The sequence below is a fragment of the Arachis hypogaea genome, chromosome 5 (genome assembly GCF_003086295.3).
Source record: "Arachis hypogaea cultivar Tifrunner chromosome 5, arahy.Tifrunner.gnm2.J5K5, whole genome shotgun sequence".
Taxonomy (NCBI): Eukaryota; Viridiplantae; Streptophyta; class Magnoliopsida; order Fabales; family Fabaceae; genus Arachis; species Arachis hypogaea.
Genome location: NC_092040.1, coordinates 99,763,769 through 99,835,857, shown reverse-complemented (window position 1 = coordinate 99,835,857; position 72,089 = coordinate 99,763,769). Strand labels below are relative to the sequence as shown.

General features: G+C 34.0%; 4 protein-coding genes and 1 long non-coding RNA gene across 22 annotated transcripts in view; all 5 read right to left on the bottom strand.

The window, feature by feature from the left end:
- Nucleotides 1–34,599: 34,599 nt before the first annotated feature.
- LOC140184740 (citrate synthase, glyoxysomal-like) lies at nucleotides 34,600–37,673 on the bottom strand. Of its 15 annotated transcripts, none has more exons than XR_011882303.1 (6): nucleotides 37,503–37,673; nucleotides 36,984–37,095; nucleotides 36,243–36,419; nucleotides 35,961–36,070; nucleotides 35,632–35,713; nucleotides 34,600–35,061 (listed from the first exon to the last, which is right to left on the bottom strand). XR_011882303.1 is itself a non-coding variant. In XM_072237597.1 (6 exons), exons 2-5 carry the CDS (start codon nucleotides 37,060–37,062, stop codon nucleotides 35,683–35,685), a joined length of 246 nt encoding a protein of 81 aa, XP_072093698.1. In that variant the 5' UTR covers nucleotides 37,063–37,095; nucleotides 37,503–37,673; the 3' UTR covers nucleotides 34,600–35,061; nucleotides 35,632–35,682. The 15 variants fall into 15 exon arrangements, 4 of the variants coding, with proteins under 4 accessions (XP_072093698.1, XP_072093699.1, XP_072093701.1 ...); XR_011882309.1 differs by having other exon boundaries at nucleotides 36,988–37,095; XR_011882307.1 differs by having other exon boundaries at nucleotides 37,021–37,095.
- A 5,824-nt stretch (nucleotides 37,674–43,497) lies between these two features.
- On the bottom strand, nucleotides 43,498–46,128 carry LOC140173254 (uncharacterized). The gene is made up of 2 exons (XM_072196056.1): nucleotides 45,493–46,128; nucleotides 43,498–45,225 (listed from the first exon to the last, which is right to left on the bottom strand). Exons 1-2 carry the CDS (start codon nucleotides 46,126–46,128, stop codon nucleotides 43,498–43,500), a joined length of 2,364 nt encoding a protein of 787 aa, XP_072052157.1.
- LOC112802236 (uncharacterized) lies at nucleotides 45,342–49,482 on the bottom strand. Of its 4 annotated transcripts, none has more exons than XR_011882301.1 (7): nucleotides 48,576–49,482; nucleotides 47,966–48,213; nucleotides 47,639–47,766; nucleotides 47,333–47,548; nucleotides 47,045–47,168; nucleotides 46,676–46,856; nucleotides 45,342–46,341 (listed from the first exon to the last, which is right to left on the bottom strand). XR_011882301.1 is itself a non-coding variant. In XM_072237596.1 (7 exons), exons 4-6 carry the CDS (start codon nucleotides 47,513–47,515, stop codon nucleotides 46,723–46,725), a joined length of 441 nt encoding a protein of 146 aa, XP_072093697.1. In that variant the 5' UTR covers nucleotides 47,516–47,548; nucleotides 47,639–47,766; nucleotides 47,966–48,213; nucleotides 48,464–48,921; the 3' UTR covers nucleotides 46,208–46,341; nucleotides 46,676–46,722. The 4 variants fall into 4 exon arrangements, 2 of the variants coding, with proteins under 2 accessions (XP_072093697.1, XP_025701137.1); XM_072237596.1 differs by having other exon boundaries at nucleotides 46,208–46,341; nucleotides 48,464–48,921; XM_025845352.3 differs by lacking the exon at nucleotides 45,342–46,341 and adding an exon at nucleotides 46,570–46,675 and having other exon boundaries at nucleotides 46,756–46,856; nucleotides 48,464–48,921.
- Nucleotides 49,483–59,619: 10,137 nt separating this feature from the next.
- LOC112802234 (uncharacterized) lies at nucleotides 59,620–61,134 on the bottom strand. Its single transcript, XM_025845350.3, has one exon. The coding sequence runs from the start codon at nucleotides 60,608–60,610 to the stop codon at nucleotides 59,768–59,770; it is 843 nt and encodes a 280-aa protein (XP_025701135.1). The 5' UTR covers nucleotides 60,611–61,134; the 3' UTR covers nucleotides 59,620–59,767.
- Nucleotides 61,135–71,561: 10,427 nt separating this feature from the next.
- LOC140184739 (uncharacterized) overlaps nucleotides 71,562–72,089 on the bottom strand; it is a 1,087-nt gene continuing 559 nt past the window's right edge. The window contains exon 2 of the long non-coding RNA XR_011882299.1: nucleotides 71,562–72,089. This exon is cut by the window's right edge and continues 348 nt beyond it. This is a non-coding gene — a long non-coding RNA (uncharacterized lncRNA).

Here is a 72,089-nt window from a genome sequence, read left to right as displayed (position 1 = left end):
ATGAAGAATTACAATTGTTAAAGCACATAACTAGAAAGAGAGAGATGAGAAGATTAAGAATTGATAAAGGAAAATTGAATCAAAGCATGAATTAAACCTAGACCTAAGAAGAGAGATTAACCTAAATCTAATCCCTATTCTAGAGAGAAGTGAGAGCTTCTCTCTCTAGAAACTAACTCTAAACTAATCCTAGTGAGTGTGTATTATTGCCTCCTTCATTCCCCTTTAATCCTTCATCCTTATATTCCTCTTCCTTAGCATTTGGCGCCAAAATGGGTTCAGAAACCCTCTCAAATCGCCAGGCACGTATTGCATTAGTGAGGTCATGTGCCATCATCGGCGCGTGCGCGCACGGTACGCGTGCGCGTCCTTGGCCTGTTTCGCAATGTGCGCGCGAGCGCCTTGTGCGCGTGCGCGTGCATAGCTGACTTTGCTTCTTTGACTTTTTTATGCTTCTCTCTACTTGTATGCTTCCTTCCTTGCTTCCTTTGATCCATGCCTAGCCTATTTCAATCCTGGGATTACTAGCAAACACATCAAGGCATCTTATGGAATCAAAGAGAAACTAGAATTCATCAAAATAAGGCTTAAAAAGCATGTTTTTACACTTAAGCACAAATATGGGAGAGATAACAAAACCATGCTAATTCATAGGCCAAATGTGACAAAAAGTTATCAAAATACTCTAAATTCAATGCAAAACAAACCGTCAAATTGGGGTTTGTCATACACCTCGACCACCTTCAGAACTTCAGAGTTCAAGACGTCGCTACTAAAGGTGGTTGTGAATTTCCTGTCAGTATTGGGATGATGTAAGGTAACGGTTACAAGTTATGGCGGAGTTGACCCAGTTGAAGAAGATGTTGAGTTATTGGTTGAGGTGAAATCAGAACCTTCATGCCTACCACGGAGCTGTTGCTCGTAACCGCCATCTCAAGAACATTAGATATGAAACCATTGTTATGAAAGGTGCTTGTGAATTGTTGCCGAATAGTTGGAGAATGGAAGGTAATTGTGACAAGCGCCATGGTTGTGCTGAATGGCTTTGGTTGGGATTTTTGAATCACCGAGCCTATATATAGGCAAATAAAGGAGATTTGAAATTTGAATTTTCAGCGCCAAATGTTGTCATCTCTTTGGTATATTATTTTGAATTTGAATTGAGTTTTGTTTCTCCAACAGTGGGGAATGGATCGGGTTCTGGCTGTGGGTGGTGGGCAATGGATCTGTTTGGGTTTGGCTCAGCCCAATTCCACGTCCAAATAAAAAGAAAGTGTTTTCTTTGGGTTCTGATATGATATGTTCGAGTATGTGACTATCTCATCATTGATTTGGTTTTGATGCTATTTCTGGGATTTTTATTTGTTTGCTTTATTAAGTTGTTCATCATCTATGATATTTTTTGGTTGCTTGTTCATTTCGCTCATTGTATATGAAGCTCGATCATTATAATGGAAGATGACTTAATTTAACTATAAGAAATTTCATTAGGGCCCAAATAGGACCAGCTACTCAAGTTGCTAATGGAGGTGATACTGAGACTTCAAGCAGAATAATGTTGAAAGTAACAATCTGGGCAGCAATTTAAATGTGGGTGGTTGTTGCCAGGGTGTTAATAGGGTTTCTTGCTGCCAAACTGCGAATTTTGAGCAAAACAAAGGTATTGAAAAAACTATCATAGCACATAAAAAGTAGGGGAGGGAAACATGTTTGAAGGCTCACCTGTAATAATACTTTTAATATCTCTCTCACACACATAAATTAATTTATAGTATATTATTAATTTACATTATATGATTTCAACTGTTAAATAATAATCCGTTAGTATGAATTATTTTTACAAAATTTTATAAAGTTTAAATATGGATAAGATTATATTCTTAAAGAACTCTTTCAACATGTTCATATTTTTCCTATATATATGAGACCCTACTCTTTTAAGTTTATCTTTCCTTTTTTTGGATTCCATGCATACTATATTTTTTAATGGATTGCTGATGAGCGGATAATTTGTATGCTTTTTGGCATTATTTTTAGTATGTTTTTAGTATAATCTAGTTAGTTTTTAGTATATTTTTATTAGTTTTTAGCTAAAATTCACTTTTCTGGACTTTACTATGAGTTTGTGTGTTTTTCTGTGATTTCAGGTATTTTCTGGCTGAAATTGAGGGTCCTGAGCAAAAATCTGATTCCGAGACCAAAAAGGACTGCAGATGCTGTTGGATTCTGACCTCCCTGCACTCGAAGCAGATTTTCTGGAGCTGTAGAAGCCCAATTGGCGCGCTCTCAACGGCGTTGGAAAGTAGACATCCTAGGCTTTCCAGCAATATATGATAGTCCATACTTTGCCCAAGATTTAATGGCCCAAACCGGCGTAGCAATTCGGCCTCAGAAATTCCAGCGTTAAACGCCGGTACTGGCATAAAACTTGGAGTTAAACGCCCAAACTGGCATGAAAGCTGGCGTTTAACTCCAGAAAAGGTCTCTACACGAAAATGCTTCATTGTTCAGCCCAAGCACACACCAAGTGGACCCAGAAGTGGATTTTTACGTCATTTACTCATTTCTGTACACCCTAGGCTACTAGTTTACTATTAATAGGATCTTTTGACATAGGACCTTATGACCTCATGACACTTTACACGTTTCTCATTGTATTTTCTACAGCATGAGTCTCTAAACCCCATGGTTGGGGGTGAGGAGCTCTGCTGTGTCTTGATGGATTAATGCAATTACTACTGTTTCTCATTCAATCATGCTTGCTTCCATTCTAAGATAATACTTGTTCTTAATCCGGATGAATGTGATGATCCGTGACAATCATCATCATTCTCAACTATGAACGTGTGCCTGACAACCACCTCCGTTCTACCTTAGATTAAGTAGTTATCTCTTGGATTCTTTAACCGGAATCTTCGTGGTATAAGCTAGAATTGATGGCGGCATTCAAGAGAATCCGGAAGGTCTAAACCTTGTCTGTGGTATTCTGAGTAGGATTCAATGATTGAATGACTGTGACGTGCTTCAAACTCCTGAAGGCGGGGCGTTAGTGACAGACGCAAAAGAATCACTGGATTCTATTCCGGCCTGATTGAGAACCGACAGATGAATTCCGCTATGCTGTGACAGAGCATATGCAATCGCTTTCACTGAGAGGATGGGAGGTAGCCATTGACAACGGTGAAACCCTACATACAGCTTGCCATGGAAGGAGACTTGCGTGTTTGAAGAAGAAGACAGTAGGAAAGCAGAGATTCAGAAGATGGAGCATCTCCAAACCTCAACCTATTCTCCATTACTGCAAAACAAGTAATCATTTCATGTTCTTTTGCTTTTCACAATCAATCCTGATAATTTATGATATCCTGACTAAGATTTACAAGACAACCATAGCTTGCTTCAAGCCGACAATCTCTGTGGGATCGACCCTTGCTCACGCAAGGTATTACTTGGACGACCCAGTACACTTGCTGGTTAGTTGTGCGGAGTTGCAAAAGTGTGATTGCAATTTCGTGCACCAAGTTTTTGGCGCCGTTGCCGGGGATTGTTGAGTTTGGACAACTGACGGCTTGTCTTGTTGCTTAGATTAGGATTTTTTTTATTTTTGTTGGTTTAGAGTCTTTTAGTTGAGTTTAGTTTCATATTTTAAGTTTGGTGTCAATTGCATGCTTTTGTTTTTCTTTTGATTTTCGATTTTTGCATGTTTTTAGTCCCTTTCTGATTTACAAAAATTCTAAGTTTGGTGTCCTCTTTGTGTTTTTCCCTTAAAAATTTTCGAAAACTGTGTGTTTGATTTTCTAAAATTTTAAGTTTGGTGTCTTTTTGTGTTTTTCTCTTTCCTCTTTTCAAAATCAAATCTTTTTCATAAAAACTTTTCAATCATATCTTTCTAATTGCTATTTTCAAAATCTTTTTAATTAACTCATTGATTCAGTTTTCAATTTGCTTTGATCTTATTTTCTTGTTGATTTTCGAATTTTTATTTTAATTTTATTTTGTCTTATTTATTTTATTTTTCGTTAATTCAAAAAAAAAAACAAAATTTATCTCTTTGCAATCATTATCATTTCCCTTTTGTCCATTATGGACTTAAGTGGGATCAATCAGTCCAAAAGGACTCTGGGGTCATATGCTAACCCCATTACAGCTGCATATGGGAGTAGCATCTGTACACCTCCCATCAAAGCAAGCAGCTTTGAGCTAAATCCTCAACTCATTATCATAGTGCAGCAAAACTGTCAGTATTCCGGTCTTCCACAGGAAGAACCTACTGAGTTTCTGGCACAGTTTTTGCAAATTGCTGACACAGTACATGATAAAGAGGTAGATCAGGATGTCTACAGACTATTATTGTTTCCATTTGCTGTAAAAGATCAAGCTAAAAGGTGGTTGAATAACCAACCTACAGCAAGCATAAAGACATGGAAACAGTTGTCAGACAAATTCCTGAATCATTTTTACCCTCCTAAGAGGATGACACAGCTAAGGCTGGACATCCAAGGCTTTAAACAAGAGGATAATGAATCCCTTTATAATGCCTGGGAGAGGTATAGAGGTATGCTAAGGAAATGTCCCTCTGAAATGTTTTCAGAATGGGTACAGTTAGACATTTTCTACTATGGGCTTACAGAAAAAGCTCAGATGTCTTTAGACCACTCAGCTGGTGGATCTATACACATGAGGAAGACAATTGAAGAAGCTCAAGAGCTTATAGACACTGTTGCTAGAAACCAATATTTGTACTCTAGCAATGAGTTCTCTCCAAAAGAGGAAGCCATGGCAGTGGTCACTGACCCTAGTCCTCAAGAACAGATAACTGAGCTTAATCAACAATTGCTCCTGATGACAGAACAGTTAGCAAACTTTAAAGAGATGCTCTATGAAACTAAAGTTGCTAACAAGAGCATAGAACTGCAGTTGAATCAAGCAAAACAGCAAATATCTAAACAGATAACAGAGGAATGTCAAGCAGTTCAATTGAGGAGTGGGAAGACTCTGAATAACACTGCTCAAAAGAGTAAAAAGCCAAACAAGGAACAATTGACAGAGGACAACCAAACTACTGTTCAAAATCCCTCTGAGGACAGTAAGAGCCCAGAGAGGAATGTCATTGGCGTTCAAACGCCAGAAAGGGAAGGAAAGCTGGCGTTAAACGCCCATTCCTTGCCCAGTTCTGGCGTTCAAACGCCAGAAAAGGGGGAAAAGTTGGCGTTAAACGCCCAATTTCCTCCCAATCCTGGCGTTCAAACGCCTAGGGAGAATCAGACACCTGAGAGTGCTGACAGTAACCCCCTAACAAGGCTTCTTCACCACTTCTGTAAGGAATAAACCTGCAGCATCTAAGGTTGAAGAATATAAAGCCAAAATGCCTTATCCTCAAAAACTCCGCCAAGCGGAGCAGGATAAGCAATTTGCCCGCTTTGCAGACTATCTAAGGACTCTTGAAATAAAGATTCCGTTTGCAGAGGCACTTGAGCAAATACCTTCTTATGCTAAGTTCATGAAAGAGATCTTAAGTCATAAGAAGGACTGGAGAGAAACTGAAAAAGTGTTTTTCACTAAAGAATGCAGTGCAGTCATATTAAAGAGCTTACCAGAAAAGCTTCAAGATCCAGGAAGCTTTGTGATACCATGCACATTAGAAGGTGCTTGCACCAAGACAGCCCTATGTGATCTTGAAGCAAGCATCAATCTAATACCTGCATCCACTATCAGGAAGCTTGGGTTGACTGGAGAAGTCAAACCAACCCGGATATGCCTCCAACTTGCTGATGGCTCCATTAAACACCCATCAGGCATAATTGAGGACATGATTGTCAAAGTTGGGCCATTTGCCTTTCCAACTGACTTTGTGGTGCTGGAAATGGAGGAGCACAAGAGTGCAACTCTCATTCTAGGAAGACCTTTCCTAGCAACTGGACGAACTCTCATTGATGTACAAAAAGGGGAAGTAACCTTGAGAGTCAATGAGGATGAGTTCAAGTTGAATGCTGTAAAAGCTATGCAGCATCCAGACACACCAATAGACTGCATGGGCGCTGACATTATTGACTCTCTGGTAGAAGAGATCAATATGGCTGAAAGCCTGGAATCAGAGCTTGAGGACATCTTCAAAGATGCTCAACTTGATCAAGAAGAACTAGAGGAGGCAAAGGAATTTTCGAAAATTCCTCAGGAGGAGGATAAGCCTCCCAAGCCTGAACCAAACCACTACCACCATCCCTGAAATATGCATTTCTGGGAGAAGGTGACACCTTTCCAGTGATTATAAGCTCTGCTTTAAATTCACAGGAAGAGGAAGCACTGATTCAAGTGCTAATGACACACAAGACAGCTCTTGGGTGGTCCATAAGTGATCTTAAGGGCATTAGCCCAGCTAGATGCATGCACAAGATCCTATTGGAGGATAATGCCAAACCAGTGGTTCAACCACAGAGGAGGCTAAATCCTGCCATGAAGGAGGTGGTGCAGAAAGAGGTCACTAAATTACTAGAGGCTGGGATTATTTATCCTATTTCTGATAGCCCCTGGGTGAGCCCTGTCCAAGTTGTTCCCAAAAAGGGAGGCATGACAGTGGTTCATAATGAAAAAAATGAACTGGTTCCTACACGGACAGTCACAGGATGGCGCATGTGTGTTGACTACAGAAGGCTCAATACAGCCACCAGAAAGGATCATTTTCCTTTACCATTCATAGACCAAATGCTAGAAAGACTAGCTGGCCATGATTACTACTGCTTTTTGGATGGCTATTCAGGCTACAACCAAATTGCAGTAGATCCTCAGGACCAAGAGAAAACAGCATTCACTTGCCCTTCTGGTGTGTTTGCCTACAGGATGATGCCTTTTGGTCTGTGCAATGCACCTGCAACCTTTCAGAGGTGCATGCTCTCTATCTTCTCAGATATGGTAGAGAAATTTTTGGAAGTCTTCATGGATGACTTTTCAGTATATGGAGACTCATTTAGCTCCTGTCTTAATCACCTAGCACTTGTCTTGAAAAGATGCCAAGAGACTAACCTAGTTTTAAACTGGGAGAAATGTCACTTTATGGTGACTGAAGGAATAGTCCTTGGGCACAAAATTTCAAGCAGGGGAATAGAGGTGGATAAGGCAAAGGTAGAGGTAATTGAAAAATTACCACCACCTGCCAATGTTAAGGCAATCAGAAGCTTTCTGGGGCATGCAGGATTTTACAGAAGGTTTATAAAGGATTTTTCGAAAATTGCAAAACCTCTGAGTAACCTGTTAGCTGCTGACACACCATTTGTGTTTGACACACAGTGTCTGCAGGCATTTGAGACCCTGAAGGCTAAGCTGGTCACAGCACCAGTCATCTCTGCACCAGATTGGACATTGCCATTTGAACTAATGTGTGATGCCAGTGACCATGCCATTGGTGCAGTGTTGGGACAGAGGCATAACAAGCTTCTGCACGTCATTTACTATGCCAGCCGTGTTCTAAATGATGCACAGAAGAACTACACAACCACAGAAAAAGAGTTACTTGCAGTGGTTTATGCCATTGACAAGTTTAGATCCTATCTAGTGGGATCCAAAGTGGTTGTGTATACTGACCATGCTGCTCTTAAATACTTACTCACAAAGCAGGATTCAAAACCCAGGCTTATAAGATGGGTGTTGCTTCTGCAAGAGTTTGATATAGAAATAAGAGACAGAAAAGGGACAGAGAACCAAGTAGCTGATCATCTGTCCCGAATAGAACCAGTAGCTGGAGCGTCCCTCCCTTCTACTGAGATTTCTGAGACTTTCCCAGATGAGCAACTATTTGCCATTCAGGAAGCTCCATGGTTTGCAGATATTGCAAATTTTAAAGCTGTGAGGTTCATTCCCAAAGAGTACAGCTACGTGCAGAGAAAGAAATTAATTTCAGATGCCAAGTACTACCTCTGGGATGAACCATATCTCTTTAAGAGATGTGCTGACAGAGTGATCCGCAGATGTGTACCCAGAGAAGAAGCACAAAGGATCCTATGGCACTGCCATGGATCACAGTATGGAGGACATTTTGGAAGTGAGCGAACAGCCACTAAAGTCCTCCAATGTGGCTTCTACTGGCCTACTCTCTATAAAGATTCCCGAGAGTTTGTGCGTAACTGTGACAGTTGCCAAAGAGCTGGTAACCTGCCTCATGGATATGCCATGCCTCAACAAGGGATATTAGAGATAGAATTGTTTGATGTATGGGGAATTGACTTCATGGGGCCATTCCTACCATCATACTCAAACACTTACATTCTGGTGGCAGTGGACTATGTATCTAAGTGGGTAGAAGCAATTGCTACACCCACTAATGATACCAAGACCGTACTGAAATTCCTCCAGAAAAACATTTTCAGCAGGTTTGGCGTTCCCAGAGTGCTAATCAGTGACGGGGGCACTCATTTCTGCAATAAACAGCTACACCTTGCTATGGTTAGATATGGAATTAGCCACAAAGTGGCAACTCCGTATCATCCACAGACAAATGGGCAAGCTGAGGTCTCTAACAGAGAGCTAAAAAGAATCCTGGAACGGACTGTGATAGCTCGAAGAAAGGATTGGGCAAAGAGCTTGGATGATGCTCTGTGGGCATACAGAACAGCATTCAAGACTCCTATAGGAACCTCCCCATACCAACTGGTGTATGGGAAGGCCTGTCATTTGCCTGTGGAACTGGAACATAAAGCCTACTGGGCAACCAGATTCCTAAACATGGATGCACAGTTAGCTGGTGAAAAAAGATTGCTCCAGTTAAATGAGCTAGAGGAGTTCAGACTCAATGCCTTTGAAAATGCAAAAATTTATAAGGAAAAGGCAAAGAAATGGCATGACAAGAAGTTGTCAACCAGAGTCTTTGAGCCAGGACAAAAAGTTCTGCTCTTCAACTCTAGGCTCAGACTGTTTCCAGGAAAACTCAAATCCCGTTGGAGGGGTCCGTATGTGATTACAGGAGTGTCACCATATGGATATGTTGAGCTTCAGGATACTGATTCTGACAAAAGGTTCATTGTCAATGGACAGAGAATCAAGCATTATCTTGAAGGAAATTTTGAGCAGGAATGCTCAAAACTGAGACTTGAGTGATTCTCAGTGAAGGTCCAGCTAAAGACAGTAAAGAAGCGCTTGCTGGGAGGCAACCCAGTCATTAGGAGGTTATATGATTAGTTCTTACAGAGGCAAATATCAAAAATGAAGGAGTTCACAGAGTTACAGAAGGATTCAGCTCAAAAAGCAGAGAAAATGAGCTTACTGGCGAAAAAATGCCAGTAAGGGGCATTTTGGGCGTTAAACGCCAGAATGGGTACCATTCTGGGCGTTTAACGCTAGGAATGGTGCCATTTTGGGCGTTAAACGCCAGAATGGGCACCATTCTGGGCGTTTAACGCCAGGTGTGCAGCATCCTGGGCGTTTTGAAAAACGCCCAGTGATAAAGGCTTTCTGGCGTTTAACGCCAGCCAGGGCACCTGGCTGGGCGTTAAACGCCCAAAAGGGGTAGCAATTGGGCGTTAAACGCCAGAATGGGTGCCATTCTGGGCGTTTAACGCCAGAAAGGTGGGGGGACCACATTTTTGTTTTCAACTCAAATTTTTTCAAACTTTCCTCTTTTTACCCATACTCTTCTACATAAATGCACTTCAACCTTTCATCATTCACTTTCAAATCTTCACAAATCAAAACCATTCTTCAAATCTATTTCAAATTAATCCCAAATCTTCTTCAAAAACTCACCCTTTTCTCAATTTCTTTCCATATCTTCTCAAATCTCCCTTCAAATCTCTCTTTTTTTTCGAAAAAACTCTCCCCCTCACCTTATAAATTCGTGTTTGGCTTCCTCTTTCCACCACACCATTCGAATTTCCTCTTCCTCTCTCTCTCTCTCTTCTCTTCTTTCTTCTCTTTTTGCTTGAGGACAAGCAAAACCTCTAAGTTTGGTGTGCTTTTCCGTGATCACTAAGCCAAGATTCATCAAGATCATGGCTCCTAAGGGAAAACAAACCAATTTAAGAGGAAAGAAAGAGACTAATCCAAAGAATCTTTGGAATCAAGAGAAGTTCTTAACCAAAGAACATGAAGACCATTATCACAAAATAATGGGTCTGAGGTCAGTGATCCCGGAAGTTAAATTTGATCTGAAAGAAGATGAATATCCGGAGATCCAAGAGCAAATTCGAAACAGAGGATGGGAAGTTCTGACCAATCCTGAAATAAAGGTTGGAAGGAACATGGTTCAGGAATTCTACTCTAATCTGTGGCTAACAGATAAGCAGAGAATGACTGGAACTGCTTACCATACCTACAGAACCATGGTCAGAGGGAAAGTTATGTACTTCCATCTGGACAAAATAAGAGAAATCTTCAAACTACCTCAACTGCAAGATGATCCTGACTCCTTCAATAGGAGGATGGTGAGAGTAGATAAAGGGTTGGATCAAGTTCTAGAGGACATATGCCTCCCTGGGACTAAGTGGATAACCAATTCAAAGGGTGTCCCAAACCAACTCAAGAGGGGAGACCTCAAGCCAATTGCAAGAGGGTGGCTAGACTTTATTGGGCGTTCCATATTGCCCACTAGCAACCGTTCTGAGGTCACCATCAAGAAGGCAGTGATGATTCATTGCATTATGCTTGGAAAAGAAGTGGAGGTTCATCATGTGATTGCTTGTGAGATCTACACAATTGCAAATAAGAATTCCACTGAAGCCAAACTGGCTTACCCAAGCTTGATCTCCTTGCTCTGTAAAGAGGCTGGGGTGAAGATGGGAGTAGATGAGTTCATACCCATTGAACACCCAATCACCAAGAAGTCAATGGAAGGACAAGTGCAAGACAACTCTATCAAGAGGAGGGCGCAGGAATTCCTCCCTGAATTCCCAAGAATTGACTACTGGACCAGCCTAGAAGCATCTATCTCCAAGCTGCAAGAGACTATGGAGCAACTGAAGGAAGAACAGCAGAATCAGAACTGCATGCTCTGCAAATTGCTAAAGGAACAAGAGAAGCAGGGGCGTGAACTCCAAGAATTGAAACGCCAAAAGTTCTCCTCTCAAGCTGAGGGAGCATCCACTTCTCAAAATCAAGGTTGTTGAGTCCTAACTCTGTGAAAACCTCTATCATTAGGAGCCTATGTTTGCGTTTTTTTTCCCTTTGTTTTGTTTTTATTTTTCGTTTTTTTTTAGTTTCATTTTATATCTATTTTTTGAGTATTGTTTTAATTCATAATTAATAAAATTGAAATTTTATGCCTTAAAGATATGAATGTCCTATGAATCCATCACCTCTCTTAAATGAAAAATGCTTTAATCACAAAAGAACAAGAAGTACAGGATTTCGAAATTTATCATTGAAACTAGTTGAATTAGCTTGATGTGGTGACAGTACTTTTTGTTTTCTGAATGAATGCTTGAACAGTGCATATGTCTCTTGAATTTGTTGTTTTGAGAATGTTAAAAATTGTTGGCTCTTGAAAGAATGAGGAAAAAGAGAACTGTTATTGAGGATCTAAAAATCATTAGACTGATTCTTGAAGCAAGAAAAAGCAGTGAAAAAAAAAATTTCGAAAAAAAAAGAGAGAAAAGAAAAAAAAGAAAGAAAGAAAGAAATAAAGTTGTGATCCAAGGCAACAAGAGTGTGCTTAAGAACCTTGGACACCTCTAATTGGGGACTTTAGCAAAGCTGAGTCACAATCTGAAAGGGTTCACCCAATTATGTGTCTGTGGCATGAATGTATCCGGTGGTAATACTGGAAGACAGAGTGCTTTGGGCCACAGCCAAGACTCATACACTAGCTATGTTCAAGAATCATTATGCTCAACTAAGAGAATCAATAACACTATCTGAGTTCTGAGTTCTTATAGATGCCAATCATTCTGAACTTCAAAGGATAGAGTGAGATGCCAAAACTGTTCGGAGGCAAAAAGCTACTAGTCCCGCTCATCTAATTGGAACTATGTTTCCTTGATATTTTGGAGTCTATAGTATATTCTCTTCTTTTTATCCTATTTTGATTTTCAGTTGCTTGGGGACAAGCAACAATTTAAGTTTGGTGTTGTGATGAGCGGATAATTTGTATGCTTTTTGGCATTATTTTTAGTATGTTTTTAGTATAATCTAGTTAGTTTTTAGTATATTTTTATTAGTTTTTAGCTAAAATTCACTTTTCTGGACTTTACTATGAGTTTGTGTGTTTTTCTGTGATTTCAAGTATTTTCTGGCTGAAATTGAGGGTCCTGAGCAAAAATCTGATTCCGAGACCAAAAAGGACTGCAAATGCTGTTGTATTCTGACCTCCCTGCACTCGAAGCGGATTTTCTGGATCTGCAGAAGCCCAATTGGTGCGCTCTCAACGGCGTTGGAAAGTAGACATTCTGGGCTTTCCAGCAATATATGATAGTCCATACTTTGCCCAAGATTTGATGGCCCAAACCGGCGTAGCAATTCGGCCTCAGAAATTCCAGCGTTAAACGCCGGTACTGGCATAAAACTTGGAGTTAAACGCCCAAACTGGCATGAAAGCTGGCGTTTAACTCCAGAAAAGGTCTCTACACGAAAATGCTTCATTGCTCAGCCCAAGCACACACCAAGTGGACCCAGAAGTGGATTTTTACGTCATTTACTCATTTCTGTACACCCTAGGCTACTAGTTTACTATTAATAGGATCTTTTGACATAGGACCTTATGACCTCATGACACTTTACACGTTTCTCATTGTATTTTCTACAGCATGAGTCTCTAAACCCCATGGTTGGGGGTGAGGAGCTCTGCTGTGTCTTGATGGATTAATGCAATTACTACTGTTTCTCATTCAATCATGCTTGCTTCCATTCTAAGATAATACTTGTTCTTAATCCGGATGAATGTGATGATCCGTGACAATCATCATCATTCTCAACTATGAACGTGTGCCTGACAACCACCTCCGTTCTACCTTAGATTAAGTAGTTATCTCTTGGATTCTTTAACCGGAATCTTCGTGGTATAAGCTAGAATTGATGGCGGCATTCAAGAGAATCCGGAAGGTCTAAACCTTGTCTGTGGTATTCTGAGTAGGATTCAATGATTGAATGACTGTGACGTGCTTCAAACTCCTGAAGGCGGGGCGTTAGTGACAGACGCAAAAGAATCACTGGATTCTATTCCGGCCTGATTGAGAACCGACAGATGAATTCCGCTATGCTGTGACAGAGCATATGCAATCGCTTTCACTGAGAGGATGGGAGGTAGCCATTGACAACGGTGAAACCCTACATACAGCTTGCCATGGAAGGAGACTTGCGTGTTTGAAGAAGAAGACAGTAGGAAAGCAGAGATTCAGAAGATGGAGCATCTCCAAACCTCAACCTATTCTCCATTACTGCAAAACAAGTAATCATTTCATGTTCTTTTGCTTTTCACAATCAATCCTGATAATTTATGATATCCTGACTAAGATTTACAAGACAACCATAGCTTGCTTCAAGCCGACAATCTCTGTGGGATCGACCCTTGCTCACGCAAGGTATTACTTGGACGACCCAGTACACTTGCTGGTTAGTTGTGCGGAGTTGCAAAAGTGTGATTGCAATTTCGTGCACCAATTGCTATATATAATTGACTGTATATTTACTACTTTAATCAATTTTGTTTAGGCTCTTTTGATTTTTGACCATTAATGGGATCAATTTTGGGGTGGGGGCATTTTGGCATAACAAAGCATTATCAACTTGTTAATATTATAAGGGTTAAGTACTATTTTCGTCCTTAAGATTTGGGGTGAAAATCAAAATTGTCCTTCGACCTTTTTCTGTTATTAAAATCATCCTCAACGTTATAAAACATTATAAAATCATTCTTTTTTAATTTAATTTTAATTTTTTTACCAAATTACCCTTAATAATTAATAAAAATAATATTAAAAACAAAAAAAATAATCCCCCTAACCCAACCACTCTCCCTCCCCCGCGTGTATCTCTTCACTTTCTTCCCTTCCCAACCCCTCTTCCATTCCCCTCACTTTTTTCTCTGCTCTGAACAAGTCTCACCGGCTCACCATCACCGCTTGTTTTTTCTTCTTCTTCTTCAATTACGACTCCAATGCAAACTAGGGTTTCCAATTTCTCTTCAATCTTGAACAATAATGGTGGATTCAACGATGTTCATCATCCACAATAGCAAGAACATTGGAATGATGCTTCTTCAACTTCTTCTTCTTTAATTTTTATTCAATATTGGATAATAATGTTGGATTCAGTGCGGTCATCATTCACAACAGCAAGCACATTGAGATCATTGGACCAATAATGGAATTACTAATGGTAACAACTCCTACTCCCTTCTTTCTTTCTTTTACTTGATTTCTTGGATTTCAATTTGTTCTTAATTTTTTTATTTTTTCTAATTTTCTTTTTTCTATATCATTTTTCTCTGATTCACTTCTTCTTTGTTTATGTTGTTGTTGTTGATTTTGGACAAAGTTAAAGTTAGACTTGTGATATTTTTTTTGGCAATAGAAAAAGAAAGGGGCAAGGCAGTGGTATGATGGAGATGGAAGGAGTGTTAAGGGTGGGGAGTAAATGGCAGAAATAGAAAATGGAAGGAAGAGATACTGCAATTTTGAGTTCTTGTTCCCAGTTTCTTCCGTTGTTTTCTTTCTCTCTTCTTTCTTTTTTTTTTTTATTTTTGAAGACCATATGAGTTCTTCTTTTTCAAATTTTTTAATTTATATTGTTGCTAATTTTGGATCTGAAATTATGGTTGATGATTGTTGAATTGTTTAATTTAAAATTTTTGTTGATTTATTTTGTGATTGTTGCTGTTGGTGTTGCTGGATTGTTGGTGGTTATGGTGTAGCGATAGTGATGGTGATGATAATGCAGAGGGTAATGCAGAGGGTAGTGGTGAAGGTGGAAAGACTTTTTAATTTTTGTTTAAGGGTAAAATTATCCGAAAAATTTTATTTATGGACAAAAGGACGATTTTATAACATTTTGTAACGTTGGAAATGATTTTAATAACAAAAAAATATTGGGGACGATTTTGATTTTCACTCCAGACTTTAAGGACGAAAACAGTCCTTAGCCCATATTATAATTACGCTTTTATTTTTTTGTTTTCTCTCTCATGCAATGGAGCCAATATTTGAATAGCCGTTTGAATGGTTGAATGTCCTCATTTTTCATCGAAGCGGATCTGAGAAGTATCGACTGACTGTGGTGATTCACGCTCACAAAAGAACCAAAAACCAAATTGTACCTACATAAATGGACACTTTCACACAGTTATAAACAGAAATGTGTAGGCTCTGTGAACCTAAAACTATATCCAAATGAACCGAATATATGTTTGTGTTGTAAGTGGTGTCAAATGAAATAACATCTCCAACATACTCGTATGCAGCCCTACTTCTTGCATCGGCCCAAAATGCATTTTTGATGGAGTGATCACCTTTAAGGTTAAGCTCGAAAGAGAAATTTTAATTCTTCTCTTTCATTCATAATAAGTACTTGCCAAATTCTTTGGCATCATCTTATTTGAAAACATTTCGTACTTTCCTTGTAATATAATTCCTCATGTCTTTTTTGATAAAACTTAGTTCGTGATGATTGTCCACTGTTGCTATGAATGACGGATATATTTTACTCGGTCTGATTCCGATTTTCTCGTTGTTTTCAACCATGCGACGCACAAACATGCTTATCTCCCTGTGTTGTTTGAGTATCTCTGCTCGATCTGGACAACAAGGGTGTGAATGATTCAGAACAACTTTGAAAATTATCCAAAGATCGATGTCCTTCAATATATGTACGTAAATCTTGGCTTGATAGTTTATTGGAACTGAGGGATTTGTCTTCAGAGTTGGAGATATCTTGGATTTCCACTTCTCCTCTCTACTACATGTAATTAGTTGATTCTTAATCTCATCTCCTTTCCGAATCATATTCCTTATTTTGGTAGAAAAACTGATAAGTTTGGAATAATCTTTGTAGAACTTTCCAACTTCTTCCAGTGTCTTGAAAGTTATCCCAACTTTTGGGACAAATTGTTCATCAACAACACACATGGACGGTAAAATAAACCGAAAATATTATCAATTTAAAATCATTGTATAACACTAAATGAATCGAACATTGTCCATTATATAAATTCAAATTCAGAACACCTACATTTAGAATAAACCAAAAATATAATCAAATCGAAACCACTGTATAATACTAAATGAATCGAACAATATCCATTATATAAATTCAAATTCAAAACACCTGCGTCTAGAATGAACCAAGAAATACTATCAAAACGAAACCAATGTACAATATAAAACGAAACCGAGTTGTATATTAAATCATGGATTTGTCTATGGCAAAAAAATTAATAAAGTATAATAGGAGGTGAAAATAGAATTAGAGCAAGTAATTTTAAGGTGTACAAAAATGTGGGAACTACTTTTAAGGATGTTAATAGAATAGATGGATTTAAATTTTAAAACATTGAATTTAGTAAAAAAATAAAATCTGGAATTGTTTGTGATAAACATGAATTTAGTAAAATCAATTTATAAAAAATATTATACCTATCAAATTTAAATAAAAAATAATTATTTATGCCTTTATCTTTTTATAGAGTTTATTTTTTATGTATTAATAGTGTAAAATATTTTATACAGTAGTCTAATTATATTCGTTGTTTGTTTTAAAAGATTATTCACATAATTAAAGTAAAATTAAGTTATTTTTGTTGATATGACATTATATATCTGAATGTATGTGTAAAATTGCTTTTATAGTGATAGTGAATTAAAATTAAATTATTTTTATGTTGACAAAAAAATAAATTGGCAATTATTTGCTTTGCTTTATTTTATTAGCAGAAGAGATATATAATTAATTTAAATCTTTTGACAAAATTATTAACAAAATAAATATCAAATTTAAAACTATTATTTACAAACAGTGTAGTTATATATATTGATAAGTCACAAGTAGATGAACACACAAATTTTTGTAATTATGTGTCATGAGTAATACAAATTTAATTGATCTAATTAGTATTTGTACAATTCTATTAATTAAGTAAATATAGTCTAGCATTTAAATTTTTAATATATTTAAAAATAAAAAAATTAAAATTTTTTTTATTTTATAAGAAATATCAGGTGAATAAATTATTTTTGTAATAAAGTCTAATCAAATTTTTTTTTCTTGTTATGCCTCTTGTTTTTCTCTTTTTTTTTTCAATTATTTTTTTATTATTTTTTAAGGTTGCGTTTGTTTACAGGCACATGACATTGAAATAGGGACACAAAGACACAAAATCGTATTCGGCAGATGAGATATGGATAGAGACATTATAACCAGAGAGATACTGAATTAGTGTATTTTGTGTCTATCCTAATAGGAGAACACAAAGGCACTAACAAGAGACACAACTTATTTTTTATTTTTTCTTTTATTATTCTTGTTAATTTTTTATAATTATATTTTTTATTATTATATTTTTCTTCTCAAAATTTTTAAATAAAAAAATGAAAATAATTTAGACTTTTATAAATTGTCCTAATTTATCACCAAATAAAATATAACAACATTAATTTTGTGTTTCTGTTTTTTGTGTTTTATTCTCAATCTCTTATCTTATTGTGCTTTCAAAACCAAACGGAGCTAACCTATTAAACCAATTTACTTAAACTTAATTACCGAAATATCTTTGTTATATAATATCACTATTAGATTAATATAGTAATTGAAGACAAATGAACTACATATATTATTCACAATCTAATTTTAGTCATTTTAAAATAAAAAAATAATATATTAATCTTTTTAAAATTACATTTAAATTTTTCTATAATACAAATAAACATAATGAATCCTAAAACATGCCTTAAATAATTGTTATATCTTTTGGTTGAAATTAATGCTTTGTTGAAATAATGTATATAATAAAGGATTATTATTATTATTATTATTATTATTATTATTATTATTATTATTATTATTATTATTATAGTAGACACTTTGCTTGGGAGTTTTTTTTTTTTTTTTACACTTTGTTTTGTGAGTTTTAATTTATAAACTATTAACGTAACAATTTTTTTATTAATGTCCAATATTAGTTTTATATATAGAGCTGAAATTGTTAATTCTTTAATTTATAAAGATGTTCATTAAAGGCCTAAGTTGCAAAAAGCCCAAAAACTTAATTTCTTTCTAATTGCATCAAAATAAAAAAAAAAAAAAAACTTCATTAATGATTGAGACCTCTTTGTAATTATTATAAATTTTGAATGAAAACGACGATCAAATTACAACCACACATTTAGAATCATTTAAAGAGTTCTTTAAGGACCATTTTATATTTTCCTCATCATAGTCAATTCCGTCAAACAATATTTTTGGTTCATCAATAGAACTTAATCTCAATATTGATTATTTTGTGATTATTATATTAAAAAATTATTACAGGTTCTGCTTACTTTTATGAACATGAAATTTCTATATACGATCAGGTAGTGGGTATGATTTTGTCTTTTAATATATCTTTCAGCGACAAAATTATTCCTTTAGTTAAAAAGCTTTTAACTAAAAGAAAAAGAACAGTTAAATATTAATTTTTGTGACTTTTACTTAATTTACTTAATTGATTATTATACCAATTTTACTGATTTTGTTTTTCAATTTTTTTTATTGATACAGGTTGATATATAATTAATGAATTTTGAACAGTGTACAACTTAAATTTTTTTTCTTATGTGTAGTATAATTTTTTATTAATATGATTATATGAAGATGATAAGCGGTTGAAATTTAGAATTTGTATTCTATTATAATTTTTTTATATTATGAAGCATTGAACTTAATTATAAAAATACCATAAGCAAAATGAATTTGTATTTTTGTAATAGATTATAAAATCAATATTATTTTAAAATTTATAGAACTTCCAAAATTTATTATCTATAATTTTATATCCTACATTTTAAGTTAAACCTATTAGCAAATGCATTAATACAAAGTTTGTCAAACCATCTAATTCAAATTAAACTTTTAGATATATTCATTAATCATCAAAAGAAAAATCCCCTATTGCACTTAATTTAAAGTATTTTATTTTTTATAAAGTCTATCGATTTTATTCTATTTTTTATTAATATTCAAAATTCCTACTAAAATAACATTTTAGTTTTTACAACATATATATAACATACATAATTTTTATTACAAACAAAATAAAGAGCTTATCATTATTTTCTATCAATTTTTAAATAAACTTTTAAGTTCATTACAAACATATTTATAAGTTAAAAAATATTATGTGCATAAAAAAAATTAAATATTAAGATAATTACTATGTATTAAGGTAATACATAGGAGCGGAGTTATGTTATATTTTGGAAAAAGACTAAAAATTAATTTTATCGCAAAGAATTAAATAAAAATGTATACATAATTTGTTAAAAAAAATAAGAGGAGACATTGCCCCTCTTTCTTTACGCAAGATTTTATCTTTGTTTACACATTAATTTACATATTTTTAATTAAATAATTAAACTTAACATAATAGAATAATCAAATATGTAATAAACAAAGAATTTAATTATTTTATAGTACTACAATAAAAAATTGTATGAAAAACAAATGATATTTTTATATACAATAACTAAATTTTTTTTATATACGACATTGCGTGATTATTGTTGTGACTTGTGAGACTCGTTAAAAAAAAAAAAAATAACATCATTTAGTGTAGCTCAGCCAAGGCATATCATGTTAGGAAATTATTTAATTTTTTAATTTATTTGTGGGCAATACATATATCAATTATAATCACAAATAATGCTATTTTAGATTAAATAATTTATATAATGATGATCTCATTTATTGTTATAAATACTAATTGAATAAGTCATTGTTACTTTTGATTTGAAATTAAATAAGAATAAAACCGGATATTATCTTTTGTTCCTTAGATAATTATCTTTTGGATTTTAGATATATTATCTTTTGGCTTTAGATACTATTTTATTTGGGCTTTAGGGTTTAATGGGTGTCATGCTCAAATATAAATAGACCTTCAAAGTTTCGGTCCCCATATACCAAAACCGCCTTTGTTGCTTTTTCCCATCAAAAGAGTTATAGTTCAGCCGCCTAGGAATACAGAAGGTTTTAGTTGAGGAAGATCGAAAGAACCACAAGATCCAAACTCTTCCAATCGTATGATTCATGTTTATGAATTCAGGTACGCTTCCGCATCCAGTATTTCATTCCTTAATGATTTAACATGGATAATTTTTGGGTTAAAAAATTCTAAAAAAATTCCAACAAGTAGTATCAGAACCATTCATAACTAAATCATCAAGTAATAATTAATTCCATTGTTATTTGTTGTTACTTAATATTGGCATATCAAATAAAAAAAAAATTTTAATTTGAATCAATTGATATGCGTCTTATTCAATGTATGTTGTGTGTTACTTTCCTGCGCCACTTACAGTGTTTCTCCAATTTTAATTATTTGAATGCACGTAGACATTGTAGTCTTCTATATATATATATATATATATATATATCTTTTTTAGGGCTTGTTTGGGTGAGCTTCTAAGAAAAGATCCTTTTTCGAGTTATCTTTTTTTAAAAGATCTTATAGAGAAGTAAAAGTAATTTTATGTTTGGATATCTCATGTAAAAAGGTCTTTTTATCTATCAATTATGTTTGGGTATAACAATATAAAAGTACTTTTTTGTTTATTTATTACATAAAAAACATCTTTTTTTTAAGGAAAAAAGATCTTTTAAAAAAAGATGTAAATTACAGCTTCTCAAAATAGATCTTTTTTTTATTTTACTAGTGCTTTTACTTTTACTACTAGAAATTTGCCAAACACGTTAAAAAATAAAAAAAGATCTTTTTTCATTGAAAAAAGATCTTTTTTTAACAAAATAATGGCGCCCAAACATGCACTTAATCTATTATGAAACGTTGGTAATTTCTTTATGTATTATCATTATTATTGTTATTTTGGATTGGTTAAAATCACTTATACTGGTATATATTGTGATTTCAAAATAAATAATAATAATACCAGTGTTCGCTCAATTTCGAATATTAGAGCAATAATAATATTAAAATAAAAAAAGTTTAATTCCTTTTAGAATTTAAGTATTTTTTTATTGTTACATAAGAAAATTAGTAACAATTTGGATTATTATACCATTTATTAAAGATTTGATTTTAGAATAAATTGATTGAACATTATGCTGCCAAAGTAGCCTCTTTTGTGAAAATTGATTTATTCAAAACATAAGGAATATGGTGATATGTAATTCATGCGAATATTGGTCGGCCCAAAGGAAGGCCTATATTTGGCCGAATTACATGCACATATTAATGGTAAATAAATCTTTGGGTAAATAAGAATAAAGTAATACTTATTATTTATGAGAACAATAATCGGCCCAAAGGAAGTTTATTGTTTGGCCAAAGAATAAGCATGGCACACTTTTGTTTATTTTCTATTAATTATGCAGTCAATAATCGGCCCAAAGGAAGGTTATTGTTTGGCCAATTAATAGAAAATATATGCGGTAATAAGTAGGTTGCAAAGTTTAAGTCTTCATGTGCACATTAAGTCGGTCCAAAGAATTAATGTATGACAGGAATTTTGACAATATTTGATTATTGCAATGAGAGTATCACTTACAGTTAATTTTTCTATCCAAAGATTGAAAATTAATGTTGTTCTAGATATCTCAATATGGATTTTTTCCCATTATTTAACTAATGTTCATTGCATGTTTTTTATTCTAATCTAGAAACTATGGCTTTAGCTACCAATGTTTCTATACAAATTAGCAGTATTCCTATGTTGAATGGTTCAAACTTTAAAGTTTGGAAAGATACCATGGAGATTGTCCTCGGTTGTATGGATCTAGATACAGCTCTTTGAGAGAAGAAACCCACTTTCACTCCGAAAAATCTCAATGAGGTTAAAATAGAGAAGTGGGAGAGATCCAATCGAATGAGCATTATGATCATGAAACGCTCAATTCCTGAGGCGTTTTAGGACTCAATTACTGATGATAAAGATGCCAAACAGTTCCTAAAGGATGTTGAAAAATTCTTTACTAAGAATGAAAAGACGGAGGCAAGTAGTCTTTTGAGCAAACTTGTCTCCATGAGGTATAAAGGTAAAGGGAACATAAGGGAGTACATTATGGAAATGTCTCATCTTGCTTCAAAATTGAAAGCACTAAAGTTAGAGTTGTCTGAAGATTTACTCGTGCATTTCATTTTGATTTCTCTTCCTGCACACTTTGGGCAATTCAGAGTGAGTTATAACACTCTGAAGGACACTTGGTCCTTAAATGAGCTTATATCTCACTGTGTGCAAGAAGAAGAGAGGCTACAGCAAGATAAGACTGAAAGTGCTCACATGGCTTCATCTTCTCAGTACAAAAGAAAGCATGATACTACTGTGGATGTGCCTTCTCAACAGAAAAAGGCTAAGAAACAAGATCAAGTTTCAACTTGTTTCTTCTGTAAGAAGGTGGGACACATGAAGAAGGATTGTACCAAATATGCCACTTGGCGTGTGAAGAAGGGTATAATTCTTACTTTCGTTTGTTCTGAGACTAGTTTAAGTTATGCACCTGTTGATACTTGGTGGGTAGATTCTGTTACTACTACTCATGTAAGTGTTATTATGCAGGGTTGCCTGTGGAGCCGACCGCCAAGTGATGCTGAAAGATACATCTATGTGGCAGACGGCAATATAGTTGCAGTCGAAGCTATAGGAACCTTTAGATTATGTTTCACGAGTGAATTTTACTTGGATTTATTAGAGACATTTTATGTATCGTCATTTAAGACGAAATTTGGTTTCTGTTTCTCGTTTGGACAAATCAGGTTATTTTTGTTCGTTCAGAGACAATAAAGTCAGTCTCTTTTATAATTTGAATAATATTTGCTCTGATCATTTGGTGGATAATCTATATAGGCTTGACTTAAATTCCTATAATAATGAAATACTGCAAACGGGTACAAAACGAAAACTAAATGAGAATTCGGCATCATTATGGCACAAACGCTTGGGTCACATCTCTAAACAGAGAATTCAGAGGCTCGTGTCGGATGGAATTCTTGGACCCCTAAATTTGGCGGACTTTAAAATCTGTATTGAGTGCATAAAGGGAAAAATAACAAACGAAAGGAAATTAGGTGCCGAGAAAGCTAAAGATGTCTTAGAACTGATACATACCGATATATGTGGCCCATTTTCTACTGTCTCTTGGAATGGACAACGGTACTTTATTACGTTCATAGATGATTACTCTCGTTACGGGTATCTATATTTAATTCATGAAAAGTCCCAAGCCTTGGATGTTTTCAAGTCTTTCAAAGCTGAAGTTGAACTTCAACTTGGAAAGAAAATTAAAGCTGTCAAATCTGATCGTGGTGGTGAATACTATGGAAGATATGACGGCTCAGGTGAGCAACGTCCCGGGCCTTTTTGCTTTTTTCCTAGAGGAGTGTGGTATTGTTCCGCAATACACCATGCCAGGCAAACCTAGCATGAATGGTGTTGCAAAGCGAAGGAACCGAACTCTTAAGGACATGGTGAGAAGTATGATTAGTCACTCTTCCTTGCCTGAATCACTCTGGGGAGAAGCATTAAAGACCGCAGTGTACATCCTTAATAGGGTGCCAAGCAAAGCAGTTAACAAAACCCATATGAAATTTGGACTGGGAAAAGGCCCAGTATAAAGCATCTGCATATTTGGGGATGTCCAGCTGAGGTGCGACCTTATAGGCTGCATGAAAGAAAATTGGACTCAAGGACAATTAGTTGCTACTTTGTTGGTTACGCTGAGCGCTCACGGGGGTACAAGTTTTACAATCCTGCATCAAGGTCTATTTTGAAACGGAAAATGCGAGATTTCTTGAGGATGTTGAGTTTGGGGGGAAGGAGATATTAGAAATGTTGCTTTTGATGAGGATTCTGTAACTGTATCACAAATGATTAGGTCTTTGTATCTATTATTGTTCAAGACACAGTTATAGTACAAGAGCACAATGAGAATCCTACTGTAGATCCAGTTACAGTACAAGAAAATAATGAGAATATTGTTGTTGCTCGAGATATTGCTACAGTACAAGAAAATAATGAGATTCCTCATCAACCCCAACCCATACAGCAAACTCAACAACCTCAAGAAGTGTCATTAAGGAGATCCAATAGAGAAAAGAGAAAATCCATCTATGATCTCAAACAAGCTTCCCGTTAATGGTATCACGAGTTTCATCAAGTTATTACCTCATATGGTTTTGAGGTAAATATTATAGATAAATGTGTATACCGCAAGTTCAGTGGGAGTAAATACATTTTTTGATCTTACATGTTGATGACGTTCTACTTGCCAGTAACGATATAGGCTTGTTACATGAAACTAAGAAATTTCTATCGAACAAATTCGAAATAAAAGATTTTGGTGATGTCTCTTTTGTATTAGGAATCGAGATACTAAGAGATCGCTCTCAAGGTATTCTTGGATGATCACAAAAGAATTATATCAAAAAGATTTTAAGTAGACATGGCATGGAAAGATGTAGACCAATGGACACACCCGTAACTAAAGGAGACAAGTTCAGTCTCAAACAATGTCCTGAAAATGATCTTGAGAGGACAGCAATGCATGATAAACCTTATGCATTAGCACTAGGGAATTTAATGTATGCTCAAGTCTACATATATCCCGATATATCATTTATAGTAGGAGTGTTAGGTAGATACTTGAGCAATCCGGCTATGGATCATTGGATAGCTGTTAAACACGTAATGCGTTGTTTAAAGAGAACAAAGGATTACATGCTTATTTATCGGAGATCAGAAAATTTGAAGATCATTAGGTACTCTGATTCTGATTTCATGGCATATGGTTGCGAAATTTTGTCACTAAGCTTCATATAGTAGATGACATTGAAAGGCCATTAAAGATATTTTGTGACAATAAGTCAGTAGTACTATACTTCAATAACAATAAGAGCTTGACAAAATCGAAGCATACAGACATCAAATTTCTTAGTTGTCAAAGAGAAAGTTTAAGAAAAACAGATTTCCATAGGACATATGGAAACAGAGTATATGCTAGCAGACCCATTACCAAGGGATTGAACCCTAAAGTTTTTCATGAGCACACTGCTCGGATGGGTGTCAATATTTATGATGCCTTGGTTTAGTGGGAGTTTATTTTATGCTATATGTCCTATGACAGATATTGAGTTATTTTCTGCAGAACTAAGTTGATGGTTTATTTCATGTTATGTGAAATGTTCATTTTGCAATATTTATATTGTGTTTGATCTCAATAAAGTTGGACCAGCTAGAAATAGACATGCATGAGATCACTTGGCATGTAATTTTCATATTACTCATCCAAATTTGATCTATGTCGTTAAGTATATTAGGATGGTGATTGGCGTGGTTTAGTCACGACATGTAATGTGATAAAAGATGCGGTAGTTCCATATCTAATGTATGAGACGGACCAGATTGTTAAAGTAATGAAAGAAATAGCATTCAGATGCGCACATAAAGTTTATAAAATGTGATTATGTCAAGAAAGAATATATGGATAGCCCAAGTGGGAGATTGTTAGGAAATTATTTAATTTCCTAACTTATTTGTGGGCAATACATATATCAATTATAATCACAAATGATGCTATTTCAGATTAAATGACTTATATAATGATGATCTCATTTATTGTTATAAATGCTAATTGAATAAGTCATTGTTACTTTTGATTTGGAATTAAATGAGAATAAAACCGGATATTATCTTTTTTTCCTTAGATAATTATCTTTTGAATTTTAGATATATTATCTTTTGGGCTTTAAATACTATTTTATTTGGGCTTTAGGGTTTAATGGGTGTCATGCTCAAATATAAATAGACCTTCAGGGTTTCGGTCCCCAATATACCAAAGCCGCCTTTGTTGCTTTTTCCCCATCAAAAGAGTTACAGTTCAGCCGCCTAGGAATACAGAAGGCTTTGGTTGAGGAAGATCGAAAGAACCACAAGATCCAAACTCTTCCAATCATATGATTCATGTTTATGAATTCAGGTACGCTTCTGCATCCAGTATTTCATTCCTTAATGATTTAACATGGATAATTTTTGGGCTAAGGAATTCTGCAAAAATTCCAACATATCACACATATGACGGCTGGAAAAAATGGCTTTTAAAATTTGTTTACGGGAACAAGCTAACAACTTCAATCATACAAAACTTGTTAAAGTAAAAACGGTTGCATGCCTACTTGCACCGCCCAACCTTCATGTTCATGTGTATTTCATTCGCCAAATTTAGACCTTGTATTTTTTTTATTATTATATCTAAATGGTTAAAGTTATTGGAATATCATATTTCAAGAAAGATATGGCATACGTAAGCATCTTATTATATTATGATTTTTTTTAAATTTCAAAGAATATTTATAAATATTTGTGGATATATGCGGTTTCGAAGAGAATAATTACATAGAGGCTTGAAACAAAGATGAAAATAAAATAGGAGACTTTTTTTTTAAAACAAAAGAGAGAGACAAAAAAAGATATTCGTCGTGCCCCACGAGTATTCATTACCATCTTTAAGTAGCAACGAATATCTAATATGGGTCTATCCGAGATGGGACATGTAAAATTTATCTTCATTGGGGCTTAAGGTAATCAACCAAAGTCTTATTTAGGACCCTAACAATAAGTCTAGGTTGATTTTGCTCGTTTGGGTAGTTTTGTTAGGTACAAATGTATCTTGGATTAATGTTTTGAATCATTGCTGTAATAAATAGTATACTATTAAATTTTATTATATTTAGTATATATAAAAGTTAGATATACTTACAAGATATTTTTCGATTCAAATTTAAGAAAAATTTTTAATTTTTTCTTTTTTAATTTTAAATATTATTTACTAATGCAATAAAAAATGAATAACAATAATATTTCACATTATTAAAATAAATCATCCTAATTATATGACATTATATTATTATATAGGAAGATGTTCACGTATGGCGCTGTGTCGGTGCAAAACGTAATATTCCACGCTATTTGACCGTTTAGATATAATTTAAAAAAGTGAAATGGTGAGGATTGGGGGCATGCGGTCTTCTGTAAAGGAGAGTGTGTAGTACGCATGGTGAGGCCTCAACGGGTTTGAAAAGTTATGTGTTGAGCAAGAAAGCGGTTCGCATGTTTGTCTATAGTGAGTTGATGCTTGAAAGCTGTGGGGGAGTGATTTGACGAAGCCGAGTGGAGCCGATTTGATTTTGGGCCAGTTGCCTTTTTGGTTGCTTCTCTTCTATGATTGGGCCATGTTCCATGGCTTGGATCAGTTCAATTCCATGAAACGAAAATGCTGTGTTGGACAGTTGTAAATGAGTGTGTTCCAGAAAAGAGTATTAAGTGGGTAAAATGTTAGGTTACCTTTATTCTAATGCTATTTCACGAGTTAGAGTTATTTGTGGATTTATTTGTTATGTCTAAAAAATTTAAATAGATAAAATTAGTTTTAGGTTTGAGAAAATATGTTTAAAAAATACAAAATATTAAAAGCATCCGATGTTTTTTGTTGTTTTAAATAAAGTATGGTTCGCTTGTAGAAAAATTTGTGAAAGTGGTTTTATTTTATGAAAATATTTTTGTAAAAACAAATTCATCAAAGTCAAAATATAGGCATTATTTAATAAAGTTTTGACATTTCTAAAATTTTGAGTTAAGTTAATATATGTTGTTACCAATTTAAATGTTTATTTTTTGTTTTAAATATTTAATTTCAATGGTAAAAAACTATTTGATTTAAAATATGTTATTTATTGTGGTATAATCTTTTAATGTAAAGTTATTTTCTTCAAAGTATAATTCTTCTCTTTATTGTTGTCGTTATCTTTTGTTTTGTTCTGTGACGTTCGTTATCAATTAATTACAATGACTACTATGAGCACGAGAAGTATAATTTTTTATTTTATGTAAGAAAAATCATAATAACACCACACAGTGAATCCAGTTTTTAATCTAAGGTCAATTTTATCAGGTACATTTGAAATAGAAAAATGTGACTAAATTAAGTCTAAGCAAATCTTAGTTTTGATTGATTTGTTCGTGCATGAAAATGTTTAAAAAAAATTATTGATTTTTTCTGAAAGTGAATTATATGGTATTTGCAAAAACAGGACAAGGAAAAAGATGCTTTTGTTGTTGGAATTTTTTTTTAAATATTTATGTAAATTTAGAATATTTTTGTTTATTAAAATTTGTAGTTGATAGATAATTAATATTTTTTTAAAGGAATTTCAGATAAGTGGTATTCATGAAATACAATTAAAATAAAATTAAAAGAGGTAAAGGAGTAAATTAAAATGTTACTCAATCATTATTTATTGGATGAGAGATGTGGCAGGAGAATTGGCACCAGGCAAAATGAGGGAGTGCTCCCAAAAAAGCGGTTTAGGTAGTTATTTTGTTGTGATTAAATTTTACTATATTGTAATTAGCACTTAAGTAGGGAGGAATCCTTAGAGTACAGAGTGATTAGTACAACCTTAAGGTGTTATTTCATCGACTTACCACCAAATTTTAAAAGAGATGAGGGGTAAGAATGAGATATGATAAAAAGCGTAAACCCATGCCAAAACGTAAGACAATGAGAAAAGATTGTTACAGGGTGATTAGCATTGCATGACAATAAAAGCATTGGTAGAAAGTTGCAAAAGTTTGAAGACAGGAACTGGCATGAGGGAAGTAGTGAAGGTAACCATATGAAAATGACGATGGGACTGGAAGAACGACATGTGACATAGAAGAAAGACAACTTAAGGTGTGGGAACTTATAGTTAGAGGCAGGTGGAGATGCAGTTGGAGCAGGATGTGCCCAAAAAGATTAGTCCGATTCGGGTGGGATGGCGGAGCTGGATGCACCCATCATACGATTGGTGATGGCATCAAGGTCAAAAACCTTTTCTGGTGGTACTTCAATGTCGTCGTCTGAGTGTGCTACGTTTATCTTTCCCTTTTTCCCGATGTTGCGAAAGTGATAGGCCAAGTTAGCATATTTTTCCGTCAAAGCCTGGACAATATCATAGTTGTAGTTGTCAACGACGACTTCTAGGCTGGCACAGAGTGTGCGTAGTGTCAATCTCGCGGCGTCTTCTATGCTGGTATCGACATCGAACGCAATCCAGCCAGACTTGACCAAAGGTTGTTGACAAAGGGGAGGGACCAATGAGGCAAGGTGGCGGTAACATCTGCGATCATTGCAGAAGGTTTTTGTGATGACTCGGTACAGGGGTTCCGGAATTTCAAGCCTGTCACATGCATCACTAAGCAGTTTTTTATGCTGAAGGTGAGAAGGTAAGCGTTGGTGGGTTTTTTGGAGGCAAGGTCGTCGGCTACGAAAATAAAGGATGAGTATTAGGTGCTGCTAGCAAGGAAATGTGATTAGAGTATAATACATTAAACTAAAATACGGTTGTCATCCATGTTTGTGAAAAAAAATGCATTTTCCGTATATAACCACTGATGCTGAACTGCTATGCTGCCTTCATTGCTTGTCCGGGACAGGTGTTTGTGCCAATTTGGGAAGCCGAAGACGCTTGGTATGTTATGCTGCTGGACGTTAAGGCATCGAAAATATATGCGCTGGATCTCAACCGGTCTCCGGAGAGCATTGTGCGAAGGGAGGCCAACATGACTAAGATCATGAGCTATACTTCGTCTACTATTTTTTTTCGGTAACCACATTTTTCATTCCTTCCGGAGGCCATTCATGGGTTCACTTGTTTCTTCCTATTTTGTGTAGTGTCATGCTTTGGAGAAAATGTTCATCCATAGCAGGAACCTTGTTAACTTCCGCCACACAAACCCTGACCCCTCCAATTGGGGACACTTCATCTACCCACAGGGTCTACCAAAAGACCTAGACAGATTACTCACACTCACTGCCTCAAAAAGGACTTTTTTCAATTCTGCCTGGTGTAAACAATTTGATCAACTTTTTAATTATAACCAAACTTTATGTAGCGCGGAATCCGCAATATGGTGTTTATCCTGGCTACAACACAATGGGGGCTTTTCTACTAAATTATTCCACCACATAGTACGTCAACCAACCTCTTCTTGACCTTAGTTCTTTTGTTAGCTGTTGCTGGTAGCCAACTGCCTTGTTAACATAATTGCAAAGAGATTTAAGGCAACATGCAAACCCTACTTTTGTATTAGTAACCCACCCTTTGGTTGGAATTGTTTTAGGGGAACAGCGAGCATGTGCGCATGAGGGCCGCCTTAAACATTGTTCAGTCAGATGTCAACCAGTACCGTGGGTTCATCGATAGCAAGGCTGAAGTTGTTTGGCGAGTTATCACGTCTTGCAATGACAAGGATTCCGTGAGCAAGGGCGGCATGTAATACATGTAGTTTGCTGCATTTGAACCGCTTTAGATGCTCCACTTTTTTTATTCAGTGACTTGTCACTATGTATAATGTTGGAACAAGTTACTGTTGGATTTTGGTAAATATGTAGTACGATGTAAGCATGGCCAACTTGCATTTGGTGTAGTGCATTTTAAGTTGGTCTATAAAACTAAATTAAGGATTTTTTGTTGCAACTAAAACATGGCCACACATGTGTGTATTGGGTGGCCTAATTTTAGTTGCCTTACTTAGGGAACCCATGTAATTCATCCCAGCTATGGAACAATTATCAACGTTTCATGTGAGACTACATCTAATTTCCAATTAGAGTTATAACAGTGAGACTCTTTTTGGCACAAACTCCTTTTTTCTATTTATCTGGTTTGTTTGGTTACCTGACATCAGAAATTGTGCTAGTTTCAACAACACTATCTAATAGTCTGTCTATCTTTTGACTTGTTTTATCTAACTAGTGAAATCTTTGATGGATATCAAATTTACATACATATGTATTTTATGATTAGCCTTGTCGATGGGTTAATGTTCCCTGGTTAGAAACGGAAATTTTTTCTAACTAAATAAAAAGTTAATGATGTCAATTCTTCTTTTATTTAGCTAAAGCCATTCGGAGCTTCAATTTAGTAAGAAAGTTTCATGGTTTCAGTATTCTTTCACCCATCAACTCTCTAGTTGTAAACTACACATATCAGCAACAATATAATGCATTAAGCAGCTAACAATAAGGACGTAACGCATAATGAGAATGTCAATTTTATATTGTAGGGTATTCATGGAAGCTGTTTTGGCAAACAAACAAGTTCTGGTCATTTGTTTTGCTCAATGTTGATAACATCATAGTAAAAAGGAATACATAGAAAAGTTTTCCATTAGCTATTCTATCCCATTCAAGCACATAACTTACCGCAACCACAAACATATGGATCAATACACAAGCGAAATTAGCTAATTACTAGACAAACATTCCACTACGGTATAGTTCCCAATAGGGGTGGCAAGCGGGGAAGCCCGCCCCGCCCCGCCCCGCCCCGTCCCGCCCCGCCAGAAGCCCGCCCTTTAGCGGGCTGGCCCGCCCCGCCCCGCCTAATTAGGCGGTCCTAGAATCCTAGCCCGCCCCGCCTAACTGCGGGCTGGCGGGCTGGCGGGCTAAGCCCGCCTAAGCTCTTCTTTTTTTTTTTACTATTAACTACTAAGTAATATATATAATTTCACAACCATATTAATAAATTTATAATTTCTAATGGCATAAAAAATTATATTTTTTATATTCACAAACATTAAAGTCTTTGTAATTATAAATATCTAATAAATATAATTATAAACCAAATTTTCATTCAAAATATAAGTATAAATATTCTCTCCAAAGCAAAATAAACATAATCCAAAACATAATTATAAATATTGTCTCCAAAATAACATAAATATAATTCAAAACACTCAATTTTTATCTTCATACTCTTGTAAGTTAGGTTGGGGGAAGTTAGGTTTTAGGAAAAAAATTGCAAAAATACCCCCTCACTAAAAAAAACCTTAGCCCGGCGGGGAAGCCCGCCCCGCCCCGCCAAAGCCCGCCAAAACCCGTGGTTTAAGCGGTGCGGGTTAGGCGGGCTTTTACTATTTGGCGGTCCCGATTTTCCAGCCCAGCCCGCCTTTTTTGGCGGGTTACGGGGGCCGGGCCGGCGGGTTTAGGCCCGTTTGCCACCCCTAGTTCCCAACAACATGAACTCCTCCTTCTGGACTTTAGTTATCGGTCAACGGGGTTGCAATGACACGCACGGTCTTGCTACCTCTCTGGCTTTGGTCTTCATCGCCGGCCACTTACGAACCACACGAAAATTAGGATCAAACTCCTCACTTTATGTCAATGTTAGTGCATGCATATAAAATGGATCATTATCATTTACTTAATTAACGGACCCACCATTCAATCCATTAATAAAGAGGAATCTGCTTATACTGCAGATTTGTGTATGCCACATAGTGAGTCCCACAAGGTTATTTAATCATTCAATAAACTTTACCTAGTATATTGAACTGGTTTGGCCAGAAAAATATTTGATGTCCATATAGTACATCATCAACACAAACTTTTCCAACTAGAAAGGTTAGTCACTCGTACGTACTGGGGCATGGCTCTGTGATTCACTGTGGGGTACAATATCTTTTTTCCCCGACACCCAAAAGGCTCTTGAGCACGCCCAGTTCCCTTAGTCTGAACTGCAACGGGATCGCCCACTCCTTCTTCGGCACCATCAACGTTGCACCTGTCGGCAGTCCCAACACCATTCTTCATTTCCAAGAAAGTGGTTTCTTCAACTATCTTCTCCAAATAACTCTTGAAATCATTCTCTCGCATACACGCAACTCTTGCCAACCGCTTACAATGTTATAGGAAAGCACCCACCCGGACCTTTTATACTGCATTCACATCCCCCTCTTCATTCATGGGGGAAGACCCCTCCAGCTCAACTTTCGCAGTCTTTGACCAGCGTTCTAACACTATGCTTTTCGAAAGACAACCTATGTCCAACTACACCAACACCGCAAGTATGTGCACACAAGGTACTCCAAACGACTCAAACCTCAGGCAACTATAAAAAAAAAGGAATCCTCTCGAAAATGGTGGGCAATAGTCCACCGGAATTGTGGCCTACGATACTTCTGTGTCACATAAACTATCCGATCGTCAAATTTGTTGCACTCTACAATAGTAATCCGCACGCTTATCTTCAACGCATCTCTAAAACGCAGAAATATTTCCTTCATGTAATTCAGTGCACCTGACTTCTCTAGCTCTGGAAACTGAGTTTGGAGCACGGGGCTCCCAAAAAAGACCTAAAGTCAAGCTCCATTTTACCTTTGATCTGACTTCACTTTTGTAAAACTATTTCTTACAACAATCATATGGGTTTTCTCTAAATCGGTTTTGGCCCAAATCTTTGGAACTCACGCTAGCTATGCTGTTTAACAAGCTCCACTCCAACTTTGCTTTCACAGCAAGTCCTTAATGTAATTTTAATAGAATGCTTGAGGTTATTTTAGACTATTTGCCCTTCACTAATGGACAAATTTAAAACAACCTACTTGGTGGTACAATGAATACCATATTCCGCACATTCAAGTCGGCATATGATAAATAATTTTTTATTTTTTGTATAGATAATTTTTGTGTAAATCAACTAATCTTTCTAATGTATAATTTATTGCATAATTTTCTCCTCTCTTTTTTTATCCAATAATAGGGAGACTTAAACTCGCGATCTCTAGGTGAGTATGGAGAGACTATACAGTTTGAGCTATAGTTCATTGGCATAATTTTTTCCTCTCAATATGGGTAAATTAATGAATTTGATAGACAAAATATAATTTATATTATTTAACATACGAAATAAGTAATTTAAGCTATCATCTAGGACAATAAATATAATAGTACAAATATCTACTTACTTATTAATATTGAAAAAAATATATAAATAGTGTAAATTGATTTTTTGGTTAAAAAGCAATAATAAAAGTTATTAATTAAGTTAATTACATAATAAATTATTATGAATAAATTTTTAAATAATAATAAAAAATGAAATCATTATTTTTACATACTTTAAATGTTTTGTAAAAAAATTTGGACAATAAATCAACTCTTAACAAATTATACATTAGAACGGTAAAAAAAATTATAACAGGTAACAATATCACAACCAAAAAATTGCTTATTACAGATAGATTTACATACAGATTTAGTCTCTTTTACCAACGGATTTTGTCTCTCTATAAAAATTTCGTCGGAAATTAAACGAATTTTTTTTCTATTTCTCCGTTACTGACAAAATTTTCCTCGATAATGGTCCCCCTGACTAAAAAGGTCCCCCTGACTAAAAAGGTCCCCCTGACTAAAAAATTGGCAAATTTTTCAACAGATTTTCTGCCGATAATTTACCGGTAGATTTTTCCTTAGCAATCATCACTTCAACTCTGAATACAGACGAATTTTCCGTCTATAAATCTGTCAGTAAGGTAAAACATTTTTTAGATTTTTTTATTGCAAAATAAACCTGATTTCATACAAAATAAATATAATCTAAACAAGTTCATCGTATTATCATAGTAAAAAAAAGTACTATAAACAAGCAAGTAAATATAATTCAAAACATAAACAAAATGTATTGATACATCAACTATAATAATAAGTAACAACCATACATTAACAAAATATATTGATACATAAACTATATTCAAAACATGAACTCAGTGTATTATTCAACTATACTAAATTTATCAGCTATAATTCTAGTGTCATCTTTATCCCCATCATCAACATAGTCCTCATCAATTCTTATTTAATTAAGTAGGTGGTACAGTGGGGTCATGAATTGATCCTCTACCTCAGGCTTCACTGCCTCCTTAATTTCAGGTTCAACAAGTATGAAAGACTCGTGATGATCTTGTTCTTGCTCTTGCTCTTGAAGTGGTGGTTGTTCTGGCTTGATTTGATTTTGGTCAGTGGTGTTATTAGAGAGTGGCGTGTGCGTAGGATCAATTCCCAATTTCTTGAGTTTTTTCTTGATGTGGGTGTTCTAATGATTCTTGAAATGGCTGGATGCTACATGAAAGATCAACAAAAGTTAATGAAGACCATAACAACTAATGCAAAGAAAAGAAGTATAAACACAGATATTAGCAAACACACTAATACATTTCGACCAGTAATGAACATGTAATAACCTACAGTAAAATAAATAATGCAACTCATGAGCTATGCAAAGTTCACATGTTAAATTAAAATTGCAACAAGAACGAAACAACCAATGTACTTGTTAAATATTGAATCATTAGTGACAGCAAGATAATACATCAAACATAAAGTCACAACACACTACTCGGCTATTAATGGTGAATTAAGCAAAAGTAATCATGCTCACATTATCTAGTGTTTTAAGATGTAAACTTATAAGAAGACACAATAATTATGCAAAGCAGTGAAGTCAGAATAATTACAAGGCCTTGTCTAATTCATGAAACAACAATTTTCTAAATAGCAAGGTATCCAATAAAATCTATGATTAACATAAAAAAAATTTCTAAATAAATAAGAGGAAATATTACTACACTTGAAGCATTACACAAACATAAAACAAGGCAAATGAAACAATGGAGATAATTATTTACGCACCTAGATTCTTGTCAAGGGGCTTGGTGAACTGGTTCAAAGCTGGTGGAACCTTCAACCTCTGCTTGAGGATCCTCTTCTTCCTCTGGATTTGTAGAAACTTAATAGTAATTTTAAGTGCAACAATTACAATATGAGGCAGCACAAACAATAGTAGATGGAATCGTGAGAAAGGGCACCAACATGGCAACCTCAGGTGCTGCACAGGCTAGATAAGGATCTTCATTTGACTAATAAATGACAATCCTATTTAAATAATGAGATCACAAAGGAAAATAAACCGAAAATAAAGCAGTTCCAAATCACTTGACAAAAAGAACAGTTAGACATACAGAGAATCAAGCATGTATAGGAAATTCTCTGTGTAAGAAAGTTGATTGGATGGAAGCACAGGTGGCCATCCCGCCATTCTGAGATAAATTGCTGCAGCAATTGTTGTTATCTGCATTGAGAAAGGGAAAATGATATCGCCAAAGAGGTAATAATATAAATTCCAAATAATTAGCCAAGGCAGGTAGCATTCAGAATAAATCAATGACTAATTCAGCACACATAAGTAAAAGCTATAAACCAGAGATACTGACAAAAAAATAGAGAGAATGGAGTGACCAAACCTTTCGGATAATCCGAGCTATTTGTTTATCTCGGACTTGCTTTGAGTTGTAAACATCAAGACCCTGCAGTGAAGTATGATAAAGGGTTTTAAAAGAAATGATCAGAGCTAGATGAAAAAATGTTGGATCTATATGTAGATACTGAAGACGCTATTCATAGCTCCCCTGCCAACCAACCTGCGGTACAAAAAAGAAATATGACATTAAACGAAACCCTAGAAACAAAAAGAACCAATTGAACGAATATAAAGGCGAAAATTTTAAAACACTAAAACCCTAAAACAGAATCAAAATTGAGAAACCCAAAATGGGGGGAAACTGAAAAGTGGAAGAAACAAAAGCAGAAGCAAGTTTGAAAAAAACCGAAGCAATAAGAAAAGAGATTCAAATTGAGCTAAAGCAAGGGTGGAGAATTAAATCCAAATGAAAAGGTTCATATGAAGAATTGAGTAAATGCAGAATAAGGAGAAGCAGCAATGCAAAATGAATCCGAAGCGGTTGAAACGCGGCGTAAAAGGTGAAGGCTTGACTCTTGAGAGTGAATATGATTTAACATTTGAGGGGAGAAATTTCATTTGATGAACCAAGACAGGAACCATTGCAAGAAGCTATCTAAAACACAAAAACAACTATGACTATAATGAGTAAAGTAATACAATCAATATATATATATGATTTAACATAGAAGATTGCACAAATCATATATATAAATAACCCATTTTGACAAAAGTGGATAATCACTTGCAGATCCAACTGGAGCCAACCAAGATGAGCAAACCTGATCCTTTAACTCATTCATCCGAAGAAACTTTGCAGCCATGTGTTTCTTTCTTCTTTCTTCCAGAAATTAAACCTGATCCTTTAAGTGAATTAGTAACTGAATCTTGGACTTTCACAAATTAGACAGATGCTCTTTGGAAATTCAAGAATGAAAGCTGATTATTCTACTAAATTTGCATATAACATTGTAATAATTCATCCATTATTGGATAACATACTAGATCTCATTAAAATTCAGTTAAATGATAAACATTAAATAAATCAACTCAGTTATCTTGCATAAAATAAATACACCAAACATAACTCTGCAAAATTGGACATCCAACAAATTACAAAAAGAAAATTAAAAAAAGATACTTGATTGGAATAACGGACAGAAATGCTTTAATTTGTTTCTTTCTCTTAATATGTCTTCAAGATTTCTATTTTAAATATGCAAATAAGATGTTCTGATACGAGTTATAAAAGATGAGAATTTACCAAATTATGATTTGAAGCTTTCTAACAAAGAAAACCAAATATTCCATAAATGGCTCATTCACTGATTAGGATTTATTTGTATGAAATATGAATCTAATTTTAGACTAACCTCAACATTTACAACATGAACTAAGGCTCACATTTCCCCTTAGTCCCTTAGCATTTCTTCCCAAAGATTTGGGATCATGCAAGAGTTTCTACTTAATGTGGATTACAAAGAAATTGTAGTGTACTATGCATGTTCATCCGCTGTGTAGACAGGTCTATGCCAAACTTTTGTGTTCTTTTTTGGGACCATTAGTGACGCTATGATCAGTGTCATCTTTGAATGTTCTGATAACAGGTTTTCGCACCCATCATGATAAGCCTTTCCACCATGAATAATTCGTAATTGTTCTTGATCTTGCCTGTGAAGTTGGTCGACCTTGATTTCTGAAAGTCGGCCGAGCTATATGCTGCAAGGTTGGACGTCTGTCCTTCAGGGTCCGAGCTTCCGATGTTCCTTATGAATATGCGAGCAATATGGAAAGGGCGGGGTGTACCTGCAAAGGCACTCCGAAGCTTAAGTCAGTTTTTTGTATTCAGTTCAGAATGTCTAGAAAAGATATTTTACCTTGCTTTTATAGATATTTCATCGTCCGTTATATTGTAAATGATTGTTTTGCCGTTTCTGATGATTAGTTTTGTAACCGACTTTTTCCTTACCGTTTGGAAAAGTCGGTTACGATAGTATTGATTTAGACGAGTTATAACTCATAAAGGCCGAACAATAACGGCAAATGACGAATTATTATTCGTATTAATGGTGACCATATCACAGCCCCCAAGCTTAGCCTGAGGAAGGTTTTAATGAAGCAGGTTGAGCTTTTCTTTTTGATGAGTTATAAGTCGGCTTGTGTGAGGTGGTGGATAAGCCCCCAGATCAACTTACTTCATTAAAAGATGGTTGAATGTTTTGAAGTGTGGGTACGTGGGGAGTCGTGTCCGTTATTTCCTGATGAGAGAGAAGGGATAATGGTTGCATTTAATTTTGCGGTTTCCCAATGTTTTGTTTACTGTTTGATGTGGCTTTGGGAGTGGGTGGGGGTGATTATTTGGAACGTTTTTTCTCTTTATTTCTCTGAATCTCTTCAGGTTTTTCTTGGTGTTTTGGTGTCTGTCGGTTATATGCTTGCTTCTTTGAAGAATGAGTAAGAGAGGTATGAGTCTCGTTTTCTTTTGCTAATCCATTTTTGTGCTTTCTTCTGTATTGTTTCTTCTTTCCTCTCTTCTGCTACTGTTTTTTGATCTAATGGGATTTGAGAAAGAGAAAAAAGATAGGGTGGATTGGTCGTATGATTGGGTAGGGGAAGATGTTAAATCACGGGTGTCACTTTTTTCTGATGAAGCAGCGGTGAGGGAGGTGGATGTGAATAAGATAGTGAGGGTAGGTTCCGGGGTTAAGGTGGAGTTGTTACCGTGTAGTGTAGATGATAGGGTTTTTCACCGAGAGTGGGGTTTTGGATTCTTTTACATGCATAGCTGTGTGCTTGAAGAGTTGCGAGTTAGGCTTCCGTTTACGGAGTTTGAGTGTCAAATCCTTAAGCAGCTCAACTGTGCTCCCTCTCAGCTTCATCCAAATGGGTGGGCTTTCCTTTGATCATTTGAGGTTTTGATGGAGTTTTTGGAGGAGGTGCTGTCTGTGGATTTGTTCTTTTCTTTATTTCAAGCTAAAGGTGTTTGGAAGGGGGGTTGGGTAAACTTCAATAGCACTCTCGGATTTGGGATTTTTAAGCTGTACAAGTCTTCTTTTAAAGACTTCAAGGAGATGTATTTTAAAGTTAGGAGTTCGGAAGAGCAGTTTCCGTTTTTTATTGATGAAAACCTTGCTGAGAAATTTCCCCTCTTTTGGTGTTCGGAGCCGCAAAATATACTCGGTCCAGAGGTTATATCGCCGAGGAATGAGTGTCTGATAGAGTTTTTGGTGGAGAATGTTGATAGGAAAAACTTGATATCGATGTATGAGTTGCTGAAGTGGGAAGAAGATAAGGGTGCTGTTGTAGATTATCTAGGTGAGTCTCTAGGGTTTATTTTAATGTCTGTGGTTTTTTACTGAAGAGGTCTAACACTATATGTTTTTTTCAGGTGGGAAATATCCTGGTGTTTCTGCTGCATCGCTGAGGACTCGGTTTAAGAATAAAAATTTGGAGAAGGAGGTGTCGTCTTCTAATGTTGAGAAGGTTGTTGTTGCTGGCGAGGTTTCGCAGCCTCGTCAAGGGCGAAGGAAAGTTATCGCGAAGAAGAGGAAGAAGTCCGAGCTTGTGGATTTATCAGATGATTCTGATGGAAGAGAGTTTGGGGTTTCTCTTGAAGAGTTAGAGGCTTTTATGGGGAATCAAAAAAGGCTGCATGAGATTTCTGAGGAAAGCGAGGCATTTTCGGTGTGGGGAAGGGAGTATCCTTACATGGCTGTTGTGGATGAGTATTGCCAGTCTTCAGCTGATGTAAGTCTGGCCAAGGAGGTGGGAGATATGGCTGTTGGGCAATATATGCAGGTAATAAGCTAGTGATGTTTTCTTTATTTTTACTTTGGTTTTCTTATGAGTTTATTTTGCCTTCTAGGTTGTTGGTCTGCGCCTTGCGAGTTTGGGTCGAAGTCAGGAATTGAAACATAAGGGAATGGCCGTTGAGAAAGGTGAGGTGCCTGTTTTGAGGGAAGAGTTGGTTAAGTGTAAGAATCTTGCTGCTGAGCTTCAAGGTCGTTTGACCGAGACGGAGAAGTTGCTGAAGGAGACTAAGGAAAGTTATGCTAAGGATGTCGAGGATTTGAAGAAGAAGGAAAAGGATCTGGTGAATATGCAAAGTCGTTTGATTGAAGTGACAACTCAGTTGAAGGATATGGAGAAGAAAAAGGCGGATGAGATTTTGGACTCGTTTGTTGAAGGTTTTGAGAGGGCAAGGTTGCAGGTTAAGTTCTTGGTTCCGGATGCCGATTTATCTGGCATGGATCCTGGGAAGGTAGTTCGAGATGGTCAGTTGATTGAGGATGATGGGGATGCGGAAGATGAGGCCGATAATGTTTAGTTTGTTATGAAAATATCTTTGTGAATTTGTTTTTCTTCTTGTAATCTGACTATTTTTTGTGAGCGGATAACAGTATGGCTCTTGTTTTTTGAGTCCTTTAAAATTGACTTGTTTGGAAATTTGGTGCTTTTGTGTAAAAAGCTGTTTGTATTGTTCGGATATTTTTCCGAGTTTATTGGCGTTTTAGGAGTTATTTGATAATCGGCGTTTGTTGTTTGGACGAGTATTGGTGTTTGTCCGAGCTAGATTGATAATTTGATAAGATCGATTTGATATAGTAGAAAGGATAGAACATTTACTCGTCTGTTGTATGTACGGAACCTTTTTTTTATACAAAGGTGCAGGTAGGCTAGCCTCGTTAAAACCTCTCCAAGCAAAACCCCTTGGGGTAAAATCTTGGTAGTAGGAAAAAGAGTACAAGCCTGTCCCTGTCTTTTCAACTATAAAATTTCTTTAATGAAGAGACATTCCATGTGTTAGGTAAGAGTTTACCATCTAGTGATTCTAGTTTGTATGCTCCTTGGCCGAGTGCTGTGGATACTCGATATGGGCCGTCCCAATTGGCTGCGAGCTTTCCGTGTGAGGGTGGTTTCCGAGCAGTTTCAGTTTTTCGGAGGACTAAGTCGCCTTTCTCGAAGGATCTTGTTTTAACCGACTTGTTGTACTGTCGGGCTAATGCTTGTTGTGCTGCGCGTTGTCTTAATGTGGCGATTTCTCTGACTTCTTCGATGACGTCGAGCTCGGATCTCCGGGCTTCGTCTTGATTGGTGATGTAAGTTCGGATAGAATTCTGGGAGATCTCCAATGGTATCATGGCTTCTGAGCCATATACCAATCGGAACGGCGTTTCCTTTGTTGATGTTTGTGGGGTGGTGTTGTATCCCCATAGGACTTCAGGTATGAGTTCGGCCCAGAGTCCTTTGGCGTCGTCTAGTTTCTTCTTTAGTGCATGTAAGATTACTTTGTTTGCAGCCTCGGCTAGTCCGTTTGTTTGAGGATGTTCAACAGAGGCGAAGTGTTGCTTGATTTTTAGATTCTGCAAAAAACTTTGAAATTTCTGATCGACGAACTGGCGACCGTTGTCAGTTGTAATATGTTTAGGTATGCCGAAACGGCAAATGATGTTTTTCCAAACAAATGTTATCATTTGTTGCGATGTTATTTTCGCTAAAGGTTGGGCTTCTACCCATTTGGAGAAATAATCAATGCCAACAATAAGAAATTTTACCTGTCCCGGTGCCGTAGGGAATGGCCCGAGTATGTCTAGACCCCATTGGTTAAATGGCCAACTAATGTCCGAGTGATGTAATTGTTCGACAGGTATGTGTATTAGTGGTGCGTGTCTTTGGCAGTTGTTGCAGGACCTGATCTTTTGTTGGCTGTCTTGCTTCAAAGTCGGCCAGAAGAAACCCGATCGAAGGATCTTTGATGCCAAGCTCCGAGCTCCTGTATGGGTGCCGCAGATTCCTTCATGCGCTTCGGCTAAAGCTATATCTGCTTCAGACTTGTTGAGGCATTTGAGCAGTGGCCGAGTATAACCTCTTCGATATAGTTCTCCACTGAGGATTGTGAAGGAGGATGCTTGCCGTCGGAATTTTCTACTGTTTTCGACCCCTTCTGGTATAATACCTGTTTCTAGATAATGGATGAAGTCCTTCCTCCAATCTGTTTCCTGTGAAACACTTAACATGTTTATTAGAGTAACAGTGGGTGATGATATTGTGAACTGTTGTAGTGTGGTTAATGTGGACTGAGTACTGCCGAGTTTAGATAAGAGATCTGCTCTTTGATTTTGTTCTCGCGGTATATGTTCTATTTCAAATTTGAGAAATTTCTTTGAAAATTTCTTTACTAATAGCAAGTATTTAGAGAGTAGAGGATCTTTTACCTGAAAGAGGTCATTTACCTGTTGTACGACTAACAAAGAGTCGCAATATACCTTGATCGTTGAAATTTGAAGGTCTAAGCAAAGTCTGAGTCCGGCAAGTAGCGCTTCATACTCGGATTGGTTGTTGCTTGCTTTGAAAGCCAAGTGTATTGAGTGTTCCAGTATGAATCCATCGTCGGCCTCAAGACGAATTCCTGCGCCACAGCCTTCATGATTTGAGGATCCGTCGACATATAAGATCCATTGTTTTGCATGGTCATCTTCGGATGGTATGGTAAGCTCGGCAATGAAATCTGCCAGGAATTGTGATTTGATTGGCCCTCTAGGTTGGTATCTGATGTCAAACTCGGACAGTTCGACTGCCCATTTAATTAGTCGTCCTGCTACTTCTGGTTTGTACAGCACTTGTCTTAGTGGGTGATCTGTTCTGACATGGATAACGTGGCTTTGGAAATAAGGTCGGAGGCGCCGCGCCGAGAAGATAAGTGCCAACGCGAGCTTTTCAATCCTCGGATAATTTAGTTCGGCGTGCTGTAGAGTTTTGCTAACAAAGTACACTAGATGCTGAACTTTGTCTCTCTCTATAACAAGGGCTGAACTTATTGCCCAATCAGTAACTGATAAATATAGAAATAAATCCTCCCCTTGTAGGGGTTTTTGTAGAATCGGCGGCTGTGAGAGTGTTGTTTTTAATTTCGAAAAGGCCCTCTCACAATCGTCGTTCCACTCAAATTTATTTTTCTTTTTTATTGTTTGGAAAAAAGGGACAGAAGTTGAAGCTAAACAGGGAACAAATCGGGAAAGTGCAGCAAGGCGTCCTGTGAGGCGCTGTACTTCTTTTACTGTTTTAGGGCTGACCATGTCAAGCACTGCGCGGCATTTGTTTGGGTTTGCTTCTATTCCCCTGCATGTTAGCATGAAACCTAAGAACTTACCCCCTTGGACGGCGAAGGCACATTTTTCTGGGTTGAGGCGCATGTTGTACTTGCGGATTTGGCCGAATATTTCTGCTAGGTCGGTGATGTGGTTATCTCCGGTTTTTGTCTAGGCGACCATGTCGTCGACATAAACTTCGATATTCCTGCCGATTTGTTTGGCGAACACTTTATCCATAAGACGTTGGTAAGTTGCACCTGCATTCTTTAGTCCAAATGGCATAACTTTATAACAATAATTGCCGAAATCAGTGATAAAAGCCGTTTTATCTTGGTCGGAGGGGTGCATGAGTATTTGATTATACCCTGAGTAGGCGTCCATAAAACTTAAAGTAGCGTAGCCTGATGCATTGTCTACTAAAGAGTCTATGGACGGTAGATGGTAAGAATCCTTTGGGCATGCTTTGTTTAAGTCAGTGAAATCGACGCACATCCGCCACTTACTGTTTTGTTTTCTTACCATTACCACGTTGGCTAGCCAGGTAGTGAATCTGATCTCTTTGATAAATTCAGCGTTGATGAGTTTTTGTGTTTCCTCCAGTGATGCTTTCCTTTTTTCTTCGCCGAGTTTTCGTTTTCTTTGTTGGACAGGTCGGGCTGACGAGTTTATTGCTAGTTTATGACTGATGACTTGTGGGTCAATGCCGGGCATGTCGGCAGGTTTCCAGGCAAAAAGGTCGGCATTTTCTTGTAGGAAGGATGTTATGGCCTGTAACTCGGCCTTGCTGATTGATGTACCTACATATGTAAATTTGTTAGGGTCATTATTAAAATATACTTTTTGTAAGTCATCAGATGGCTTGGGGCGCTCGAGGACATCAGCTCTCGGGTCTAGGTCGGCCAGTGTGCCTCCCTTCTGGTTGATGTTGACATTGTTGACTTGTTGTGTTGAACGGTTTTGGAGTTTCATACTGATGTTGTAACATTGCCGCGCCTCCTTATGATCTCCATGGATTGTTGCAACCTGATCGTCCTGCAATGGAAACTTTACGCAGAGATGAACTGTGGATACAATGGCGCCGAACTTATTCAAAAAGGGTCGGCCAAGAATGAGGTTATATGGGCTGAAACAGTCAACAACTAAATATTGAATATCATTAGTTTTGGAAAAGGGTTGCTCACCCAGTGTGGTTTGTAACCACACTGATCCGAGTATTGGAACTCGTTCTCCTGAGAAGCCGACCAAGTCGCCTCCTGTGGACTGTAGCACGTTGTCGCTGAGTTTCATCTTTTGAAACGTGGAGTAAAACAGAACATCGGCACTGCTCCCGGGATCCAAGAGAACTTTTTTCACTAATAGGTCTCCTAGCTGGAGTGAGATTACCACAGGGTCATCTAAATTTTGTATGTTGGAGTTAAGGTCGGCCTGTGTGAAAGTGACTTCTGGTTGTTGTTTTGTGATTGGTGTATCTTGTTTCGGTCCGTCTACCGAGCACATTGTTCTGAATGATCTTTTCCTTGCCGAGTTTGAGTATCCTCCACTTGCGTATCCTCCTGAAATACAGTTGATTATACCTCGTGGTCTTTCATATTGGTTTGAAGACGCCTTCTCCTTTCCTCGGTTTTGGTCAGGCAGATCGTTTGTTGTGGAACTGGTGCCACGCTTTTGTATGTGACCGCCAATGAATTTGTCTAGATGTCCTTGTCTTGCTAGCCGCTCTAAAAGATCTTTGGCAACCACACAATCATCGGTATTATGGCCATGTTTCTGGTGGAAGGCGCAGTACTTTGACTTGTCCACGTTCTTTGCATCCTGGTACGTGCCGGCCTTTCTTGGTGGCTTGATTAGTTTGGAGTTCAAGATCTCCTTAATTATATCCTCCCTCTTAGTGTTGAACTGCGTGTAAGAATCAAAACGAGGTGTTAGTTTAAAATTTTTCTTAATGGATGAGCTCTTATCTTCTTCGCGGAAGTGTGACTTGTCAGACTTCCGAGCTTGTCTGAATTCCTCGATGTCGATTTGTCCCTTTGCTTTCTCCCGAAATTCTGCTAGAGTTTTTGGTTTTGCTACTGCAATCGTCTCCTAAAACTTCCCGGGTCTGAGGCCGCTTTTAATTGCGTGCAGATGGACTTCCGGGTGGAGATCTGGTATGCTGATTGCGACCTTGGTAAATCGAGTCATATAGTCCTTTAAGCTTTCGTTTGGTCCTTGCTTGATAGTGTTTAGGTAATCGGAATCGTGCAAGAATATTGCGGATCCGGCGAAATGGTCTTCAAATAATTTTGCCAACTGATGAAAGCGAGAAATGGAACCTGCAGGCAAAGCACACAACCAATCAAGTGCAGGACCGTCTAAATAATTCGGAAAACAGCGACATAAAACTATATCTGATGCACCATTGACGATCATTATTGATCGGAACTTCTTTAGGAATTTCCTCGGGTCTCCGAGTCCATCATAAGGCGTGAGGGTCAATGGCAGAGTGAACCTCTTTGGTAGTTCGAAGTTCATTACTTCTTCTGTAAAGGGGCCTACAGGGTCCTCGGACTCTTGTTTCTCGTCCTCAGGCTGCTGCTCTTTTCGTTGAGTGGTTTCTGAAACATGGGTCGGTTGGGACTGATGTTCCTCGTCTTCTGCCTGTGGACGGTGAGCATCGTTGTGTTCAATCCGAGCATGATTTATTTCAGCAATTTGGGCGGCCATTAATTGGTTTTCGTCAGCCATTCGCTGGTTGGCTTGTTGTAGGTCAGCTACCATTCGCATAAGTTCGGACAATGAAGGAGGCGGTGCGTCAGCCATGGGTGCAGGCGAAGGTGATGGGACCAAAAGAAAAAATACGATTTCCTCGGCCCCACGGTGGGCGCCAATTGATCTTGCCTGTGAAGTTGGTCGACCTTGATTTCTGAAAGTCGGCCGAGCTATATGCTGCAAGGTTGGACGTCTGTCCTTCAGGGTCCGAGCTTCCGATGTTCCTTATGAATATGCGAGCAATATGGAAAGGGCGGGGTGTACCTGCAAAGGCACTCCGAAACTTAAGTCAGTTTTTTGTATTCAGTTCAGAATGTCTAGAAAAGATATTTTACCTTGCTTTTATAGATATTTCATCGTCCGTTATATTGTAAATGATTGTTTTGCCGTTTCTGATGATTAGTTTTGTAACCGACTTTTTCCTTACCGTTTGGAAAAGTCGGTTACGATAGTATTGATTTAGACGAGTTATAACTCATAAAGACCAAACAATAACGGCAAATGACGAATTATTATTCGTATTAATGGTGACCATATCAGTTCTCAATCAAGGGATCCAGGAGAATGACTATAGTTTGAATAATATGCCATTTTGTACCTGCAAATTTGAATTTGAATCGTCATGAACATCAATAGAACTTAATCTCAGCTGAGAGCTACATCGAGATACAAACATACATAGATCACAATATAATTCATCGGAAGAAATAAGCCGGGAAGAAGATAAGTGTATCCACCCATGTTCATCGATTCTTCTTGACACCAAACAACCTCGGCATCTGGTAGAAACAAACACAATAAAGTGCAAGACAAATAATCATAACTTGTTATTTAAACCCTACCATCCTCATGTTAAATGCAATTTTCCAATTAAAAATAAAAAAGTAATATATAAATATCAACTTTTACTAATTAGTTCATAAAGGAATCAGAACCAATTCAGAAGGGAAAGGACATAAATACGTACTAGGGTACCATTTAAGCTCTCTTTGGACAAGGTCATAAGGGAAAGGACAAAGCTGTTCCACCCTACATATTGCAACATCCTTTGCCTCAACCTTTGTTCTGTGCTCATCAAGTTCATAGTAAACCTGCAAGGTATATATGAAACATGTGTATCATTGAAGCACTGCATAAAATCAATGTTCCCTTTCTTCTTCTCTATTTAATAAAATCCATCAGATAACAGAAGTTAAATTTTTTTAAAAGAAAAGGGTAATATGACAAAAAGGTCGTGAATATGAGTAGCACAAACCTTTCCAGAACAAGGTACTAGACGTCTAATACCCTCCTCAAGGTCTGAGTGGTCATTTTGGTCCTTTATGAGGCGCTTAAATCTGGTTCCTTGCTTCTCAAAACCTGGGTGTCCTTGGACATCATCAAACTCGGACAAATTTGATCGGCAAGCCTTGCTACGAAGCAGGTTCTTAGGGGACATTACAATGAGAGGTTTGCGGAATTCTCTATGTATCTGAAAGAAGGAAAGCAGCAGAGTATGACAAAAGTAAGGAACATAACTTCAAGTGACAAAAGCTAACTCTATTTAAATATTTTTACCAACCTGTCTCCACAAAACATGGAAGAGGTTAGCAGGAGTTGTGAGTTCACAATCTGCAAATTGCACTCCTGAATCTGTTTCCGAAGAGCTGGATCCATCTCAGGAATAACATAAGGATTGTCATCAGCGATCTGCCATTAAAAACAGATAAAATTGAGAATTAACAGAGCAAATGAAACAAGAAATAGAAGGCAAAGCCACATAAGTAATCAGTAGCATAGCATTATTTAGGTTAATTGCTTTTTTGCACTAAAAGAATTTTAAAACAAAAAGTTCCAACAGCCAAATATGGTCGTTCAAAGAAATTAGAATATAGATTGACGAGAAAACCTGAAGGAAGAGTTCCAATCTGGCACTCGGATGCTCAGGGCCTTGGCCATCATAACCATGAGTAAGTAACAAGACAAGCCCAGTCTGACAGAGCCACTTAGCCTCACCAGAAGACAAGAAATGGTCAAATATCACATTAGCCCCATTAGCAAAATCACCAAACTGCGCCTCCCAGATCACCAGTGAATTTGGATTTTCCATGGAGTAACCCAATTCAAATCCAAGAAACACCAAACTCGGAAAGTAAACTGTACAATGATTCAAAGTTTTCTTAGCCAGAAGGTAATAACAAAATAATCCATCATTAGTTAAATATAAATATCAAGTGGGAATACAGGGAAAAAGAAAAAACAAAATGAACAACAATCATATGAAATCATAACAGAGATACACTTAAAATATTAGAGTCATCTGGGTTAATGTGAAAACTACTTTACATATAACATACAAGTCAGTCAAAACAAAATATTAGAATTAAAATATAAATGAACTGTTCACCAAGTTGTGCCTCAAGAGCAGCTTGAACATCAGGCCCCAGAGCTTTAATAAAAGATTTGGTGAGGTTGAGTTTAGTCAAGATTTCGAAGGTCTTTATACAAAATTTCTGTACCTCTGACCTCCTTGCTTGCTTGCTTGGCATGTATGTCACTAAATCTTTCATTGAATTGGAGAGCTTATCCAAATTGCTCTTAAGAACCTTCTCGGCTGCATTCTGATGATCCAAATTGCTCCAAATCTGATTTTTTAACCAGCATCCCCGAAGTTTCTTCTCAAGAGCTCATACTCCTTCACTTTTAAACCACTCTCCAGAAGCTGCATCACCTTGTCGCCTCTAACGGTAACCTAGCATGCAATCTTCTCTTTTTTTTTTTTTTGGACTTGAGCATGCAATCTTCTCATTTCTTCTAATCCGAAAGGAACGGACAGTGCACCTTGCTGTCAAAAACCCCAGAAATAGCATCAAAACCAAATCAACCATGAGATGAGATAGCCAGAGCCCATACAAAACCCTTTCTTGTTTTTGGACGTGCGATTGGGCAGGCCCAAACCCGAACCGAACCGGTCCATTGCTTATATAAGTTATTCAAAAATCAAAATCATTTCAGCACAACCATGTCATTTGTGAAAGTTACCCTCGCTAATCGTTCTCCCGGTAGAGAATTTTTTTTTTTTGTTTTTCACGGTATCCTTCGGTTCGATAGGCTATGGACTAATCCGTTGTAGTACTGAGCTCCATTCAAGGGTTTGTCGTTGGCTAATGGATTGCTGCATGCACAAGGCGGGATTCGAATTCCTACCTTGTTTAAGCAGATTAATGAACTAACCACTAGACCAACCCAACTTGGTTTCCTGCTGACAGAGAATTGACAAGCAACTTTAATAGTAAGGACTTCATATTTAAAGTTCTCAAGCTAGCGACATAATTGCCTATAAGTAATAGCTCAAATGACATAGTCTTTCATACTCAATTAATAAATTGTGGGTTCAAGTTTCCTATCTTTGGTAAAAAAAAAAAAAAAAAACAAACAAACAAACTAGCAACATGACTCCTCAACCAGTCTCTGTCTCAACGGGCGTCTCAACCTCCAGTGATTCTGCCTCAAGCGGGGTCACCTTCCCCTCTACCTCAATTCAGTGTTAATTGATTTTAGTATTTATGAAAATTTTAATTATTCAGCAATAAAAATGATGAGTATAGTAGTGGGACTTTAAATTGTTTTTCTTTTATTTTTATTGTGAGAATGATATAAAATGCCAGATCTACAGAGAAAGGAACAGATGAGTTATAAATTTGGTTTTGATTGTCACATTATCTTGATAAGACCAGATTCACAAATTTTTTTAATAAAATTGAAAGAATAATCAAATTATTCTAATAAGATCTAAATAATCATCATAAAATTCCTTGATACCATTAGAAAAATAGCCACAAATTTTTTTTTTAACATCATGTTGATCTTACCAAAACATTTTATAATAATAACAAAATATAATTATTTTTATAATTGATTAATGTATGCTCCCCTATTTTATACTGGATAATACATAAAAATATATAAAATTTTTTATTAAAAAAATCAAATAAAAGATATATGTAATATAATTATTATTATAAATATTTTACAAAATTTATTCTATTCTATTATATAAAATTCGAATTTCTTTATTTAACGATGGAATTGATGTTGCATGTTTTTAAGAATATTTTTTAATTTTTTTTAAATTTATTAAATACAATTCATTACGATGAATTATTATATCAATTAATTAATTTGATTAGATATTTAAATATCATACAATTTATTATAATTTATATCAATCAATTAATTATAATTCATTATATTAATTATTTTGATTCATTAATTTATAAGATACATAATAAAATAAAAAATTTGTTACTTATTCTAATTAAATGTAATAAATACAGATTAATTTTATTAAAAGTTATTGTCTCCTATATAAAATAATAAATTTATAATGATATTAATTATAAAATAATGTTATTAATTATTGTTATTATATTGTTATTGTATTATAGTAGTATTAGATATTATATCACATACAAATCACTTTATTTACGTTAAAAACATCATAAAATTCATGTAATGAGCCAAAATCAAATCATCTAAATTTAAGCACTAAATTAAAATCTATTTTACCTATTCTATTAATAAAAATTGGAGTTTTTATATTTAATGATGGAGTTGACGTAACATGCTTTTAAGAAATTATTTTTCGATTTATTTTTTTATTTATTAAATATAATTCATTACGATAAATTAATTATATCAATTAATTTATTTAATTTGATATTTAAATATTACACAATTTATTATAATTTATATTACAATTCATTGTAATTCATTATATCAGTTATTTTGATTCATCAATTTATAAGATACATAATAAAATAGAAAATTTGTTACTTATTCTAATTAAATATAATAAATACAGATTAATTTAGTTAAAAATTATCATCTCCGGTATAAAATAATAAATTTATTATGATATTAATTATGAAATAATGTTGTTATTAATTATTGCTATTGTATTATAGTAGTATGAGATATTATATTACATATAAATTTACGTAAGAAAGGATCATTAAATTTATGTAATGAGCCAAAATCAAATCATAAAATTTAAGGACTAAATTAAAATTATTAAAAAAATTTGTATTGCTATCGTATAACTTTGTGTTGCTGTCATATAACTTTTTATTGAATTTATTTTTTTATAATTAAATTTATTTTGTTAACCAGTTTTTGACGAGGTCTTTTTATTGAATCAATACCCTTTTAAAGTTTGTGTCAAATAATTTACAATTCAAATAGTTACAATGAGATTTTTAGTTTAATTAAAATATTTTTATTCTTATTATTATTAGTACAAGATGGCGTATTCTAAGTGTATAAGAGTGAGTCTGAAATAAAAACTCTATATTATATGTTATTTATGAGAAATATAATTTTAAGATTTTTAGCACTAAGAAACATATGAAAGAGATTGGAGACAAGTTAATTTTATCCAAATATAAAAAAGAAAAGTGAGTTGTGATGGAGAACTAAATCATTACATCTCTAAACAGTTCAATTTATAATATATAAAAATAATTTATTTAAATTATTATTTAAATAAATTATAGTCCTTTAAGAGAGATTAGAATCTATCATATATGAATAGTTTATTTCTCTTTAATCTTTATATTGACCTTAATTTATAAATTAGAACTTGATACGAGAGTTATTTGATTTATTTGTTTATTTAATCTAAGATTTAAATGTGTTTTCTTTTAATAAATATTTATTATTATTATCATTATTATTATTGTTGTATATTTTGAAGTAATAAGTTTTAATTTTATTGCACATATTTATTAAATAAAGTATTCACTAAATATAGCTTTAACTTTTTTTAGGTGTTAGATTATCAAATCAAAAATACTACTGAACATAACTTATTCAGTTTAGTACATGAATAAGAGTTGTAACTTTATAAGAAAAAATAATTAGTCATATAATTTACCTTACAACTTATAGTCGAACAAAATAGACGTGTAATGGAAGCTCTAAATGTTATTACATGGACCTTTTGAAAAAGCTGCAAAACCCTAAGTAATAAAGGATTTTTAAATTTAATAAATAAATTAATTAAAATAATTATTGAAATAAATATTTTAAAAAATAATTATCGAAATAAATATTTTTTTTATTTCGTTTATAATGTAAACGAGATACATATATTTGTAAAAAAAAAATATTTTTTTAAAAATAATAAAAAATATTAATAATATTAATAATCCAAATTTTTAGCATGTAATTAGTACATAAAAAATTGGTAGAAAAAATTAAAATAAATATATTTAATCAATTAATACTCAAAAATTTTTATATTAAATTATGATCTAATTAGATGAATTAATATTTTTTATTATTTTTAAAAAAAATATTTTTTTTATAAATATACGTATCTCGTTTACATAGTAAACGAATGTAAACGAGATAAAAGAGAAATATTTATTTTGATAATTATTTTTTAAAATATTTATTTCAATAATTATTATAATTAATTTATTTATTAAAATAAAAAATCCACATAATAAACCATTTTATTTTAGGGATCAACAAGTCTAGCAATGTCATCATCACTTGATCTACATTCTTTTTCGCCATAACATCTTTATCACTCATGAAAATAGATTCTCTCAATTTTTTCAATAATTAAGGGAATAAATATGATCTTTTACAATTAATTTTATAAATGAAATAAAAAAATACGAAAAAACAATAAAAAATTAAAAATTATATTTTATTCTCTTAATTTTTTTTAGAATCGAGAAAATTCAATCTTATCACTCATAACCCATTAAACTGTTTATTAAAATATAAAATAATAATTACTCATTATTTTTAAGTTAAATTTTGATCTTCATAATAATTTTATAAATTTGTTTGAAATAATAATTATTTTGTATATATTTTTTTAAATATTCAAAAATATAAAAAAATTTAAAAAAATTGGTAAATTTTTAACTGATCGCAATCTAATTGTAATAAATATATAGCAAGCTGAAATTTCTAAGCAGCTATATATTTTCCTCTATCTAATCTAACCATTGAATATTTGAATTAACAGACCAAAATTTTATATATTAAAATACGAATATTAATTCTACTAAAAAAAATTATTAAGGTGAGGAAAAACACAAATAGATAGCCTCCAGGGTGAGATCTTATTTACTACCCAAGATTGCCAATTGAAAACCATGGTGAGTCATGTATTTTAGAGGAAATTTATTGTAGTATAATTTATGTGTTTTTATACAGTTAATCTGATAAAAATAAATAAATAAAAGATTGAAAATTATTTTTTTAATGGATAGTTAATTAATTTCTGTTTATTTCTATAATAATAACTTAAATAATTAATATAATTATTTATCCATCTATTATTTTTTTATGGTTGTTAGTAAAAAAAATTATTTTTTAACAAAATCTAATAAATAAATGTACAAAACGACTAATCTTAAATTCACAAAATGGTGCTAAATTACTAATAGTCTTACGATGAAAACTCAAAATTGAAAACCCAATTAAAAGAGTAGAGAACAAGGAGTACGTACTCTTTAATTTAAATTGTTTTGTTAGAATTAATTCATTTTTCTGACAAAACTCAATTCAAATTTTAAAATAATACACCAAAGAAGAGACAATTTCAATTTAGCATTAAAAAGTCAAATTTCAAATCTCATTTATCTGTCTATATATAAATTTGGTGATTCAAAAATTCCAACCAAAGCCATTTTAGCACAACCATGGCGGTGGTCACAATTTACCTTCCATTCTCTAGTTATTGACCAAAAAGTTACAAGCACCTTCAGTAGCAATAATTTCATATCTAACATTCTTACAATCTGCTTTAGCCGTGGTCACCTCAGCCTCTGCCTCAACTTGTAACAGTTACCTTGCATCATTTCGCTATTGATAGGAAATTAACAACCACCTTTAATATCGATCTCTTGATCTCTGAAGTTCTGAAGATGGCCAAGGTGTAAAATAGCTCCACCATAGGTATAGAGGTGCAGAATGTGTCTCAACCTCCGGTCAGTCTACCTCTATCGGTGTCTCAACTTCCGGTCAATTCAATCGGTGTCTCAATCTCTACCGCCTATGCCTCAACCGGCGTCACCTCCAACGCCTCTGTCTCAACCAGCGTCAGCTCCGCCTCTGTTTCAACCGGTGTTGACACCGATTTTCTCATTGTCATTGTTATTTAGATTTTTTTTATCAATAATAGACTTACCGTTGTAATTATTTTTTTTAGTATATAAGGTATAATAATTTAACAGATTTTTTTTAGAAAAAAATAAGTTCTCATTGTTGAATAGAATGAAAAATCCCTTTAGAAAATATTTGTTGAATTATTACAACTTATATATTATGTACTATTTATGTACTCTCACTAAAAAATAATTATAATGTTTAGTCTATTATTGATAAAAAAATAATTTAAGTAACAGCCAGAGGATTACTGTGCAGATTTTCTGAGACCTCATCCAACGCAGTATTTTCAGAAGTAGTTCCATGTGAAAGTTCCATGAAAAGATGCTTCACCATTAAGATATTGGACAAGTTCTAATGTCTTACTAGTGAATGTCTACTACACTAATATTGTATTGCATATGAAGCAGAGTACTGGAAGGAGGAAGAGGCCTATAAGTTCTTCTCATTGTTGAATAGAATGAAAAATCCCTTTAGAAAATATTTGTTGAATTATTACAACTTATATATTATGTACTATTTATGTACTCTCACTAAAAAATAATTATAATGTTTAGTCTATTATTGATAAAAAAATAATTTAAGTAACAGCCAGAGGATTACTGTGCAAATTTTCTGAGACTTCATCCAGCGCTTTTCAGAAGCAGTTCCATGTGAAAGTTCCATGAAAAGATGCTTCACCATTAAGATATTGGACAAGTTCTAATGTCTTACTAGTGAATGTCTACTACACTGATATTGTATTGCATATGAAGCAGAGTACTGGAAGGAGGAAGAGGCCTATAAGGAGAAGGTGGTTGCACACCTGCTGGATTTGGCGTTGGCGCAAAAGATCAGAGAGGTATTGCTTGAATTAGATGTCTTCCATAAATCAAGAGTCTTATCAATTATGTTTATGGTTCTTTTCTCACGGGCCGAGAACTTCTAGCTACCCATATTATACCTATAGAATTATAATAGTAATTGTTTTAATTTAGTTTTCTAGTACACTATAAATTAAAAAAAAAATCAAAAGATATACTATTATACTTGTAATGTTTTTCGTTTTGTTTTGAATAGTGCGTATAGACTTATTAAAATGGTCGCTGATTATAACTATATCAATATACATATATAGGAGGTGAATGGTTGTAGACAACAGCATCCTTCTAATTATTGGATGTGTTTTATGTTCTTGATGCTATATTATTATTAGTTAGGTTCTATTTTTAGCCTTACTATTGATTAAGCCTGTCTCCAAAAAAAAATAGAATTATGGCCTGCTTGTTTTATAAGTAAACTTAGAAATGTGATTTTCATACTTTTGTTTCCTTTCTTTTCTGATCTGGGAGGTTATCTGTTGTATAGTCATAAAAATTAGAAAATGAAAATTGATAAGTTATATAAATTTATATCATAGAATTGAATTGTGTATAGTTGTGATGGTTTTAATTTGAGTATTTTTTTCATCCTCATAAATATTTTTCATTTGGATTAGAGATTCTATAATTTTTTTACTTAAAAAAAATATAAATTGTCTTCTATATTCTTTGGTTTTGATTATCATGAAGCTTTAAAATTAATGAATACTCTACTTAGAATTTAAAAACATTTATTTTATTTTATTTTATTGAGTGAGTACTTTAATTTACACTCAAAATTTATAAAAAAAATAATATAAAATAAAATTATCAAATTTAACAAAATCAAAGATCAAAGAACCACTTATAAGAATAAGATCATTTGATGAGGTAAAAAAAAACCATGCATAATTGATAATAAATCTGATTTTGTTACCAAAATTAGTAAACTAAATAGATCAAACCATGGATATGTCTCATGGTAAACGTAACAAAATCTTTCACTCATAGGATTTTGTTGTTCTTTTATACAAGTTTTTACATAATTGATAATAAGTCTAATTTTGTTAAACAATCCATGGAAAACAAAAAATTGTTCAGTCTTTATTATGATGTGATGAACGTGTCAATGTCACAATCAATTAATTATGAATTAAATAATTCGATTAACAAAAAAGTCAAAACTGATAATCAATTATGTTGATAAATCATCAATACGGGAAGCTGAATCCGAATTCCGCTTATTATGGCTAAGAAAAGTCATTATAGGGAGGTTCCATTAATTGTTAGTTAGAAAAAGTAAAGAATTGTGAAAAATATTTAATCCTGCTACTTCTACACCGTTTATAACACTGTTTTGATACTAGTATTTTTTTTTTAATAACTAAAGATGCATTTTCTTTATTTTATTAATTAAAAAATAATTTAAATATATAATTAATAAGTAATATTTATATTTTTATACGAATTTCAAGAGTATTTGGATGATGCTATTGCCCTTTTAGGAAGCTACCAATACCATGAATTATGAAAGTGCATTAGTGGAATTCAATAATTACATGATTTGGTTTGACATTGTTAATGTGAAATAAGATTCATTTTCATTATAAGTGTGAACTAAACTGATTTAACGTGTGTTGAATTTTCATTTTTATCAATTTCAGATGCTTGATTTTCGTTATTTTATTTCATGTTTCTGGAATTGAATTTAGGTAAAGTGAACTTATTTCCCACAAAATTACTTTTTAGAACAAATTAGTAAATATAAATCACTTCTCATCAAACCCAATAATTACTTTTTTTTTCCTCCTTCTTCTTTGTTTTTTTCTTTGTATATTTTTAAAAATTTTATGAAGAAGAAGAATAATAAAGTAGAGAAACAATTTAAAAAATGAATAAGAAATGAATAAGAAAACCAAAAAACAAAAATTACAGATTTCTTTAAAGAGAAAATATGAAAACATAAATTTATTGACAGAAAATACATAAATCTTATAATGATAAATATATAATTTTTTTAAGGTAAACAATTAAAACTTTTTATAGAAAGAAAGAAAATAGATTTCTTTTTATTATGAACACATATTCAAGTTACTTTTTATATTACTCAACTGAAAAAGTTTTCACAAATCTACATTTTTGTGGTATGCAACTAAAATTTTGTGTTTTTTAACTAAAATATTTGTGTGTTATTCGTTTAGTTGTCCACTCAAGTCAACATACTAAAAACTAATCCGACGCATCTGAATTTTATTTAAGTAATAAATTGCTGCATACACAAAATAGAATTCGAATCCTCAACACTTGCGTAAACAAACGAGTGAGTTGATTACTCAATTAATTTAAATTGATTAAATTTTTTTCTGTTATTCTTTGATATCATTCAACTAAGAAATCTACACAGTTAAAAATAATTACATACTTTTAACAAAAATTTGTATTTTCTTTTGTGCTAGTTATTAATTTATATATTATGTTTTGGTACCATTCAAATTAAAATTATTTGTTTGAATGAAATTATTTATTTTCGAAGAAAAGTATAAGAAAATATATAAATAATTTATATTAATAACAAAACACGAAAAAACAAAAAGAAAGGGACGAGGAGACCGAGGAAGAAGTAAAGAAAAAAGGGTTTAAAAGAATAATTAGAAGTAAAAAAAAAAAAATAGAGCAAAAGAAGAAGAAGAAATGGATAATTTCATGTACATATTAGTACAATTGTACAAATGGTTTTTATTGTACTAATAAATTATAAATTTAATTTTGATATATTATCAGTTTAAAATAAGTTTTACATGTATATTTAATTATGTGATGTTACATAAAAAAAAATTATTTTTTATATTAATCGTGTGAATGATTATTTAAAAGAACGAATATAATCATATAATTGTGTAAAATGTTTTAGTATTTTATACTATCAGTGTATTAAAATTAAACTCATAAATTATTGGACAAACTTAAAATTATTCTATGAAATTATAACCAAACTACGCGTAGTAATGATGGAAACCTAGTTCACTTCGTTAATTTTCAGTAGGGAACCAGCTCCGTGATGTGTTTATTTTTGGATTAATTATTTATAATCATGAAGCATAAAAAAATAATTAAAAAATAATGCAAAGAATATAACATAATGGTCCGTGGTTAGTTTAGTTAAGTAATGCAAAACATAATTCAGAGACCAAATTATTTTTCCATAATTTTCATCATGGAATATATCACATCTAATTGCCAAAACTTTACATACAATTAGAGACAAAATGTTAGTTCAATAGATGGGACAATAATTCTCATAAATAAACAGGTGCTTATCTTGTACATGAACAAGGTTTCATATTTTGATGGAATCACAAAATAAAATAAAATAAAAAAGAACAATCTGGGGGAAAAGTCAGAAAACATTATACATGGATTCCTGTTGTTGTGTCATCCAACCCTGTTTTACCTGCATAACCACCGCATATTTTGATTCGGTAATATTGGAAAGAAAAAAATAATTTATTTTATTTAACATTGATCAATTATCACTATAATTAATAAATATTAAATAAAATAAATTTAAATTATTTTATCTCAAATATTATTGATTCTGATCTTCTGTATTTATATTGCACAATAATTAACCTCATACATTACCATCATGCTAATATACAAACTGACAAAACAATCATGCTGATAACACTAATACACTATATACAAATACTCCATTAATTCTTTTAGCAGGATTTATTTATTTATATTTTCTGTCACTATGATGTTACTAGGGTGTTCGCAGTACGATTGGGTTCGGTTTTAAGAGAAAAAGTCATCCGATCCGAATGCTTAATTTATGTGCGGTGCGGTTTGGATTGAATGAACTTTTTTTGGAAATCCGATCCGATTCGATCCAATTACAAGCGGTTTGGATCGGTTTGGATTTACGGTTTTTAAATTAAAAAAATTAAATACATATAACAAATCTCAACATCAAATTTTAAATAACCAACAATGACATAACAAGTCTTAACAATATTTTAAAAAGTCAATGATAACATAACAATAGCAATAAAATTATAGGTTAATTAAAATAAATGAATAAATAATATTTTAAACATAAAATATTTATTAAATAATAATAATACATGAATAATAGAAAAATATATAACAAATTGAACATGTTGTAAGTATAATTGTAAATATAATAATAAAATAATAATATTAAAACATATTGTGTGGTTTGGATTGGATTGGATCGGTTATGAAAAATAGATCCGAAATCCGATCCAATCAAGCGGTTTGCGAAAAATAGAATCCAATCAAATCCGAATTAGTGCAGTTTTAATCGATTTTCGATTTGAATTGGATTGAATGAACGGTTTAATTTGGATCGGTTTGAATTTGAACACTCCTAATGTTACATGTAACACTTTCTTTTTTTTGTAAAAATACACATTAATCTTTCTTCGGATTTAAACTATCTATGACATTCCATACCTTTATTTTTGTGACACTAACTTCCACTGCAAATATGTAGTATCAAGATGACAAATCAATAACATTACATGTATTAATTTTGATATATTGTGAATATAAAACAGTCTTACAATAACTATTTTAAAGATAATTAGATAACTATATAAAATATTATACATTCTTCGAAATCAAAATTAAACTATTTATCGTAATTATCAGTAAAGTCACTTGTTCTTCTTAACCTTTCCAACACTAAAAAAGGAACCAAACGGAAATAGATTTGAACTCCCTTTGGAAACATAAGGAGTTGGTACATTCAAAACAGGGCTAATCCTAATACCATCACCATGGCCATAAATCTTACCTGAAGCTGCAGATTTTTGCACAGGAAAGAGGTAGTTTAAGCTAGAACATGACCAAGAATTTGATGATGATTTGTTGTTGATTGAGCTCATTCTCTTTTGATTATTCTGCACAGAACCGGTTGAGTTGCTTCTTGACAAAAGAGGCAAAGAACAAATCAAGCTTTTCTTTGTTTCACAATTTAGACTCTTGCTTCTAGTGAATCCCCAGAATGATGAAGATGAAGAACAACGAGGGTGCTTCTTCTTTTTCTTGTTGTTCTTCTTCTCTTCATATTCTTCACAACAACTCAACTCTAAGAGTTCTCTAATAATGGTTTCTTTCTTCATTTTATCAGCACCTGTATGAAAAGAAGAAGATGGTCTTGGAGGAAGAAGCTTTGTATGATGATGAAGGTTGATCATGTGTTTTCTTGCAGCATTGTTTGTGGCGGTTTTTCTCTCTTGAATCTGAATTGGAAGGATCACACCATTTGAGAAGAGTTCATCAGCAGAAGATGATTCAAACTCAAAGACGTTGTTGCTTGTTGTGATGAACTCAAATTCAGAATTTGAGTCATCATCATCATCATCATTGTTAAGCAACATTGTTGTTGTGTTCTTGCAAGGAACTTGTTGAGAATTTTGTTTCATAGGTAAAACATGTAGTTGAGCAACATCATCGTTTGACAATGATAAACGTGGAGGACTGATTTCTGAGCACATAATTGGAAATAACTTAAAAAAGCTAAAAAGATAAGAAAAATCAATGCTTCAAAATAGTTGTTGAACTCGTACGAGTACTATATAATATATTATTATATAGTATCGATTTAGAACGTATGGTTTAGGGTTTGTGCAAAATTTAAAGGAGTTAGGAGAAGATTGTGAGAAAAATTGCAAGATAAAAGAAGATTTTTAGTGCTAAATATTATTCTGAGCAATGCTAGGAGGTCAGTAATTTTTGTGATTGTTAGCCATCAACTAATCATCAATGATGATTTGATGGTGTGAGATTGGTGTGAGATTTCATCCAATGACTCACCTTTTTCTACTGGTTACATGCTGGTCAAAATTCAATAAAACTGCTGGCCCCTAAACTTTTCCAAATGTGACTCAAAAGGGAAAAATGTTATCCGTGATAGATTGGAAACTTTGACGAAAAGAAATTATATTATAGAGTAAGGAGCAGTGATGCTTGATTAGAGGAAAGTGAGAGAGTGCAACATCTAACTAATCTTGATTCTTCTCAATTAAAGGAATAATGTTTGGAATTTCGAGTCTTATCTCTGCTTGACTTGCTCTTTAAGATATTGGACTTTTGGGATTCCAATACTAATCATTCATAATTTTTTTTTCTTTTCCTTTTGATATTGGTATCAAGACTCTATTATTAATAATTCAATTAGTCTAATCCGATGAATTATGACTACTTTTTAACATAAGTTATTATATTATCAAATAATAATAATAATAAGTCAGGTGAAGTGCTATCAGATACATTTTTTTTTACTATAGAATCATATTTCGATCATTGTGTCTTTGGAAATTTCTTAAGCACATGTTGACAAAAAATAGTTTTCTTTTACTCTTGATAATGTCATAATATATGACACTATAATTTGGTGGATCAAACTCCAACTCCTTTTGGTTTACTCACCTTGTAGCTAGTGATTATACTAGATGTGTAAACATAGTTATTAAAACCGATAATCAAATTAATCAGATTATTGAATAATTAAATTACTGGTTTAATCGATAAATTATAAATTGAATCGATTTATGCGGTCATAATTAAATAATTATATAAAATTTAATTTAATTTTTTTATTTTTATAATAAATATTTTTTTAGTTTTATTTTGTATTTAATTAATTATTATTTTTAAATTTTAATAACTTATCAATTAGTTTATATTTATTATACTGTTCAGTGTTCAAGTATTTATAAATTTATATTTATTATATTTTTTAAATATTTATAAAAAATAAAATAAAAATAATAATCATAGAAATACAAAATATATTATAGTTAAAAAATAATATTTTTTTAAATTTGTAAATATAATTTAATTTAATTTTATTTATATAACATATTTAATTAAAAAAATTCTGTATAAAAAATAATATTTTTTTAACTAATTAAATTTGACCAAATTGGTTTAAGCTAATTTTAAACGAATTTGATCGAATTTTATTGAGTTTGACTAAGTTTAACCGAATTAATCATTTAATCAGTTCAAATAATAATCCAATTCAAGTTAATAACCGAGTGACTGAATTTTTGGTTTAACCAATCGAATCGACCGGATTTGATAACTACGTGTGTAAGTAAAGTTTTAGGAATATTTTGTATAATTATTTTGTTTTATATATATTGAACTAATCTACATTCATTATCATTAATTTTCAATGTAAGAATGTAGAATGGGTTTTACACATAATAAAATTGTGTTTAATTTAATATACAAGAAAACAATTAATACAACTATGGTATCTGATGAGTACGTTAACCCACGATGAGTTATCTCAATTTTCAATTTTCATACAAAAATAGTGATATCTTTTCTATCAATTATTAATCAGTTAAAATTATAATAATTATGTTCCAAATGCGAAAGATGAACACACTGACAGTGAAATCTTAATTCTTTCCTTTCTCTCATATTAAGTAGTTCTAAACTTCTATTATATATATAAAGCAATGATACACTAAAAATTAGAGTTAAATTCCAAAGTAGTCTCTAAGATTTATGATTTGCACCAATTTAGTTCCTGACTTACTAAATACACCATCGATGTCTCCAACTTTGTTAAAATTGCACCAGTGTCGTCCCTCCCCACATCTCCGACCAAATTGACTGCCGCCGGCAGTGACATGGCACTGAGATGCCATGCTGGGTGCCACGTTGGATCACTTTTGGCGCTAAGAATATGGATGGACGGAACGACGTCGTTCGATATACGTTTAGAAACAAAACCCAAATAACGCATGATTACTTCATCTTCCTCTTCGTCTTCTGAAAGCCAAAATAACGCACCATGAAGTCCTGAGTTCTGGGCACTGTATTAGGGTTTGAAGGTTGAAAACGTTTTGTTCTGTGGAGTTCGCTGCCACTGTGGAAGTTTTGTGCGATCGTTGTCGTTGACGGAAGCAGAAGGAGTTCATTGGGAGCACAACTCAGGTACGTCTGAACTCGCAAAAAACAATGCTTTTCAACAAAAAAATATGCATCAATGTTTGTGTTTGTTGAAAATTTGATTTAGGGGTGATGAAAGTTTAAAGTTTTTAAATATCTGCTAGGGTTTTTATGGGTAGTGGAGAAATTTTTTTCATGCTCTGTTTTTGATGCAATTTTAGTTGGGTTAGTTGATAGGTGTTTGTGGTGTTTTGTATGTGATTGAATGTCAATTTTTGTGGTTGCATGTGTGAAATCTGATTGTTTGATTCCTGAATTTAGTTTTTTGCATAATGCAGATGGAGACTTTGATGGATATCATGTTCCATCATGGGGGAACATTTAAAAAAAAAGATGATGGAATATCAATGTACTCACCAGATAACAGAACTTGCTTAGGAGATTTAGATGATGACACGTTGGATGTGTTCTTTGTAAGGAACTATTACAAGGAGTTTGGGTATGATAACATAATACAGTGTTGGTGGCTGCCTCCGGGGAGGAGCTTAGATGGTGGACTGAGAGCTCTTACATGTGATGGTGAGTTAAGAGAGATGTGTTTTGCTGCACAAAAGAATGATGGAGTTGTTGATGTGTATTTTGAGCATGGGGTGTCCACACCAGAAATGATTGTAGGGAAGGAAGTTGTAGTATGGCTTGATGATACTTGTGAGGGAGACTTGGTGAGCAAGAAGAACACTAGTGAGGGTCCCAAATCTGATGGCAACATGTCAAACCCAACTACAGAACCAAATCCCATCCCAAATGCAAACCCAAGTCCCAAAAACAATCCTATTCCAACCCCCCTGAAACTATCCCTGTCACTATTCCAAACCCCATTGATGATAACACAACCCCCAATCCAAATCCTGCTAAGGCTCATGACAAACCCATTCTAAAGCCCAATTCTAAATCAAAGCCCAACCCAACATCCATCTCCAAACCCAAACTGACTGAAAAGCCCATTCAAAAGCCCAATCCAAGCCTGAAAACCAAGCTGAGAGAAACTACCAAGGCATGCTCCACAGCAAAAGGTAAAGAAAAATAAAAAATGAAGTCCAAACCTCAGTTCTTACCTAAGAGAATTACAAGATCTCAAGCTGTTGGAACATATAGAAGGTCCGCTAATAAGGGCAAAGAAGCTCTTCATGTTGACTTAACTGTAAATGATGACTCTAGTGATGATGATAGTTCAGAAGATAGTTCCTTTAAGCCAATCCAAGAAGACAGTTCTAGCAATGAAGACAATGCAAGTATGTCCAAATCCAAATTGAGAAATAAGAAACTAAAAGAAGTTAAGAGAGGTGCATATGTTGATCTTGGAGACTACAAGACTAACGGATGGTGCTTTATTTCTGATATGCAGAAGGTAATGTTACCTTTCATATGCCTTTAATAATCTATGAGTCTCTGAATTTATAATGAATTGTCTTGCAATATTGGTTGTTACATATGCATGAGGTTGCTTGCAATATTGGTTGTTACACATTATCTTTCATATGCATTAGGTTGCTTGCAATATTGGTTTTTAAACATTACCTTTCATATGCATCAGTTTGCTTGTGGATAATATGCATAGTTAATTATGTCCAAGTAGCAGTAGAGATGAAGGGAATTGATAATATGCATAGTTAATTATGTCCAAGTAGCAGTAGAGATGAAGAGAATAATGTTACATCTTAATTAAGGGACTATATTGTATCATTGTGGGAGAAATCCATGTACACTCAGCCACAGGTCCCTAACATTAGGAGGAGGCCTGGAGCTCTGACAAAGAAAAGGAGAAAAGATGTTGATGACGGGAACAGTGGTAACAAGAAAGCCAAACCAAGTGGAAGTTTGAAAAAGGGTTTTGAAGCCATTTACATGTAGGTATTGTGGGGTAAAAGGGCATACTAAGAGAGGGTGCTCAAAGAAGAGACTGGATGAAGTAGCAACAGCTGCAAAGGCTGCTGCAGATAAAGCCAAATCAAAGGCTGCTTCAGAGGCTGGCCCTAAACCTCATACTGCTGCTTCTGCTTCACATGCTGGCCCTCAACCTCAAACTACTACTTCTGCTGCAGATCTTAGCCCTCAACCTCATACTGCTGCTGCACCCGTTGATAAACCTCCTGCTGTGGAGATTGAGATATCACAACCAAACTATGAAGGATCACAGGTAATACATTTCTTGACGTCACAACATAGCAAAATATATTTTTGTTGTTTTCTGGGCTAATGTGTTGAGCTATTATCCTGCTGTAGGATATAGCAGGATCTACTGCACCTGCACCATCAAGGCCGGAGAAGTTGCCCACCAAAAGGAGGACCTTACCACCACCTCAATCCATTCATATGGATCCAATGCTAGGAGCCAGTGAGGCAACAACTTTCAGATTGGCCAATTTTATGAAGTTCGTTCCAACTCCCGGTTTCAGAGCACCAAGAAAAAAGAACAATTCATGACTTTGACATCAGGATGTTTAGGACAATACTTGATTGTTTTTGTTAAAGGTAGTTAATAGATAGTAGCTTTGTGTAGGTTTGCTTGTCAAAAGTTTTGTATAGCCAACCTTGATATATTAGCTGTGGCACTTCTTTTATTCCTTTTGCAACTCAAACATGTTAATGTTTGCTACTCAAACATGTTAATGTTTGCTACTCAGATATGTTTATCTTTGCTACTCAGATGATCTGTAATTATTTCTCTTTAACATAACTAGTCTATCAAAAACAGGGCATAATATAACTGAAGATAAAAAACCAAGTCTTACTTTCATTCATCCATGAACACATTACATACAACATAACATTGTCAGAACTTTAAACTCATAACTGTTGAGTTAAGAAATTAACTAAATTAATTAGTGATGACAAACATTATTTTTGGCAAAATAAATAATTAGTGTTGATAAATCAATTAATGAGTATATGTTGCTAATTATTTATTTTTATGTTGCAGGCCTTAATTAAGTTGCAGCAGCCCAACATCAAACAAAAGATATCAACTAATGGGCTGAATAGTAAGTGAAAAATAAAGACAAGCCCAAGTCATTCATCTCAAGCAAAATTCATCAAAGAAGCAAAGTAAGGCAACAACGGGCTGTAGTAGAGAAGAACCTGATCCAAGTCCAATCTGGTTTCAGAAATGCAAATCCTTCTCTTTTGCTTAACCAAAAGCAACGTTCATCTCTCTCTCTGATCAAGTCAAATCAGTTTCAGAAAAGTAAGAAAGAGAAAGAGAGAAAGAGCTTCCTCACCAAGATAGTCACCAAAGAAGCAAGAAAGAGAAACTAAGCTTGAAAGGCAGAAGTCATCTCAACAAATCCAAACCAAATCAAGCTTAGGTTATAGGTAAATCTTTTCCTCTTACATGCAACTCGATCTCATCTCTTCTTCCCAAATCTCTGCTCTATCCAAAAATGGCATTCAAGGGAAAGTTGTTCTCTACCCTATTCTGCTTCACATCTACGGTCACAAGTGATACTTGGGGACCAAGTAGTTTTTCAATGCCTAAGATCAAGTTGACCATGAGAAGATTTCTATGGTTACTGCTTTGTGGCTTTCGGTCAAGATGAGAAAGTCAGAGGGAAAGTTTCTACTTTGAGGATTAAAGAGGAAAAGTGAACACGTGGGCATTCAGAGGCAAGGAGAGAAAACCAGAGAGTGAGAACATTGTTCTGTTAAGAAGTTCCTCTACTTGGATAATGCTTTCTTTCAAAGAAGCATTCGGCCAATACTGAAGAACTGCATCTGAAGTTTGCGAATCTGATTTTGCACATAGCAAAGAGGCTGCTGATGAAGTCAATCTCCTTCATGTTTTACTGATTGTAATGTACTTTTCTAAGTTTATCTTTCTTTAATTTCTTGAGAGAAAAGGCATTGTGAGAAAGCTTAAGAAAAAGCCATGAGTGGAAAAAGGCTGAGAGAAACACTTGAGAGAAAAGCCTAGAGTTATTTTCTGATTTCTTTAGGTTGGTTAAGTGTCTTGTATCTTGTACCTGTTTTGGTATCCCTTTCTTAGTTGGGTCAGCATTAAGAGGAATAGTTAGGTATTAGCATAACCAATGTCAAGTTAGGTTAGAACTTGAGTGTGAAAGGATTGGGTCAATCCTGTGAAATTGGTGTATGTAATACTGTTAACTATAGTGAAATTCTTCCATAATTGTGGAGGAGACTGGATGTAGGTTGCATAGCACAAGGCAACCGAACCAGGATACATGCTGGTGTTAGCTTTTCTCTTCTCTGCTGAGTTCTGTTTTCTGATATTCATGAGACAAAAATAAATTGTCTCATAAATTTTTGCTGCTGAGTTCAAACAGAATCAGAATTGTAATTTTGTTTAAAAAGGGTCATAACAGCAACTTAAAAAGGAAGGCATAGATTCAACCCCCCTTCTCTAAGCCTACCACAACCTTCAATAACCAATACAACAACTACAATGAACAACACCACTATACCTAACAATTGTATCAAACATTTTTGGGTCCTCACTTCAGCTTCCAATTTTCCAATCCTCCAGCCTAAATTGACTATCACTTGCTCATTGTCAACTACAGTCGCATCCACTCTTCCTTTTTGTTTCTCTTCTTCTTCTACATCATCAGCCCAGAGAAAAAATTCACACCATGTTTTGCCCTTAGTCTGAATATGAGATATGATAAGAAGTAAAGAACAGAAAATCACTAAACAATTTTTCTCACCAAAAACTCACATTATAATTTGGACAACCGAAGAAGGACTTATCTAGGTTGGTATTTGTTCCGGACCAACGAAGCACGGGCCGGCAGCCGCATCCACAGCGCTCTGGCACCCGCGACGGTCTGGTCCGACTCCGCGATCTCGTCGTCGATCGTGTAGAGCTTCCCTGACCTTGACTCCGACACCCAATCATGGTTTTCGCTTCAGTTCCACGAGTAACAAAAAGGAAGCATGAGAAGAACTTTGCTGGGCAGAGACAAGAAGAACGTTGCTGGGCAGAGACAAGAAGATGAAATGGGATAACGACGACATGCTAGAAAATAGGGTTAAAACTAGGTAAAGGGACCAAATTGGGTCAAACAGTTTCAATTGCCACCTCAGCTAGCCGTTATCTACGCCAGCATGGCATCTCAGCGCCATGTCACTGCCGGCGGCAGTCAATTTGGCCGGAGATGTGGGGAGGGACGACACTGGTGCAATTTTAACAAAGTTGGGGACATCGATGGTGCAATTGGTAAGTCAGGGACTAAATTGATGCAAATCGTGAATCTCAGGGACCACTTTGAGGTTTAACTCCTAAAAACTATTATCCTTATCTTTGAAAGCAAGAAAAATTATGCGTGTTTTCTTGAATCATGATCAAATTACAATTCCCAAAAAGAAAGAGATGGATCAAATTTATGATAATCAACAAGGTTTAGTGTTGCAAAAATGTTACAATGAGACCACTCATCAATCTTCAGTTTAAATTAGTCTTGCCATCAATACAGATTTTAAAGATGGTGAGTCGATGATTTTCGAATTTAGATCCTCTAAATTTTACATTTTTATTTTAAAAGGTAAAATATGATCTCTTACTCTTAAATGATTTTTCTTTCATATTTTTTTTTGTTCAATCTATGAGATAAATTATGAAAAATTATACTTTATCTTCTACAATGAAATTCAAAATTTAAAAAATTTAAATCCATAATTTTTTATACTCTAAAAAAAAAGCCACCACAGTTTTAATACTAGACCGTATTACTCTATAATTTTGAATTTTGATGCTATGATATTATCTCATAAAATTATTTATTCTAAAATTTTAAATAAATAAAAAGAGGTACATAAATCTATAGTTATATTTCTAATAATAACAAAAACTGCTAACCAATTTTTGCCTAATAACGGGGTAATAAAGCAAAACTGTTTTTTTAGAAAGTAAACTTTTATCTATTAAAAAAAAAGATTGACTTAATTTGAAGATGCAATCACACTCGTAATATATTACATTACCAACAGTGACGGAGCTTGAAAATAATTTTTGAGAGGGTAAAAATTTTCATATAAAAAATATATAATAGCATTTATATAAAAACAAAATTTATAAATACCATTATCTTTAAAGTTTGATGATAAATAAAATTTTATAAATAAATTTTACGAAATACTCTAGAATGGTATTTTTTGAGTTTTGAGTAACTTAAAATTTTTAATAATTGAATTAGAACTAAATTTTTAGTATTTTTACTATTTTTATTGTCTAATTCTAAAAAATTAAAATGAAACTCATAAGATACAATTCTTTAAATATATAAACTGTAACATATGTAAAAAATATTATAATTATAATGATAAAAATTAATAAAATACTTATTGAATATTTTTCTTTTAAAAAAAATTCAATCAAGAAGCTAATAAAATAATGTTAAATTAAATTAGATACAAAATTATCTATTTTTTTAAAGATGATATAAGAAAATATAATTGTATGGAACTTAGTTTAAAATATTTAAATTATAAAAATTATGATTTACAAATTTTTTATCAGTCTATATAGATACAATAAAACTAATATTTATTAGATATTTTAATATTTTTATCTAAAAAATTAAATTGAAAAACTAATAAAACATAAAATAGTATTTAGAAACAAATTAATTATTCTAATGATTATGATGATGGCAAATCTTGTATTCTACTAAATTATTATAATTTTTAAAAACCTATTTGTGTATAATTTTTAAAAGTCCAATAATAAAATATGTTATAAAATATATTGAATGAATGGGAAGTATGAGATGTATACTGTGTGGGGGGCTCCCCATTGAGTACCAAAATAATCGTGGTCATATCCACAAGTACAGTTGCATCAATAGATTTGACACATTTCAAATGTAAAAGTACTACATATAATAAAAGTTAGCAAGCATTTTAAGTGCACCGTAAATATTGGTGCACAATATTGGTGCACTAATTGTTTTAACTGTTGATTTAAATTATAAAAAAAATATATAATATATATTAATTAAAATTAATAATTAAAATAATTAACTTTCTAAAATACTTGAAATGTTTCTTAAAAATTATTAAGTACTACATATAATAAAAGTTATTGATCTAATAGTACTTAACTAATAAATTTATATTTTATAAAATAGCGTTATTTTAATTTTAGTAATACTTTTTGAAACACTATATCATTGTAGCCACGTAGTTATCCTAACATAGTTATACTAGAATGATAATATATATATAATCTAAAATTTAAGATGCTACATTTAAAATTAATTTAAATTGGTCAAATAATTAGTTCATTTATCTGTTTAATTAAGTATTTGAGTTTAAATTTTATTTTGTGTATAGTCTTTAAATATAACTTTAATTTATAATAAATTAATTTTTAACCTGTCGGACAGAGAAATATTACGAGAATTAAACAAATTAATTACAACATTTGACACCGAAATACAACGTAGTATCCTCGTAAATATTTAAAGTGGGTAAGTTTACTTAACATGATATCCATCTGCTTACACTTGGTCAAATAAATTCATCATATACCAACTCCTTAGCATGCAATACTTGGGAAAAATGTGAAGCCATCCTTCACTCCTTCTATGGCGTAATAGGAAAGTGAGGTAAGAAAAGATTAAAATGAAAGGGGACTGTAACAGATTAACAAGCAGCCTTGATGGGCTAACTCTATATAGAGCATGGGTTGTAGGGGCTAAAATTTGAGAATGGGACCCCAAATCATGACAAGTATTTCTCCTTTTAACAAAATCAGATAACCGTTTTTGTCAACTTGTCATGTGAGCAGTCCTCGCAACATGGAATTGTGAATAAGCCCATAACCTTAATGACAAAACAGTCCTTAACTCCTTATTTTTTTAGATCCTCAAAACCTGACACAACATGGGGGAAATCCGAAGAGTATATCATCATTTTTTCTTTTTCGTTGATATTGTGAAATATGATCTCTTATTATAAATATTTTTTATTATATATTTTTTTAGTCCAACCTAGAGAGTAGTATATAGTAAAATATTATATTTGATAACATAAGCGGAAAAAAATTGAAAAAATCTATTTCCTTCTCATCCGACTACTTTTCTTTAAGATGCCCTACCAAAAATGCATGTATCTCTCAAGGCTTTGTCTTTGGTGGGGAAAGTATTTTTCGGACCTTGATGGACCATATAAAAATATTCCAAATGAATGGCTGAGATTGCATCTGTATTAAACTTTTAGAAATATCAACTTTGACTTAAAATTAAATGTATTTGCAAACCGACCTCAATATGGTCTGGTTTAACCAATTTTATAATGACCGGTTTTTTTAAACAAATTGTTAAATGATTTTTTTTTAATTTTGTCACATGGGCCACACCTACAATCCACTCAAACAAAAAGTCTAAGCTTAATTACTACTCACTATCCAATAATATCACTTATGCCCTCTAAAACTTCATCTTCTACCTTTTCAAAGTTCTCATATGCATAAGTTTTTGGAAAAACTAAGATAAAAAAAAATCTAAAAAAAATATAAGTACATACTATAAAATATTCGTCAATTATTCAATATATTTAATTTAAATACAAATAAAACATGAATAATGTATCAGACAACAGTTCATAACAGAAAAAGTAAATATTAAAATAATAATAATAATAATAATTCATTATAGTAATTAGAATACTAATAGCAGCCGAAGATAAACAAAATTCTGGCATTGAGATCCTGGGTTGAGTCAAGTTTCCAATCCGAATAGAAATTCGGATCAAAGGTTGATGGATTGCATGATTTCGGCGCTCAAATCGAGGGTAAACCTGCTGGAAAATTCTCCTCCCGTGGCCGAGTTTTTCAGCAATGAACACGCCGAGTCAACTCAGTTGATGTTTGAAAACTCGCTCTGTTTCATGGTAGGGTTCATGGCAGCCAACTTCGCAATCCTCGAAGCTGCATTTGAGAACAAAACGGAGCTGAAGAGGTTCTGCGTAGTTGATTTCGATATAGGCCACGGAAAACAGTACGCGAGCCTTCTACTCGCGCTCTCTGCGCGTGGAAGAACCCCGCCGGCC

What these genes read in the sequence shown, in the direction of transcription:
- LOC112802236 (XM_072237596.1), bottom strand. Translation starts at nt 47,515, where the DNA reads ATGTCCCCTAAGAACCTGCTTCGTAGCAAGGCTTGCCGATCAAATTTG. An exon ending in TAGTACCTTGTTCTGGAAAG is followed by an intron (nt 47,169 to 47,332) that starts GTTTGTGCTACT and finishes TATACCTTGCAG; the next exon opens with GTTTACTATGAACTTGATGA. An exon ending in AGAGCTTAAATGGTACCCTA is followed by an intron (nt 46,857 to 47,044) that starts GTACGTATTTAT and finishes TGTTTCTACCAG; the next exon opens with ATGCCGAGGTTGTTTGGTGT.
- LOC112802234 (XM_025845350.3), bottom strand. Translation starts at nt 60,610, where the DNA reads ATGTGCTCAGAAATCAGTCCTCCACGTTTATCATTGTCAAACGATGAT.
- LOC140184740 (XM_072237597.1), bottom strand. Translation starts at nt 37,062, where the DNA reads ATGGCTGCAAAGTTTCTTCGGATGAATGAGTTAAAGGATCAG. An exon ending in TAGCTCGGATTATCCGAAAG is followed by an intron (nt 36,071 to 36,242) that starts GTTTGGTCACTC and finishes TTCTCAATGCAG; the next exon opens with ATAACAACAATTGCTGCAGC. An exon ending in CTATACATGCTTGATTCTCT is followed by an intron (nt 35,714 to 35,960) that starts GTATGTCTAACT and finishes CTACAAATCCAG; the next exon opens with AGGAAGAAGAGGATCCTCAA.
- LOC140173254 (XM_072196056.1), bottom strand. Translation starts at nt 46,128, where the DNA reads ATGGCTGACGCACCGCCTCCTTCATTGTCCGAACTTATGCGAATGGTA. An exon ending in ATATGACTCGATTTACCAAG is followed by an intron (nt 45,226 to 45,492) that starts GTCGCAATCAGC and finishes TCTTACACGCAG; the next exon opens with TTCAACACTAAGAGGGAGGA.